We start from the raw sequence: 72,089 nt of genomic DNA on the forward strand, positions 1-72,089 counted from the left end.
GAGGACACTTTCAGAAAAGCCTCTTGTCCTAGTAAATTCCTGGACCAACCTGAATCTGACATACCGAGGCAAGGTAACCTGCAAAATGTGGGTGACGTGATCCAGGACGGATCTAGCTCCCAGAATGGCCTTGGGAGCACATTGCTCAGTGAGGGCTGTCGAGTGCTATTTATAACCAATTAATTACTGTGAAGTAAGAGACTTTATATGTGCACATGGTACCAAACACGATCTTCGATTACCTCAGAGGGCTAAGGCAGAGGCATTTTCTGCAACTGGCCTGCTAGTCTTAGCACAGCAAAGAGCCGTCCAGCCCAGGACCCACCCTTTCCCTCCTCCCAGCTCCACTTTTGACCTAAATTCCCATTTCAATTGCCAAGTGGGTACCCAGCTCCAGGAGTTTGGCTAGTGGGCCACTGTCAAAGCTAAGGAGGAAAGAGGAAGAGGATTTTCTCCATTGGTTCCTTAGGATCCCTTCCCCCACCCCCCACCGTGAGTAAGGGTCACATGATCATAATGGAGAGCTGGGCCTCCGGTTGCTCAGGTGCAGAACATATACATGGCAGAAAGTTTGCATAGGCCCTAAAGTCATCAGATTTGGCTCAAGCCAGAGGACTTCTGTGGAAGCCAAATCATCCAGTGACCCAGGTACCTCAGGCCTATGTGTCTGAGCATAGCTTTCTGTCAGGCCTCTGGTCTGGTGTGAGGTTGTATTTTGAGCAACAATAAGAAAAGCAGCTGGGGGGCTGGGGATTTAGCTCAGTGGTAGAGCGCTTACCTAGGAAGCACAAGGCCCTGGGTTCGGTCCCCAGCTCCGGAAAAAAAAGAACCAAAAAAAAAAAGAGAAAAGCAGCTGGAAGATGATTGTCACAGAACTGTGAGGAGACAGAACTAGATAATTGATTAATTAATTAATTAATTAATTTTTGGTGGTACTAAGTCCAGGTCCTCCTGGGCTCCAGGCTTTATGTAACGATGAGATATATCTCTGGTCTTCTTTTTACTTTTTAATTTGAGGCAGGCTCTTCATAGGTTGCCCAGTTGCTGACCTTGAACACACTCTGTAGCCCAGGCTGGCCCTGTTCTTTCCACCCTCCGTCCTCAGTCTCCTAAACTGCTGGAATTACAGGCCGGTACCGCCAGGCTTGGCTTGTGTATAACGTTATGGCCAGCAGCTTTGGCGGAGCGTCGTCGTTGAGACGTAATTTCCACCCACACGGCCCACTTCTTTAAGTGAGAATTCTAGGGGTTTTGTGTAGATTCCCAGAATTCCCACATCTGTCCTTAAGGTACAATTGTAGAACTTTATTTTTTTCCATCACCAAAAAGAAAGTCTGCCATTTCTATTATCCAGTCCCACCCCACATCCCCTTCCCAGACTCCCCAACCTGCGTCCTGTCACCCACTGGAGGCATTACATATTAACGGAAGCACGTGCGTGAGGCGTGCAGGGTGGCTTCTTTATCACTTGACGCACGTGACATTTGCCCGTGTTACAGCGTGAGTGGTGCCTCCTTCCTTTGTTCAGATCAGGAATATCCACCGGCCAGCCTTCTTTGATTTATCAATCCATTCATCACATTTGGGTTCTTTAGTTGGGTTACAGTTTGAATCTCAAATGGCCCCCAAACTCATGTTCTGAACTATGGGTTCCCAGCTTGTGGTGTTGTTTCAAAGGCCGTGGAGCCTTCAGGAGGTGGGGCCTGGCTGGCAGGAGATGGTCACTTGTGGTGGGCCTTTGAAGACGATACCAGTCCCCGAGCTGACCCAATTTCTTATCTGTCTCCATGGGAGCAGTTGCCCGTTTCACCACTTCGGATGGAGCTCTCGGCCCACTCTCCCCACCTTGATGATCTGAAATCTCTCTAAACGTGAGCCAAAACCAGGTTTTTTTTTCCCTCTATTGTGTTATTTCTGCCATATACTTTGGTCACAGCAATGCAAAAATAATACGGTTGCCCTTCCCTGGAGGAGAGAGAGTAGGTTGAATGGGGAGAGAAGACCCAGACAGTGTGCTGTGTGGGACAGAGGGATGTGGGAACCTCACTTGGCTTTTTCCTTAGGCCGAGAGCAGTCCCCAGCTCTGCATCCGTACCTTGGGAGGGGAATAGAAGCCTGGTTCACTCCCTCTCCAGCGTGCTGGCTGCCCAGACACTTTGGTGCACGGCGCCCCACAGGACCCACCCAACCCGCCGGCTCTCCATGCGTGCAGCTCAGTGGACTCTTTGTTGTTTGAATATTCAATCCGAACACATACTCAAAGGAAGTCTTAAATATCAAAGACAGAGACAAATGAAAATAAATAAGAAAAGGGAGTCCGGAGGAAACAGATAAAGCAGGGACAAGAAAACGGAAAACAAAACACCCCTATTAATAGCTTCTGGGAGTAGGAGAGATGCTTAGAAATTAAAGCTGGGACACTGGACTTAAGATCTTTAAGATCTTCAGCACCAGGAGGGGTCCCACAGGGAGTGTCCCCCAAAAACACAGGGTGGAGAAAGAGAGAGATTAGAGATACTCTGATGAAGAGATTACAGAAAGGCAGGAGAGGGTGGGAGCACCGAGGGAGATGGCTGTCGAGGGACTGGAGAGGGTGCAGAGTAGAAGAAATTAGCACAGCCCACTGTGTCCAGGAAACTTCCCAGATTTAAAGAGTATAAGCGCTTGGGTTAAGAGTAGGCAGGATAGGGGCTGGGGATTTAGCTCAGTGGTAGAGCGCTTACCTAGGAAGCGCAAGGCCCTGGGTTCGGTCCCCAGCTCCGAAAAAAAAAAAAAGAACCAAAAAAAAAAAAAAAAAAAAGAGTAGGCAGGATAAACTAGGCATGGTAGGGCACAACTTTAATTCCAGTACCCTGGAGGCAGAGGCAGCTGGATCTCTGTGAGTTCAAAGTCAGCCTGGTCTACAGTGTGAGTTCTGGGACAGCCAGAGCTGTTACACAGAGAAACCCTGTCTCGAAAAACCAAAAATAAATAAATAAATAAATAAATAAATAAATAAATAAGAAAAAGAAAAGAGAAAAGACAGAAAGAAAAATAAGGAATTAAAAACACAAGTCACATCTTTATTTCCAATTCCCAGGAGTTGAAAGATAACTTCTAAAAGTGTGTGTGTGTGTGTGTATGTGTGTTTGTGTGTGTGTGTGTGAGAGAGAGAGAGAGAGAGAGAGAGAGAGAGAGAGAGATACAATAAAATTTAAAACACAACAGCACAACAGCATTGGAATTCTTAAAAGACCAAAAGATAGAAGATAATGACACAATACCTTCAATATTCAGAGGAACTGTGACTTTCATCCAGACTTCTATCCTCGGGCAAACTGTTAATCAAGAGGAAGGACAGGAGAAAGACATTTTAGAAAACCAGAGACTCGGATTTTTTTTTTTAATTTTTTTTTAACCTCCTCTGAATGCACCATGAACAAACTTGTCTTAGCAAAGGGTACAGGCAGGAGGAGAAGGCAGAAGAGGAGGAGGGGGAGGAGGAGGGGGAGGAGGAGGGGGAGGAGGAGGGGGAGGAGGAGGGGGAGGAGGAGGGGGAGGAGGAGGGGGAGGGGGAGGAGGGCTAAGGACTGTGTCACAGTACATTTGCAGCAGGTGATTGGGTTCAAGGGGAGGCTGGTTTTGGCATAAACTTGTAGCCTGGCTCAGGATTGAGGACAGGAAGAAGAGTCTGTTGCTAAAAATAAAAAGGTTGGGTGTGGCCGTTCATACCTTTGATCCTAGTGTATGGGAGGCAGAGGAAGATGGGCTTTTACTAGTTTGTGGCTAGCCTGGCCTATATAGTGAGTTCCAGGCCAGCCTGGGCTACAGTGAGACCCATCCCCCTCACCACACATACTCTCTCTCTCTCTCTCTCTCTCTCTCTCTCTCTTTCACACACACACACACACACACAAACACACACACACACACACACACACACGAAGGGAAAGAGGAAGGACAGAGGTGCTGTGTTTGAACACATAATAGCGCTATTGATTTGAGTTGCTTGGAGAGAAGAGAGACAAACATTAGGATACAGGAAATCTTAAAAGCAAATAAGCGAGGCAATTATCACCTTGGGGATGAAGGAGCGGTGGGCAGATGAGTCATGGCCAACGTGTGCTCAGGGCCAATCACACCCCATGTTACATTAGTGAGCGTGTGGGAACCTGGGATACTCAGCCAGAGGGAGGTGTGGGATGAAGCTTAATAGGGACGCTTGGTGCCCACTTAGGACACAGAGGAGGGTATCTAAACGGGACAAGAACAAGAGTTCAAATGTGACAGAAGCACATCGGGATTTTGTCTCCCTGTCCTTTTAAAATGTTACTTGGCATTGAACTTTCTTTTTTTAAATTAATTTTAATCTATATGAGTACACTATGGCTATCTTCAGACTCACCAGAAGAGGGCATCAGATCCCGTTACAGATGGTTGTGAGCCACCATGTGGTTGCTGGGAATTGAACTCAGAACCTCTGGAAGAGCAGTCAGTGCCTTTAACCACTGAACCATCTCTCCGGGCCCTGGCGTTGAACTTTCTTGTCCTGGGTGGAAGCGTAGCTGGCTCATATGTGTTCCCCACCCCAATAAAAATGAAATAAATCTTTAAAGGTAAGCAAATATGATAAAATTAATAAGCCTGTTCCCACGCTTCACAGCCTCACTTTTGGGCCCCAGCTCACCTCCGCCATCTTGCTTTGCAAGTTGGTACTTAGCCTGTGAGATGAATCAGAGCTTCTGTCATAGAATGGCTTTGCTGTCTGGCACCTCGAGAGAAACTCCCCTTTTAAAGGAGGGCCAAGGTGAATTGGAAGAAGGGGATGAGAAGAAAGGAGAGAGGGAAACGGGGTGTGTGTGTGGTGAGTGGGATCCGACTGCTTAGCACCTGTCTGTGGAAATACAATAAAATGCTATTAATATATACCAACTAAAAGTTGCCTCCTTTGTGTGAGGTATGTAGACAGCCTGTCCCCATCCCCCACCTTGGTATAAGCCAGATGTAGAAAACTATCCAAGTAAAATGACTTCTTACAGGGTTTTGGAAGTTGCGGCTGAGGAGCGCAGGTCGGACAAGCTCCATCAGGATCCTGAGGAAGCAGGAGACAGGGCAAGTATTGAGCAGTCAGAAGGAAGGGGCCTCTAGGGAGGGGAGATAAAGAGAGGGATGTTTGAACAGAGAGGGAAAGCTCTTAAAACCAGTCTGACAAGCTTTGATCCAGCCTGGGGTCTCTGAGCAAGATTGGAATGTCCACTCTCTGGGCCTTCCAGATGCCTGTGGTCAGGGGTGATTGCAACCAAAACTCACAACCGTCAGCAGCTGGAAATGTGCCAGAGTCCTGCCCTTGGTCGTTGGTTCTAAATCCATCTTGAAAGTTCCCAACATGGCCGCCTCAGAGATTTCCATTTTCTCGATCCTTGGTGTTAAACACAAAGGAGGCAGGCAAAAGAAGCAATTGACTCTACCTTCTGGGGACCTAAGAGGAGGCTCTTCCTGGGGGGCTTGGGGGGGGGAGGTCCCTATCTAATGGATCCCGCTCAGCCGTGAGCATGCTTGCCGTCTTATGACGTCTAAGCCTGGCATTGAACTATGGTCAAAGATGGTGACAGTGTGTGGAAGGGACAGGCGGTCCTGCACTGGGCATTCTGGAGTGACTAGGGAAATTGCGAGCTTTTAGAAGGTTCCATGCCAGGGACTGGGGACAAAAATGGACAACCCCCTCACAGCACCACACCCAGAGAGCTCTGCCTCTCCCTGTTCTCTTCCTCCTCCAGTTTGTGTCTTTTGCTTCTATTGTTCCAGATCCTCATGGCTGGCCATACTAGGACACAAGTTCCTCTGTCTGCAGTGGTGACTCTTAAGTGCTCCTCTAGACCTGGGGTCCAACAGGCTTATTTAAACTCCATCTTGCTGCCAACCAGGCTCAGACAGAAACACAGATGCAGGGCATGGTATCCCATTGTTGTGTGCTTACTCGGCTTGAGGTAGGGAAACATTGGTTGTACCTCAGAGGTCTGGGCTTTCTGAGGTTTACTCTCATGAAGAGGCTACTGGGTAAGCTCAGCCACCTGCTCATGGCACTTCCCATGTTCCCCTAGGGAACAGACTAGGAGCTAGGGAGCCACAGACAAGCAGCTTCACAGGTCAACACTACCCCAGACCAGCATGGATTTAGCTTTACCTGATGCCCAACATGGGAACACGCATGCTGTAGGGAGGGAGGCTGAGGCAAAGGGAAGGGCTTTTCATGGTGGAATGAAGAGGCTGCTGTAGCTATTTGAACAGAGATCCTTGGCACTAGGGATTCAGAACAAGGGTGACATTGGTCTTAGGCTGAGAGGGAGGTGCTATTACCTGAGTGAGGCCCTGCGTGGGCTACACTTCTAGCTGTCTCAGTGGTTGTCATCATGGGGCTGTCACACAAGAGACACCCTTGGCTCTGATTGAGCTGCTGCACAGGTAACTGAGTGTTAGAGAGAGCTGTGGGACAGGGTGACTCGGGGTTCAGTCTGCTGGAACTGGCGTCAGATCTCTATATGCCTAGGCTAGCCCAAACTTCTGCCCCATGTCTTAGGGTTTCTATTTCTGCACAAAACATCGTGACCAAGAAGCAAGTTGGGGAGGAAAGGGTTTATTCAGCTCACACTTCCACATTGCTGTTCATCACCAAAGGGAGTCAGGACTGGAACTCAAGCAAGTCAGAAAGCAGGAGCTGATGCAGAGGCCATGGAGGGAGGCTTGCTTCCCCTGGCTTGTTCAACTTGCTCTCTTATAGAATCCAAGACCACCAACCTAGGGGATGGCACCACCCACAATGGGCTGGGTCCTCCCCTCTTCATCACTAACTGAGAAAATGCCTTACAGCTGGATCTCATGGAGGCATTTCCACAACTGAGGCTCCTTTCTCGGTGACAACTCCAGCTTGTGTCAAGTTGACACACAAAACCAGCCAGTGCACCCCATCAAGGAGCACAAATAAATGGGAACCCTATAATGGGGGCAGCTGTTATTCCTCAGGGCCTCTCTTATTGGCAGCTCTTCGAGATTGGAAACAGCGTTGGTACTCTCTCAGATGACACAGGGTACCTGCAGCAGAAGTCTTCCCTCTTTGCCCCAGCGGAGAAGGGAAGCAGAGCCACCTTAGGGTTGTAACCCTGAGATGGCCTCTTTGCCACAGTGGCTAGTTCCTGGGCTCAGCAGGAAGGTCAGTGCGGCCCTTAGCCTGTGCTGCTGGTCCAGCTCCCTCGCTGTCAGTGCTGACGTGGTGAGGGGAATTGCCATTGCTGTTGGCTCCATATGAGTCCTGAGAAGCATCGTTGATGGCTTCCGGTCTCTGGTGACCTTCCCTCAGCTATCAGGGAAATAGGGAAATAGATCAAACAAGAGACTGGGCGCAGATGTTTGTTGTAAGCTGCAAATCAGGGCACCTGTCAGGGTCAGTGTGGTGAGGGTTTCCTCGTTGAGGTCCTGGAGAACAAGTTTTTATCCTCCTCAGCTACACTGCAGAGCACAGTCTGGTCTGCTCTCTGGAAACAACACGGGTCTTACCATGTATGTTTTGAATCATCACAAAAGTGGAGTATGAGTCTACGGCTGATTGATCCAACCCCGACCCATCAGCTTCCTTTTCCTGTGACAGAATTGGTTGGAAGCAAATCGGAGGACGTCCTGCCAAGTGGGTCGTGGAGCCTGGCCCTGTGCAGCACTTTCATTCAGCTGCTTTGGGCTTCTATCCTTCATAGTAAAACTGCCGCTGTAAGCTGGGTGTGCTGGAGACTGCCTGCGTCCCAGCCCTGGTGAGGATGAGCAAAGAGGATTGACAGTGCTCAATGCCAACTAGGGCTACCTAGCAAGAATCTTTAAACTCTCAAAGGCCCACACTCTATAACATACATCTTCCAGCAAGGCTATCACATGCGTGTGCGCGCACACACACACACACACAGGCACACCCACGCACGCACACACACACACAGGCACACACACACGCACACACACACACTCACACAGGCACACACACACACACTCACACAGGCACACACACAGACACACACACGCACGCACACACACTCACACATACACATGCACACGCACGCACACACACGTACACACACACGCGCACACATGCGCACACACACAGGCACACACAGGCACACACTCACACAGGCACACACACATGCACACACACACGCACGCACGCGCACACACACTCACGCAGGCACACACACAGGCACACACACGCACGCACACACACTCACACATACACATGCACACGCACGCACACACATGCACACACACACGCACACACGCGCACACACACAGGCACACACTCACATACACACACGCGCACACACACTCACATACACGTGCACACGCACTCACACACTCACACACACACACACTCGCATACGCACACACACACACGCACACACACCCTGCTTCCTGAGTGCTGGAGTTACAGGTGTGATCCACAACACTTACCGACGATTACGTTCTTTACCAGACTTTTGTTTCTTCCTATACGTTCCCATGTGTGGCTGAAGACATGTCGTCTCCATGCAAGCCAGGCAAACACTCCGAAACCGAGCTGGCCAAGCTTTTTATTGGATCAGTTGGTAGGCAGCCCATAGGAGACGCAGAGTGTTCTACAGTGTCTCTGTAGCACCCAGTGCCAAGGCCTGGGAGGTCCCTTTATTGAGGCCACCTTCCTGGGATTCCCCATCCTGCTGGTGGCACTGAGGAAAGGGCAGTAGCCACTGAGCACATGGCTGAGAGGGCTTTTGGCTCCCATAGCCCACCATCTCCCCTCTGTGTTTAGAGCTCTGGCATCTCTCCCCCAGGAAGGAAGCATTGGGAGCAGTTGAAGTCCTGGAACCATTACAAGCCCCAGTCAGGCCGGGGTTGGGCTTTCATGCACGAGTGAGCGGCACTCATTTTCCTCTTCACATCTCCTTGAATTCCTTCCGGAAGCTTCCGGCTTCTGCCTTTGCTCTTCAGGCTCCCTGAAGTCTGAACAGGGCATTTGCTGGGGGAGTCTGTTGTTGGAGCAAAACAAACGCCTTCTGCCTCCTTGACTGCCTGCTTCAGCACACATGGGTGTCTGCAAGGCTTTCTGGGCTGCGGGTGAGGGGTTCTGGCTTCCAAGTTAGATTCTGCGTGTGCTTCTCCCCAGTATCTACCTGCTGCATTTAGGCCTATGCAGTAAAAAACACAAGATCCCTGCCCTGAAGATGCAAGGTCACCTCGGCTTCCATTCCAGCCATGGTCAAAACAGGACACTTACCAATATAGAGACATGGGGTAAGGAGGACACATGGGAGGGTTCTGTCGCTGACACTGGACTTCTGTCCGTGAGGTCTCAGCTCTCCTGCTGTAGTGGCTATTCCTGGTTGTCAACCAGACTATATCTGGAATGAACTACAATCCAGAACTGGAAGGCTCACCTTTGATCCTGATCTTGAGGCTGGGAGATACAAGTTTTGACCTGGGTCTTGGCCTGGAGATCTTGAGGCAAAGTGGCTATGAATCTCAGGAGCCTAAGGCAAGGAGATCTTTGAGAACAAGGTCACCTGGGACAAAGCAAGTCCCAGATGCAGGCATGGGGTACACATCTTTAATCTGGGACACACCATCTGCTGGAGATTTACATAAGGACTTGGAAGAAGGAAGAGTCTTCTTCGCCTGTCTGCCTTGTGGGATGGAGCCATTGCTAGATCCTTGGACTTCTATTCACAGCTGCTGCTGACCATTGTTGGGGAGTTGGACTGCAGACTGTAAGTCATCAACCAATTCCCTTACTCTACAGAGACTACCCATGAGTTCTGTGACTCTGGAGAGCCCTGACTAAGACACCTGTGTCTCAGTCAGGGTTCCTATTCCTGCACAAACATCATGACCAAGAAGCAAGTTGGGGAGGAAAGGGTTTATTCAGCTTACACTTCCACATTGCTGTTCATCACCAAAGGAAGTCAGGACTGGAACTCAAGCAGGTCAGGAAGCAGGGGCTGATGCAGAGACCAGGGAGGGATGTTACTTACTGGCTTGCTTCCCCTGGCTTGCTCAGCTTGCTCTCTTATAGAACCCAAGACCATCAGCCCAGGGACAGCACCACACACAGTGGGTTGGGCCCTCCCCCTTGATCACTAGTTGAGAAAATGCCTTACAGCTGGGTTTCATAAAGGCATTTCCTCAAGGGAGGCTCCTTTCTCTGTGACAACCCCAGCTTGTGTCAAGTTGACACACAGAACCAGCCAGTGCAACCTGCCTATCTCTGATTTGGTCCTCTACTCGAGGCGATGTCCTGGCAGTTTGTGGACCCTCTGGGATATGGGGGCTAGTTAGTGTAAGCTATTAGGCTCAGGTCTCAAAAGTCCTATCTACCTTTGGTTCCAGTCTAGCTCTCTGCTTTTTTGGCTCCACCAATATTTGAAAAGCAGTAATGTCACATGTCACTGTCCTGAAAACAAAACTCTCCCCGGAATCCCACATCCAGGACAAGCCCCCACTCCCTTCAGTTGTTTTTGCCAGGTATTTTGTTAAAGTCATCGATGGCGAGAAAACTCACTAAATTCACATCCCTAAAGACGAACCTAGTAGGTCTCCTGCCCTCCTGTGACTTGTTCGTCCTTGGACACAGGCTTCCCACTTCTTCCCAGTCCTGGCTAACAAGGAGGAAAGTAAGGAACTGCCAGTAGCTAAATTAGTCTTGATTTTAAGACTTAGAAATTAAGCCAGGATGGGCTTACTCTAGACACTCCCCAGCCTTTAGCCATTTTATCGTGTGCACCGTAAACACGTTTCCTGTTGTGATCTAAAAGGTAAGTTAATTTCCTCACAGTCGTGGCAGACATGGGTCCACTGCACTGTGGCGTCAGTGTTGTTATTGGTAGGGAAGTAATTAAATCAGGCGTTAGTACCCACCTCTGTCCTCACAGCTCCTGAAGAGGGTTCCTTAGGCCTAAGAGTTCAGGGCCAGAGTGGGCAACAGAGACGGAGTCAAGGGACTGGGGAAATGGCTCAGTAATTAAGAGCATTTAGGGGTCTCTTGCAGAGGTCCCAAGTTCAGTTCTCTGAACTCTCATCACTCTGTTCTTAACGGTTCAGAAGTTCAGCTCCAAGGGATTGGACGCCCCCACTGGCCTCTGTGAGCAGCTGCACTCGTGTGCACAAACCCAGGCTCGCACATACACAACAATGAAACAATCGGCTGTGGAGATGGCTCGGTAGTGAGGAGAGCTCTCCCAGAGGACCAAGTTCAGTTCTAGCACCTGTGGGTAGCTTCTCAGAGCTGCCTGTAACTCCAGCTGCAAGGGACGGGACACTTTCTTCTGTCCTCCATGGACACCTATGTACATGTATACATCATGTATACATACATGTATATATCACACACACACAAATAAATAAATAAAATATTTTTAAAAAGCTATAAAAATGTCTGAAAATAATGACAGCGAATCAAGGCAGGACATGCCATGGCCTGCATGAGACAACACCATAAAGAAATTCCAGTGGATAAAAGTCAGGCAAGCGCCATTGCAGAAGCCCGATGCTAATGAAGGTGCTTCATGTTGTGACTGAAGGCCCACACTCCTACTGGGGCCAAGGCTGCCACTTCCCCCTAGCAGGAGGAGATGCTCCCAGTGCCCTGAGCTACAAGGCAGCAAAGTTTACTTAATAATAATAATGATAATAATAATAATAAAACCCCACTACCTACTAAGGTTCCAATAAAACACTTTAGAAAGAAATAAAACTTGTGAATTGCTAATGTGGTCCTTGTTTTCTTTTCTTTTATTAAAAATGGATTTTTTTTCATATAATATATCCCGATTACGGTATCCCCCAACCTCTTCCTCCCAGCTTCTCCCCCACTCCCACCTTGATCTCCCTCCTTTTGTTCTCTCATTAGAAAACAAATAGGCATCTAAAAGTTAATAATAAAACAGAATATAATAGGGTAAACGTCGGAATAGCACAAAACAAGCAGAGTCCGAGAAAAGGCGAAGGAATAAGAAACTGGAAGACTGTGGGTTGGGGATTTGGCTCAGTGGTAGAGCGCTTGCCTAGCAAGCGCAAGGCCCTGGGTTCGGTCCCCAGCTCCGAAAAAAAGAAAAGAAAAAGAGAGAAAGAAAGAAATTGGAAGACATAATATGTACACAAGGATCTGCAGGATCCTTTATAAATAACAAAATGTAAAAGGAAAAGCCCTGACTGATGTTGTGAGGCAGGGACCTACCTCCAAAGATACCACTGAAGTCACTCTGTGTTAGAATGGCCCATGCTTGAACTTACGGCGTGACGCGTGAATGTGGATGCCCCAGTTGTCCCTCTCCTGTTTATTTATGGCTGACATTAGTCTTTTCCTTGGCAGAATTTTTAGAATTCACAGAACAATCCTATTTCCCCATCGGTCATGTTTCCAGTGAAGGGTGACTGTGCGGAGTGGGACTGTGTGCCTGAAGGTCACTGGATGTGAGGGGACCGGGCGTCAGGACTGTGACTGCTTTAAACTTCTGTTTCTGCTACAGATGTAGGTGTGTGTGTGTGTGTGTGTCTGTGTGTCTCTGTGTGTGTGTGTGTCTGTATGTGTGTGTGTCTCTGTGTGTGTATGTCTCTCTGTGTGTGTCTGTGTGTGTGTCTGTGTGTGTGTCTCTGTGTGTGTATGTCTCTGTGTGTGTGTCTGTGTGTGTGTCTGTATGTGTGTGTGTCTGTGTCTATGTGTGTGTGTGTCTGTGTGTGTGTATGTCTCTGTGTGTGTGTCTGTGTGTGTCTGTGTGTCTGTGTGTGTGTCTGTGTGTGTATGTGTCTGTGTGTGTCTGTGTGTGTCTGTCTGTGTGTGTATGTGTCTGTGTGTGTGTGTCTGTGTGTGTCTGTGTGTGTGTCTGTGTGTGTGTCTGTGTCTGTGTGTGTGTGTCTGTGTGTGTGTATGTGTCTGTGTGTGTATGTGTCTGTGTGTGTGTCTGTGTGTGTGTCTGTGTCTGTGTGTGTGTGTCTGTGTGTGTGTCTGTCTGTGTGTGTGTCTGTATGTGTGTGTGTCTGTGTCCGTGTGTGTGTGTCTCTGTGTGTGTGTCTGTGTGTGTGTCTGTGTGTCTGTGTGTGTGTCTGTGCGTGTCTGTATGTGTCTGTGTGTGTGTCTGTATGTGTGTGTGTCTGTGTCTGTGTGTGTCTGTGTGTGTGTGTCTGTGTGTGTGTCTGTGTGTCTGTATGTCTGTATGTGTCTCTGTGTGTGTGTGTGTGTCTGTGTCTGTATGTGTCTGTGTGTGTGTGTGTGTGTGTCTGTGTCTGTATGTGTCTGTGTGTGTCTGTATGTGTGTGTGTGTGTCTGTGTGTGTCCTAGGATTTTTCATATGCTGAGCAAGTACGTGGCCAATGGTTCACATCTTAGAGATACCTTTTTAGAGACATAAGCCTTGTAGGGACTTCAGAGTACTAAGCGTGTCACATGAAGAAAACCGGTGGCCTAGTGCCACCCCCTAAACTATTTTGCTCCTCTGGGGACGATACATTTGCCTCTTAGGAGCAGACACAGAAGCTTCCTTGCCAGCTCTCAGGTGTGGGCCATAGCTCTGGACTCTCCGACTTCTCCCAACTCTGTGCAGTCACCCGAATGACTTTCCTGACAAAGCCTGTTACCTTCCTGAGGGAAGTTCTGGAGATGGCTGCTGGGTTAATGAGGTCGTGTATGCATGACTCACACAAAGAGGGCTCTTTGCGTGGAGATATTAACCTTTTGTGTTTTCTCAGGTGGGGAAGCTCGCATACCCGTGATTGCTATTTCATTCCCTTTATTTTTCTACAATGGACATATTTTATAAAATGTGCACAGTGCAGATATATTAAATATTAATAAGAAGGAAATTATTAGACGGGGCTCTGAGCAAGGCAAGGCGCAGTGGGAACAGGGCCTGGGGAGGAAACAATGGGACAAAGGCATGGGGGACGAGTCTGCTTTCAGGTAACATCGTTTCGTTCCATTGTGTTTCCGCATTAGGAGGTTGGCTGACAACGGCAGAGATAATTATAACAATTTGGGGTCCTTCTTTCTCGTGCTGTAGCTTCATTATTCTCTGTGCATTGTGTATCCCCTGACATTGTGCTACCGAAATCCTGATAGATGCATCTTTAATTTTAGCTGCAACATACACTGGGCCCCAACACATCATTTTCTAATTGTCAGCATATGCTAAAATGAGAGCTTTCTACCCCCCTCCCCACTGCAAGTCCCACAGCACCGTAGTGGTTGTAAGAAGGACTCATCTGTTGGGACCACGAGGGAAAACAAGGCTCCAAGAGACACAATTTCTCCTCCTGTCTCAGCCCATCCCACCATACCTACATTCCTCTGGGTGTTGTCTCTCCTTGAAGTTGAGAGTTATTGCCTCTAGTCCCCATGGGTCTCTAGCAGCTTGGAGTTAGAAATGTCACGTGACAGGAACGGATGGTGACAGAAGCTGTGATAGCAGAAGACAGGTGGACAGATGGGGTCAGTTGCCTCTCTCCGGCCCCAGGTTAGAAGTTCTCCACACGCAGCACTCTAGAGGAAGAGGACAGCTCTTCCAGGGGACAGATGGTCCCTTGCACTCTAAGCAGACACATTGTAGTGTAATGTGGGAACTCTCTGGAAAACTGCAGTGTACTGTGTCATGGTGATGAGCAGGTCACCGCTCTGTTCTGCCTCCTCTCTTTCTGCCGGTTCCTCTTCTCCTCACGCGCACGTTTTCTTCCCATTTCCACACTTTCTCCTGGGTTACAGTCTAGTGGGTTTTGTTTAAATAGATACAGATATGCCATGAAAAGCTTGAAGCTTCACACCATTGGGTAACAGACATGCGGAACCCTGAGACGCTTCTCTGTAAAATCATATCCTTACTTCCTCCTGGAGCGTGCTCCTATTCCCCAGAAGAATGAGTTACAGTCAGTCAATGTCTACTTAACTTCATCCTCGACAGAGCCCCCAGGGCCTCGGGAAATAGTGATAGTGGCTTTCATCACAGGTTCCAGGACTTGGGGGCAGGGAATGGTCAAGGCTAGCTTGCTGGATGTCACCCGGGTTGCCACGAGGATGAGGTCAGGATGAATAGGCTTGGGTGAATGTAACCCTGTGTGGCTACCCATGGCCAGCACTCCTTACAGAGAGCCTCCAGCCCAGCCATGCTCAGCTTGGCAGTGAGAAGCAACTGCTTTGCTGTAGGGATCTTTGGGAGGAATGGAAAGTCTCCCCCTACTCACTCCTTCAACACCCACTCAAACGAGTGTGAGAAAGCTGGTTATTGATCCACTAATTGTCATTTCTTCAGATGCCATTGACTTGTTGGATGTAGGATGCTGGAATGCCTTGCCCCTCCAAAATCCCTGTCCAGAGACCTGTAACCAAGCCTCACCTACCGGGTCTAGGCCCAGACAGTGACCTGCGCTTGCGGGGTTTGCAGACTCTTGCGCTAACTTTAAACCTTACAAGCGTGATAGATCTGGGCGCTAGAGATCTTCTTCCTAAAGAGTGTCTATTTGAATCCATGTCCACAGGACAAGGCCGGTACAGACCATGGCCTTGGAGTTTGTGGTTACCACCTTGGGCCCCAGGTACGTCTCCTCTCTGCTCAGCACGGGTTGAAGAGAGACCTCAAGCCTGGGTCAGAGGCCTGGGTTTCTCCCCAGCTCTGCTACAGTCAATCACCTCGAGTTATCTTGTCTTGGGGGGAACGATCAAAGGGGAGCAGTGCGTAAGAAATGTCCTGACCCGACAGTCTGAGAAGCTGTTGGTAGTGTCTCATCAGTTTAGGGAAAGGCGTCCATCTTTGTTTCTGTCCCAGAAACGGCAATTTTAGTGACGTCCGTAGAAAACATCTTTAGTTGATTCTAAGTGGCAAAAAAGAGAAAATAATATTCTCCTCCCAGTTTGAGTAAGAAGAATCTCAGTTACCCTCATTTGGCTTCCCAGGCTGGAAGGATAAGTGTAGACCACCAGACTCAGGCGTCGATGGGTATCGAACACAGGTCCTTGTGCTTGCAAGGCAGGTACTTTACCTACTGAGCCATCTTCCCTTCTTATACCAGTGGCTCAATTGACTCTGTTTGAAACTTGCCTGGCACAGGAGTGGTTGGTAGAGCATCAAGGGCTCCAAATGCAACACATGGGGCTTGAGGGAGCCTCTGCACCCCTGGAGGTGCCGTATCAACACAAATACCAATCTTAGCACCCTTCTGCACAAAGTGAGGGACCCACAACATCAGTTCCTACGTCAAAACCCGCCCTCTTCTTTCCGTGGTGTCCACTCCTGTTCCAGGCAAATCACTCCTTCCTCTTGGAAAGAGCCATTTTTCTGGCAGTGTTAAATATAATTGAGCAGACATAGGATTGTTTTGCTGGCAAAAGTAGCAGAAAAACAGGATCCCTTGTTGTATGCACGCTGTCAGACAATGCCAAGAACTCATGGTGGCTGTGGGACCCTGGAATGGTCTAAGGGGTGCACAAAGTCTCTTTGTTCTTATGCGTCAGAAAGAAGTCTGTGGGCTGAGGCTTTGGCATAAATACGTACTTTAAAAAACACACCTTGCGGGGTTGGGGATTTAGCTCAGTGGTAGAGCGCTTGCCTAGGAAGCGCAAGGCCCTGGGTTCGATCCCCAGCTCCGAAAAAAAAGAACAAAAAAAAAAAAAAAACACACCTTGCGTCTTTGACAGAAGATGCAAACAAATAGGTGGTCTGGGCTTCTCTCTCAGCCACCCCGTGTCCCTTACGCAACTGTCTCGGGTGTTACCCTGGCGGGACCAAAGCCATTCATTACGGCCTTGGAGCTTCAGGCGACGGAGTATATAATTTTGAGCTGTTAAGTGACATTCCACAGGAATAGGTGTTCCTGGAGAGTGTGACTTGTAGCCTCCGATGGTTGAGGCACAGCCAGTGCTGGATGCTAAGTGTCTGAGTTAGAGTTCATCCCGTGTCCCTGGTTAGGCATCCGGGCAGCCAGCTGGTCACACCCATCCTGAGCAAGCCTTGGAGATGAGACGTTAACGTTGCAATTGACTCAGTAAAGGGACTCCCAGCTTTCCATGGCCCACAGAGAGGGCAGAGCTGAAGATGAGGCGGTCCCACCCATCGGCCCAAAGCAAGGGCAGGAAGCAATCCTCCAGTGTGACAGGTGAGAGATTTAGGGGCCAGCGGCAGTGTTCTCGAGGTCACCCGGCTCCACTGCCATTAGATCCTACCGAGTGGCAGTGTCCTATAAATAGTTGCCAGGGTGACATTGTCAGAGGCGACTTGCTCCTCAGAAACTCTGTGAAGGACAGTGGGGAGCCCTGGAAGGCACATTGGCATTCCAGCAGGAATAAAATGTTCGCTATGGAAAAAAAATAAAGATTTTATGCACTGGTGCAGATTATCCCATAAATAAAGTTTACATCTACCTTCCGGGGGTCCAGTCCCCCAGTTCCGTTGGCACCCCATCTGCCTGTTGCTTATTAACAGTGCTGGGGACCAGCTGTTGCTACCCTGAAATATTGCCCTTGTCAGTCCCGGCCCTGGCGCGGGGCACAGGCTCCTTACTGAGGAATGATGGCTGCCCATTAGTGCGCTGCTAAGAATCCAATGCGGGCTCCGCAGCCTCCCTGAAGTGTTCCTCGGAAATTGGATTTCGGGAGAACAAAATCGCAGAGGGCTTGGAGGCTGCAGAGGGGCGGGGATCCCTCTTTGTTTCTCATTTGCCCGGTAATTAATTTCTTCCCGGGTGCAATTTGAAGGAAGAGATTGTGTTCATTAATTTATCGCCCACCTGCTTCTAGGGTTGTTTTGATCGTTTTCCAACAGGAGATGCTGAGGCCAGACGGGAAACTTAATGGTGCCCCAAGAGCCGGTAACAGAGTGCGAGGAACCGTGCTTCGAACACGACTTCATCTCGCAAACACAAAGGACCATGGTCGGTTAGCCTAGTCAGTCCCCAGGGACTCTGTTGGGGCGCCCACAAGTGTCTCTTGTCTGCCTCCTTCCCTGTTGCTAAGGTGGCTGGTTCATGGGTCTCCTATGTCTGCGGTGGCTGGAGAAATGCACTCACGGAAAGATAGCAAATCGGATTATCTGAAGCAAATGCAGAGGGGCTTGAACCACCCACCTGCCCCAAGTGAAGCCTCACTGGAATCTTCTTTTCAACTGTTTGTTATTTTTTTTTTTTTATTTAGGCACAGAAATTACAGCCTGGTCGTGTTCAGAAAATTATATTTAACCCTCATTTAGATTCAATCTGAATCCATTTAATGAAACGTGAATAGCTCTCTGGGTTTACTGACAGAAAAAGAGAGAAATCTAAGCCAGGAAGAGACGCACCTGCTGGTTTTCTGGGCCAAGTGGATATCACACTAGGCTCCCACTCGAGGTCAATGCCATTTCCCTCCACCGTTCAGATGGAGAACAATTCAAACCCCACGAAAGCAGGCTCCGGGGTGCAGGAGACCCCAGTATCCTGCTGTTTGGTTCTCTGTTTTATAGGCATCTGAAGGCCAGGCACAGTGCCAGCCTTGGAGACTCCACGGCAAGCAGATGCTATCCTTGCCCCCTGCAGACTCTGGTCCAGTGCGACAGGCTGACCTTGACCGAGTTTTCACAACAGCTAGGAAGTTACAACAGCTAGGAGTGTAGGCCGGAGCAAGCTCTACTGAGGAAGATGAGAGGGCTTTCCCTGAGCAGAACCCAGCCAGACAGGCGGCAGGAACGGGAGGTGGGAGGCAGGATTACCCTTCAGGTGTCAGTGGCATGCAGGAACGGCCCTGTTGCGAGCCCGAGAGACTGTGACATCCGGGCCAGCACTGAGACTGAGAGTGGACGGGCACACGATTAAAACCTGAAGAGAGCTGTGTGTGGAGGCTCAGCCCGCCCGCCCCGCCCCACCTGGTGCTGCAGAGTGTTTGCCAGAGAAGATACTCACGCATGGGCTTAAGCTAATCCAAAGACTTGATCACACTGGGCGTTCAGGACCTCGGCGAGGCGCCAAGCCTTTCTCAGGATGAGCTTTTAAGCACAGAAGCCATATTCTAGGTTGACACACTTCAGTTAACAAGAAGAACAGTTAGCCAGAAGCAGGACTACAGAAGCCAAAACTCAAGGTTAGTCCATTTAGTGACTTCCCCAGAGCTATGGACTTGGAGGATGGATTAGAACTTTGTTTTACTTTGGGCAGGTGGTGCCGTCTAGACTGAGTTTGCAGCCTGAGTGGTACCTTCCATCGTGGAGTCAGTTGTGCTAAGGTCTAGGGATCCTGTTACATTAGGAGGCTGAGGCAGGAGGATTGCTGAAAGTTCCAGACCCACATGGGCCTCAGAGCAAGTTCAATACTACTCTGGGGTATAGTGTGAGGACCTGTTTCAAAAGTAAATGAAACAAAACTAAAACCAACCAAGCAAGCAAGCAGCAGCAGCAGCAGCAGCAGCAGCAGCAGCAACAGCAACAACAAACACCCAAATCCAAGGAGGCAAATGGTAAAGTAGGGCAGGGTTGGGGTCAGGCCAGGGGTTCAGTATAGTCCTGACCTCTCTGCCCCCCTATTGTCCAGAGCCAGCGTGCCCCGCTCTAACCCCGGGTACCAGAGCCTTAGTGTCCCACATGTATGATGTGGATGGTACCTACCCCTTTAGAGGACTTTGGGTGGGGTAATGACCTGACCTGCCATGTGGAAAGCATGTGTCAGACAGTCCACAGTCGACAGAGCCAGTCTCCATTGTCCCTCATGATGCCTGGTGTTTAACGAGACCAGCCCTCGGCAGGCTGTCTTACAGTAGTGGCCCGCACTGAGTTATTTCCAAGCTTGCTGATGCTCTGAGTTTCTGGGAATCTTTCCTGAGATCTCCATGGTAACTCTCACCCTGCCCAGCAATCTCCATCACGGGGTGCAGGGCTCAGCATCATTGACGATGGGGAGGAAGGATCCAGAGAATGTGAGCAGAGGGTGTGGGAGCCCCCAGGAAGGGAGGGGAGGAGAAAGAGAGTACCCAGGCTCCCAGATCGGGTTGAGTAGAGCTGAGAGGGATGGAGCCCTCCGGGAGGGCAGTCATTGGCACTATCTCCTGGGGAGGATGCACCTGCTGATGGGGTAGGCCCTTACAAATTCAGAGGAGATGCCACTCCTCAGGAGCTCGAGCCACACTCACAGGAAGTGTGCCACGAGAACACATGGAAACTGCGGGAATCAATCCGCCTGCGCTGGCTCCTAAGTATCCTCTTGATGCTCCAGGTCCTGGGACAACCAGCCTATTCAGATGGGCTCTCAGGCTCGGCAGAGAAGCTGTGGAGCCAGGGCAGAGGGGAAGGAAGGAGATACATGTGATGAACCAGCAACTACTAGGCTGAGACAGGGTTGAGCTGAGGTAGAACACAGGCACACGTGGGAAGGGAGCCACAGGATGCTTGGAGCCAGTGAAGGGAGACGCACCCAGGAGGCAAGCGGATTGGGGCTCCTACTCCCAGAGTCAGAGCTGTCCGGGGGCTTTGCAGAATGGCCACTCGCTTGTTTTCACGATGTCCCCCTTAAGACCAAAAACTCAAAGATATGCCTGAACCAAGGGGAGGGTGGAGGTCAGTGTATTTGGTGTGAGCAGAGAGGTTCTTACAGGTCTGTCTACCAACACTTGGGGCTCTTGTTCTATGTCCCTTGAACTGTGGTATTAGGCAAAGGGCGTCCCTGTGGGCGGGGTAGAGCACACACAGAGGCTGCTCAGAGGACACTGGGTACAACGAGTAGGACGTGCTGCCTCTCTTCTCCTTCACATGTGCAATACACGGTCAGGAAACTCAAGGAGCCCTTCTCCGCACGCACTGTGCCTCCTTTCCGGGTCAGGCCACACGGGCCCTCGCTCTTGCTTTTACTTCATGTACTGTCCTTGCTTCCCTTCATTAGCTTAGAACTCCTAAGTTGTTTGACCCCAGGACAATGTCTCCTGTGTTCCTTCGTCACAGGGCTACACAAAGTTCATTTTGCAGAAGGCCAAAGGGAGGATGGGAAAGGTCCCGTATGCTCCTGACTGGTCATACCAGATGGTCTACTCCGACAACAAAGAGCTGTGAGCTGGAGAACTGGGAGTGGAGGTGGGTGGGGGGAGGTTCTCCTAGGCTGTCACTCATTGGCATGGGGGGGGGAGGTTCTCCTAGGCTGTCACTCATTGGCATGGGGGGGGGAGGTTCTCCTAGGCTGTCACTCATGGGAGGGCGGAGCTTCTCCTAGGCCTCATTGCTTGTAGCTCTTCCCACACCTGTGTGACTGACTGCTTTCTTAGTTGTGTATTTCAGTCAACACAGGAAGGTAGTCACGTGGCTTAAGAGGCTTTGCGTTGTAGCTCAGTTCCTGCCTCGTAGGTACTTTGATTTTGAAATGAAGGACAAGCCTCCAGGTTCAAGGTGACAAGAGAAGGAGTGAGGAATGGAACACCCCCTCTCAAGTCTCACTCATCTCAAACAAATTCTAATTAACTCTGCCAGGAAAATAATTGGCCTCGATCGCGTGGATCTGATTGAGGATCTAAATAACCTCGCTGAGCAGTGCTTAGACTCCAGCTCCCAGGGCAGTTATTACGGGGCCTGCATGTTAATTGCGTGCTAAGTGTGGGGGAGGGAAAACCCCCGAGGCGTGTCCGAGAGATGCCAACTCTCTTAATCTCCTCGTAAAATGGTGTGTGGGGAGCTTCTAGAAGGTTCGCTTCGCACAGGCAGTTTCTCTGAAGCTCATTTGAAGGTGATTATTGGAAGCCACATTGTTTCCCTGTGTGTCTGAGCACAGCTAGAGGGAGGAGGTCTACAGACCCGGTCGGTCACGGATCTGTGTGATGGTTGTTGCTTAGTTAGGGAGAGGAGAGAGAGAGGGGAGGGACTCTTTTTGAGACAGACTGTTGAGGTTTGAGTACAGAATGCCTTCTACACAGCTGGTGGTCCTGGTTTGAGAAGTGGATCCCTTAGGATGTAAGGTTTAGCTAGAGGAAGAGTCTTGAGATTTTTATACCCTGGGGACCACTTCTAGTCCGTTCTTTGCTTCCTGGTCCATGGAGACCTGAGGAGTTCCAACCACACGCCTCCCTTATGACGGTGGACTGTAAGCACTCATACTCGCAGCCAAATTCAACCGTCTCTCCTCTGGTTGCTTCCGGCAAGTGTTTTGCTGTAGCAATGGGAAAAATAACTAATATAGATCCCTATAGAAATAGCTCGAAGATGCTCTAGCTGAGGAGGATGGCCAGATAAGGTCTTTCCTGAACCGTTTAGCAGAGGAAGCTCCAAGTATGAGCGTCACAGTCAGCCATTGTCGTTGCTGGTGACTGGGGAAGACCACACTGGTGAGTGCGTGAAGAGAGAGGAGGGGTCAGATGATTGACGCTGGACCCAGGATGGAAAATAGTGGTTGTGTTCAGCTAAGAGCTGGCTTAGGGACTCTGGAGAATTCCAAAGCTCAGCCTAGGAACTCAAAGAGGGTCGAGCCTTTAGGGCGGTGGACACACTGGAAGGTGGGGCTGAGAGGTCATGAGGAATATCCCATGCCCTGTGGATTAAGAAGTCAAGATGGCTTCCTTGTAGAGTCTCGCTCTCTGTTAGTTTTCTGCAGCATCTTGCCCCAGGGACTTCTGTCCTGATCTTTTTCTTTTCCATTTTTCTTTTCCTTCACCTCTTGGTGCCCTGGCCCCTGTGAGTCTTGTCTGTGTCATTCCCCAGGATCCACGGCAGTCTCTCACCATGGCTCTCCTTGATTCAGAGGGCAAGAGTTACACACTCTGAGAGAGTGAGATAGGCTTTGGGGGTAATGTGTTTTGAAGAAGTACTGAAGGATCCTAGGGTTTTTCACTAACCTTACACCTACCTGCCTTGGGGCAAGGCTAGGCCTAGTTCCATTCCCTCTCCACAGTTCTCAGGAGGAGCAGGGACACTCTTTAAAAAAAAATGCAGAATATACTGACTGATAGTCACCTGATCCTCCAGTCCCAGATAGAGTTCGAATGCATGTTGTAATCAGCTCATGCTTGCTAACCAATAGATTTAAAGGTCACTATGCTTAGTCAATAAGTTTGAACTGTAACCTTGCTGATATAACCTGTACCCTAAAAAGTATAAAATCTGCTTGTTATAGCCATTTGGGGTCATCTTCTTGTCACTCGACATGAGGGGCTGATTGAATGTCGACCCTGACGGGCTGGAAAAATAAACCTCTTGTGTTTGCATCGAATTTCGTTCTCATGACTCAATTGGATGAGGGCTCCCAGTAGTTAAGACTCACTTTGAGTCTAACAGTACAAATCTGGAAGAGCATGTGCATATCATAGGAGATTGTGAAAATTTCTGGCCATTGAAGAGTTAGCTGGCTCACGGACCAAACAGGCAGCCACCACAGTATGGCTGGGATGACTACCAACCTTGCCGAGGATACCAGTCCTTCCAGAAGAGGAAACAGAAGCTTTTCAAGGACTGAGGATGGCTCCCTAGAGTTTGTTTCCTCGCGGGAGCAGGCACCAGGAAGCTCTTGGGCTAGCAGTTTGTTCCCAAAGTCAGACCTTCCTCCTATCGCAGAAGGTCCTCTCTGCATCTTCCAGCCTGTGCAGGAGCCATTGACCTGAGGCTGGCCATGTCCTGACCTGCTAGAAGGAAATATGATGTCGTGGAGAAAAACCACACCACAGAGAGCCTCAGTGTGCCCCTAAAACTTTCACACCAACACCCAGCATGTAAAGTTTAAAACTGATATAATTCAAGGAGATACCAACATGTTTTTAAAAAAGCCCAACAAAACCAAAACAAACAGATGCTACCAGTAGTAGAAGCAGACCTAAAAGTGACTAGAAAATGAAACCATGTAGCGTGGTCTTGAGGCTGTTTAATATATCGAAGAGAACTTAAGTTTGGAACTTTTTTTTTCAAATGTTTATGAGTGCTCTATTTGCAAGTATGACTGCATGTCAGAAGACGACATCAGACGTCTGAAGAGGGCATCAGATACCCTTACAGATGGTTGTGAGCCACCATGTGGGTGCTGGGAATTGAACTCAGGACCTTTTGAAGAGCAGTCAATGCTTTGAGCCACCGAGCCATCTCTGTGACCCTCAGGTTTGGGATTTGTTTGAGCAGAGAGTTAGTCCTTGCTTTTGAAAGGAAGGTAGGTATGTGGTCGTTCTAAAACTGAGAAGCAGTAACGGAAATCAATTACTTCAAGGAAACTTGTATTTCAAAAAGGGAGAGAGTGAACTAGAAATAGGTCTCCAGATTTTCAATATTAATTAACTAACTAACATTAATTAATTTCATGTGTGCTTTGTGTGTAGAGGTCAGATTTTTCTCCTTTATTCGTGTGAGTTCCGGGGTCCCCATTCAGATCATCAGGCTTGATGGCAAGAGCCTTTTCCGACTGGGCCTCCTTGCCTGCCTGGGTCCTTGAGTTTTGACAGAGATGCCAAGGTAACTTACAAGAATAATTCACAATCTGTTGACATTTTCCAAAGAATCTGAAAACTTACCTCACAGCATACACAAAAAGGGCTCAAAAATAGAGACCCAAGTGGAAAGCCAAAACTCTCAAGTTTCTACAAACACTAAAACAAACAAGAAGGACAGCCACCCAACCGCACAACGGAGCTGTTAGGATGCTGGGCTGACGAGACTCTAAAAGCATGAGCATTAGAGGGAAACGGTTAGGTTGAACTTCATCAAAAATTCAAAATTTTAGGGGTTGGGGATTTAGCTCAGTTGTAGAGCGCTTGCCTAGCAAGCGCAAGGCTCTGAGTTCGGGCCCCAGCTCAGGAAAAAAACAAAACAAAACAACAAAAAATTCAAAATTTTGCTTTGTAGAAATAATGCACCCCCCAGTGTAATTCATTGTTTTGTCACGTTATTTCTAACTGGAGTTTTAAAGAATACTTCAAGCTGTAGTTGGTTGAATTTGCTGATGGGGAGCCTGCTGACACGGAGTACTGTGTCCTCCGTTTAATAAAGAGAAGTACAATTCCAGATGACTCAATGACAGACTGTGTCAAACGCTCAGGAAGAGGATGCTCATGGCTCCAACCAGGAACTGTTCTGCAGGACAGGAAAGGGTAGACCTCGCAAACTATTTTCTCAGACCAATGTAACCTTGGCGCCCAAACCACAGATTTAGGAAGTGTGCAGGCCAATCTCATTCACATACTGTACGACAATTCCAAATAAAATATAAGGGGATAAAAAAACCAGCGATATATAAATGATTAAACATCATGATCAACTTGGGGTTATTCTAAGAACCCAAGATTACTTTAACAGTTGAAAACCAGTCAGTACAATTCCTGCCAGTCACTGTGAAGAAAAATCAGAGTTTTTCCGCAGTGGGTAAAGAAAAGCACATGGTAATAGTCCATTTACCAATGTATCATTTACCAATGTTTTCTTTTCCTTATCAAAATCTTACGGCAAGCCAGGCATGATGGCAAATGCCTGTAATGGCAGCAATGAGTAGCTGGGGCAGGAAGAGTGCTATGCTATATGTGCATGTACACATATAGACATGATATATGAGTGTACACATATAACATATAACATACAACATATAACATATAATATATATACATAACAGATAACAGATTATAAAATATAGAATATAGAATATATATTAGAATATAGAATATAGAATATAGAATACATATGTTATTATATAGAATATAGAATATATTATAATATATAATACATAATATATTAGAATATAGAATATAGAACATAGAATATAGAATATAGAACATAGAATATATATTTATTATATAGAATATATAATATAGAACATAGAACATAGAATATAGAATGTATATTATAATATAGAATATAGAACATAGAATATAGAATATAGAACATAGAATATATATTTATTATATAGAATGTAGAATATAGAACATAGAGTATAGAATATATATAAAATATAGAATATAGAACATAGAATATAGAATATAGAATGTAGAAATTAGAATATAGAATATAGAATTTAAATATTATTATACAGAATATAGAATATATATTATAATATAGAATATACAATATGATGTGTGATATATGATATACACATCATATATGACATGATGTCCAATATAATATGTTATATATTTATTATATCAATATAACATGTTAATACTTCCACCAGAGAACTACTAAAGCTGATAAACAACTTCAGCAAAGTGGCTGGGTATAAAATTAACTCAAATAAATCAGTTGCCTTCCTCTATACAAAAGAGAAACAAGCCGAGAAAGAAATTAGGGAAACGACACCCTTCATAATAGACCCAAATAATATAAAGTACCTCGGTGTGACTTTAACCAAGCAAGTAAAAGATCTGTACAATAAGAACTTCAAGACACTGAGAAAAGAAATTGAAGAAGACCTCAGAAGATGGAAAGATCTCCCATGCTCATGGATTGGCAGGATTAATATGGTAAAAATGGCCATTTTACCAAAAGCAATCTACAGATTCAATGCAATCCCCATCAAAATACCAATCCAATTCTTCAAAGAGTTAGACAGAACAATTTGCAAATTCATCTGGAATAACAAAAAACCCAGGATAGCTAAAGCTATCCTCAACAATAAAAGGACTTCAGGGGGAATCACTATCCCTGAACTCAAGCAGTATTACAGAGCAATAGTGATAAAAACTGCATGGTATTGGTACAGAGACAGACAGATAGACCAATGGAATAGAATTGAAGACCCAGAAATGAACCCACACACTTATGGTCACTTGATTTTTGACAAAGGAGCCAAAACCATCCAATGGAAAAAAGATAGTATTTTCAGCAAATGGTGCTGGTTCAACTGGAGGGCAACATGTAGAAGAATGCAGATCGATCCATCCTTATCACCCTGTACAAAGCTTAAGTCCAAGTGGATCAAGGACCTCCACATCAAACCAGACACACTCAAACTAATAGAAGAAAAACTAGGGAAGCATCTGGAACACATGGGCACTGGAAAAAATTTCCTGAACAAAACACCAATGGCTTATGCTCTAAGATCAAGAATCGACAAATGGGATCTCATAAAACTGCAAAGCTTCTGTAAGGCAAAGGACACTGTGGTTAGGACAAAACGGCAACCAACAGATTGGGAAAAGATCTTTACCAATCCTACAACAGATAGAGGCCTTATTTCCAAAATATACAAAGAACTCAAGAAGTTAGACCGCAGGGAAACAAATAACCCTATTAAAAAATGGGGTTCAGAGCTAAACAAAGAATTCACAGCTGAGGAATGCCGAATGGCTGAGAAACACCTAAAGAAATGTTCAACATCTTTAGTCATAAGGGAAATGCAAATCAAAACAACCCTGAGATTTCACCTCACACCAGTGCGATTGGCTAAGATCAAAAACTCAGGTGACAGCAGATGCTGGCGAGGATGTGGAGAAAGAGGAACACTCCTCCATTGTTGGTGGGATTGCAGACTGGTAAAACCATTCTGGAAATCAGTCTGGAGGTTCCTCAGAAAATTGGACATTGAACTGCCTGATGATCCAGCTATACCTCTCTTGGGCATATACCCAAAAGATGCCTCAACATATAAAAGAGACACGTGCTCCACTATGTTCATCGCAGCCTTATTTATAATAGCCAGAAGCTGGAAAGAACCCAGATGCCCTTCAACAGAGGAATGGATACAGAAAATGTGGTACATCTACACAATGGAATATTACTCAGCTATCAAAAACAACGAGTTTATGAAATTCGTAGGCAAATGGTTGGAACTGGAAAATATCATCCTGAGTGAGCTAACCCAATCACAGAAAGACATACATGGTATGCACTCATTGATAAGTCGCTATTAGCCCAAATGCTTGAATTACCCTAGATCCCTAGAACAAACGAAACTCAAGACGGATGATCAAAATGTGAATGCTTCACTCCTTCTTTAAATGAGGAAAAAGAATACCCTTGGCAGGGAAGGGAGAGGCAAAGATTAAAACAGAGACTGAAGGAACACCCATTCAGAGCCTGTCCCACATTTGGCCCATACATATACAGCCACCCAATTGGACTAGATGGATGAAGCAAAGAAGTGCAGACCGACAGGAGCCGGATGTAGATCGCTCCTGAGAGACACAGCCAGAATACAGCAAATACAGAAGCGAATGCCAGCAGCAAACCACTGAACTGAGAATAGGTCCCCTATCGAAGGAATCAGAGAAAGAACTGGAAGAGCTTGAAGGGGCTCGAGACCCCAAAAGTACAACAATGCCAAGCAACCAGAGCTTCCAGGGACTAAGCCACTACCTAAAGACTATACATGGACTGACCCTGGACTCTGACCCCATAGGTAGCAATGAATATCCTAGTAAGAGCACCAGTGGAAGGGGAAGCCCTGGGTCCTGCTAAGACTGAACCCACAGTGAACTAGTCTATGGGGGGAGGGCGGCAATGGGGGGAGGGTTGGGAGGGGAACACCCATAAGGAAGGGGAGGGGGGAGGGGGATGTTTGCCCGGAAACCGGGAAAGGGAATAACACTCGAAATGTATATAAGAAATACTCAAGTTAATAAAAAAATAAAAAAATAAAAAAAAAATAAATAACACAAAAAAAAAAACTCTGATGAAGAGCATCATATTGCTTTCCCTGATTGCTATGTAAATTTATAATCCATAGTTATAACTTTATTAATTATAAATTTATAATTTTATAATTTATAAATGCTCTTCTCTCCTGGTAACAACCATTAGTATCCATTTGTACAGGAGTTTGAGTTGGTATTCGTATTTCTTTGATAATTAATGTTGTGTAATCATTTCCTACCATATTCTTGTCCTTTAACATGAGTGTTGTTATAATATGTAACATTTGGGAATCTCACATATGTGATATTTGAGGGAAAAAGTTTTGTAAATTTTAATATTTTAAGGGAAAAAATATGTTTCATTGTCATTTGAATTCGTTTTAGTATATAGCTTTTCATGGAATTTTAAATAATCTTTAAAGTGCACAAAATTTATGAATAAAATTTAATGAAGTACATTGCATATTAAAAGCAAAAAATAATAATTTATGCTAATGATCACCATTAATAAATTCTATGCGGAAGCTTAAAAAAAAAAACATGTTAATACATTATGTAGTATATTAATATACTATATGCTATACATTGTAGGATTTAATGACATTACTATTATACATAATGTTATATTATGCTTATAATATTATACAAATTATATAATATACACTATACATAATATACTATATATAATATACTACATATATATATATACATAAAATAGATACGTGAGTAAATGCCTACTAGATAACCATTGTAGCCAGGCATGCTGCAGCCGGCTCCACTCTCCCTGATCTTCAGAGAGCGCCTTCCAGGGACTTCTCACTAGACCGGAGGCCTGTGGACCTCACATGGCAGGTGGAGTACTGGCTTCTTCCTCCCAGGTTGACGCAGGCCCTGTGTCTTCACTGTCTTATATTTACTATTTCACCTGGGGCCTAAACCACACTTTAAGTCTCAAGGTTTGAGAGGCAATAAAACCTACCTGCATCTTTTTTTCTTAACGAGTAATATGATTGAGCACACGTAGACAAGTGATTTAAATTTACAGATTGTTGCCCTAAGTTGTCAGTTTATCGGATAAAGACAGAAAATACGACAATGCTTATAGTCCTGCAGCAGAAAGAAACATAGAATAAATTCTACAAACAGATGCTGAGAGCAGTACTGTATAAAATCAGAACGGAAATAAGTCTAATGGCGTATTTAGTTCAAGGCAGCGAAATACTATTGAGAAAAATAAGCCAGACATAAATAAGAGGGACCTGTACAGTGACCTTGGACTGAGAATATGAGGAGAAAAAGACAAAGGTGAAGGGGAAACTCGGTAATGCTGTTACCTTTTGATAATAGGGTTGAAATTGATTGGAAGATTTAATAAAGTTCTAGTCGGAGTCCCTGCGGTTCCCTACAGGTGTGCATTCATGTGAAAGACCAATAGATTGACTCTAAAATTCACAGGGAAATACAATTTCCAGGTATCCAAGGAAACGCAATGCCAAGACTGGCCTCATAAGATGCCAAGACTTCTTACTAAGCCGGGACGTGATGTTAGGACAAGCATAGGCTGGTGGGAGAGAACGGTATCAATTAGTGTCATTAGTTATTACTTGCTGCAGAGAGAAGGGAGAACGGCCACTTTTGGTGCGTGATGGTAAGTCCGTTTTCTATGCAAATGATGAGACATGGGGTGGACCCCTCCCTTCTACCAAACACAGTACAGATCTCAAATAATTACAGATCAGAGCGCGGAAGCTTCAAAACAGGGCTGTTCCCTTCCCGCACGCTAGCCTTTCACTGTGAGCCCTCTAAAACCATGAGTCAAAAAAAAAAAAAAAAAAAAAAAAAAAAAAAAAAAAAAAAAGATCTTCCCACCTTTCAAGCGATCCTGTCGAATGTTTCTGGCTATGGCTACGCAAAGTAATGACCATGGGAGAAATCCACAAAGTCCAGAGAAAATGGGAGACTAGATGTTAAAGAGAGAGGGGAGAAGGTCGGTAAAGGAAGCAGGAAAGGATGTTCACAGCAAGGATCCCCAAGGACCAATAGGAACTCAGGACTCTACACAGGCGTGCCGCAGCCAGCTCCACTCTCTCTGAGCTTCTTCCAGGGACTTCGCACCATCCCCCAGGGACCATGGATCTCACAAGGCAGTGAACACTTTGTAAGCAACCAGAGGAAGTTTAAGCTTAGAGAGCTGAATTCATCCGTTTCTGTTGAATCTGGGCCGCTCCACAAAACTCAAATGCTAACCATTGAAGTCACGCATCACAAATGGCGTGTGGAAGTGAGTCTCAGTCAGGTGGAATCAAGTCAAGGTCACCTCCCTGAGTTGTCACCTAGGAAGTGTTTTGAACATACAGCGAGAGCAGTGAAGTCCCGGAATTCTCACTATGGCCCACTGTAGAATGCACAAACTGAATATCAATGCAGCATGCCTACTTCAATTCCCAGGGAATTCTATTTTTTAAAACAGATTTATTTATTTATCATATATGAGCACACTGTAGCTGTCTTCAGACACACCAGAAGAGGGCATCGGATCCCATTACAGATGGTTGTGAGCCGCCATGTGGTTGTTGGGAATTGAACTCAGGACCTCTGGAAGAGCAGTCAGTGCTCTTAACCACTGAGCCATCTCTCCAGTCCTGTAAGTCCTATTCTTTCTCCACCCTTCTTTTCTTACTTTTCTTCTCTTTGACATATTTTTTTTCTCTTTAAATTTCAATTTTTATCCCCCACCCCCATTTCGTGCTTATCACCTATATTGATTGCGTTTGTATACCTGTGCCTAAAATAGCCCTAAAGAACCACTTAAATGGACGTAAGCTTTATTTTGATCAATATTTCAGAGGGTGTAGGCCATGGTCACTTGGGTCCATGCATTGAGTGGAACATCATGGTAACAGAGTGAGTAAAGGAGAAGGCTGCTCACAGCATGGCTGACAGGAAGCAGAGAGGAGAAGCTCACAGTTAGCAGGAAACAGTGGAGGAGTGGACAACATGGCAGACAGGAAGTAGAGCGGAGAAGCTCACAGCATGACTGACAGGAAGCAGAGAGGAAGAGGTCACAGCATGGTAGACAGGAAACAGTAGAGAAGTTCACAGCATGGCAGACAGGAAGTAGAGTGGAGAAGTTCACAGTATGGCAGACAAGAAGCAGAGAGGAAAAACTCAGAGCATGGCTGACAGGAAGTAGAGTAGAGAAGTTCACAGAATGGCAGACAGGAAGCAGAGAGGAGAAGCTCACAACATGGCTGACAGGAAGCAGAGAGGAGAAGCTCACAACATGGCTGACAGGAAGCAGAGAGGAGAAGCTCACAACATGGCTGACAGGAAGCAGAGAGGAGAAGCTCACAACATGGCTGACAGGAAGCAGAATGGAGAAACTCAGAGCATGACTGACAGGAAGCAGAGTGGAGGAGTAGACAACATGGCAGAAGGAGGCAGAACAGAACAGTCAAATCACTCCAGACAGGAAATGGGAGCAGCTCACAGTATGACAGGCACAAACAACAGTTCACAACATTGCATGCAAGAAACAGGACAGCATACATTATAGACAGGAAACACAATGGAGCCACAATAAAAAGGATCCAGAGCAACTAGGTATAACAACCACGGACATGCAAACAGTGACCAACTTCCTCTAACCAGGCCCCTCCTTCCACAAGTCCATCACCTCCTAAGGACCTATTTAAATTTTGGATCCATCAATGGATGGAATCATTCATTAGGTCAGACCTCTGAAAAGCTCACACAGAACACCCAACTTTACTAATCTCTCCATTGTCTGTAAATCGAATTAAGTATCAAGATTAACCCCATGTCCTGATTTCTAATTTTACCTGTTTTGTGGTTCTTGCTCTTTGAAGTGATTGGTTCCTAAATTCTAGTCTCCTTCCCATCTCTATCCGACTCTCACCTTGTCTAGACACTTCTCCAGTCAATTAATTCTCCTCAATCTCTCACAGGTAATTTCTTCTCTGGCTCCTTCCCTCTCTTCTACCTCCCATTTCCCACCCACTGTCTTAGGACCTGGAGTAACCAGGAGGTGTCCACAGAATCAACACCCACCTCATTCCCACTTTTGTAGCCATGTTAGCTCATAAAACCACCCCTAAATCTGCCTTGATCCCTCTGACAGACATATGCTAGTAAGAGTACAGAGTTCAGGTACCCATGAGTGGGGCGACATCATAAAACCATCTAGGAAGCAAATATCACACATCCCCGAGACACACACTGTCCCTGTAAACAACTGGTGACATTTCATAGCTGTTAGATTTCGTGCCCGGTAAGAGCCCGAGCTCACACAGGCATATTGGCTACTAAACCATTGTATCCTGGCGACATCTCAAAGCAGAACCAGAATTAAGAAAGACATCAAGAAACTGCAGGTTCCGTGGCGCTTAGACCCCTTGCCCAAGGCAGACAAACTATCATCTACATTTATCTTTCTAGCTCCAAAGTCCAGATTATAACATAAGTTGCTTTTCTCCACAAAAATATTCATATCTCTCTCCCTTGTTGATAGAGAAAATAGCGCAGATCCAATTTAAGGATGGCTCATTAAAACAATTTTAAAAATCACTTAAGCAATTAGCTGAGGAGAGATCTTTTGAGTTAACGGCATGCCTGAACAATTTATGAGCCAGCTGAGCCTTGATTAAATTAATCAATCAGGAGTTAACTGTTTTAGCTGCCAGCTTCACCCTGGATGACTGCTCTTGGGTGAAATCACCGGTAGTTTGCTCTGATAGTCAGAAGCGCGGAGCCATGGCCCGCTGCAGGTTGGAACAAGTCCTTGTTCCTAAGGAGAGGCTCAGAGAATTATGAGAGAACAGGGAAGAGATAGGCTTAGGGGAGGCAGCTCATGCAGAAATGGAGAAATGATGGGATGGAGGGGACACAGAGATGGCAACAGGAAGAGGAAGGGCAGCAATAGCAATGGCTGTTGCTTTGATGAACGCTGAGAAGCAAGCACTAAGCACTTCCCACATGCTGTAGCCATCATAGATCTCAATTGTCCCAAAGAACAACTACTAATGTGTAGTTCTGTCAGAGGCATCACATTTCCCAGCATGCTTTCTGAGTGTCCCTCGAGCTCATACATTGATGGATAACCATCTATGTCATCTCTCTGGCAACTACAAACCTCCCATGCCCAGTGGCTTCTACAGTGGGAAAATGGTCTAAGTTGGGAGTTGGAGAATTTGTGTAGGGCCAAAGAGCTGGAAATAGAAAGTCTGACTATATCTACAAAATGACCACACTGAGACAGGCTACTGGGACAATGGTAGTGATCATTTTCAAGCTCTACATCCGCTTCTAGACTTTCCCTTCTCTGGTTTGGGCAAGTCGCTTACCTTGCTTGAGCTCCAGTCTTCTCCAGAAGAGTCTGTGGACTCTCATGGATCAGGTGATCAGATGTAGGGCAGGAAGAGTCCAGTTGTAATGACCTCTCAGCCAATGGTGGTCTTATTGCTATAACTAGGGTGAAGGTCTTAACTGTGCCCTTCAAGGTCATATGTCAGAATCCTAATCCCCAATACCTCAGAATAGAACTCTATTTGGAAACAAGCCTTTGAAGGCTGTTCTGGTTTCTTTTTCTGTTGCTGTGATAAAACATTAACTCAGGGGAGGAGAGGACTTATTTGTCTTACATTTCTAGGTCACGGTCCATTATTAGGGGAATCATACACTTCCAGGTCACAGTCCATTATTAAGGGAGTAGAACACTTCCAGGCCACAGTCTATCATTAAGGGAACCAAAGCAGGAACCCAAGCTGTATCTTGAAACAGAAACCATGGAGAAATACTGCTTATTAGCTCTCACGGGCCCAGTCACTGGCTCATGGTTAGCTAGCTTCTTCTAGAGCCTGGGACCACATGTCTAGGGGTGGCATCACCTGCAGTGGGCTGGGCTCACCCTATACATCCTATAAGACACTCCTTTACAGATGTGTATAGATTAACTTGATAAAGACAATCATCCCGCTGAGACTCCTTTTTTTTCTTTTTTTAAATGACTTTTAGGATCAACAGGTTGACAGTCAGTGTTAACTAGGACAAAGACATTATGAATGTAAAATGACTTTTCGATATTGCGATGGTTTTTATATGCTTGGCCCAGGGAGTGGAACTATTTGGAGGTGTGGCCTTGTTGGAGTGGGTGTGATCTTGTTGGAGTGGGTGTATCACTGTGGGTGTGGGCTTTAAGACTCTCATCCTAGCTGCCTGAAAGTGAGTCTTCCACTAGTAGCCTTCAGATGAAGATGTAGAACTCTCAGCTCCGCCTGCACCATGCCTGCCATGCTCCTGCCTTGATGATAATGGACTGAACCTCTGACCTGTAAACCAGCCCAATGAAATGTTATCCTTATAAGACTTGCATTGGTCATGGTGTCTGTTCACAGCAGTAAAACCCTAAGACAGAAGTGGTCCCAGTATTTTTTCTCTCCCTCTACCCAAATCACACACTAATGACTGTTCTCCATGTATTGGAGTTTGGGGTCACGAGAGATTTACTGTCGTCAATGGGGTTCACCGCCGTGGAACAGAGGCTCAATGGAGATTACACCTGCTGTTCTCACCACCCATGGACATAACTACCTCCTGATTAAGTCCGTTAATTGAGACCTAATCAGTCTGTTAGATTATTGAAACAGGTCCTTGTAGCAGACTGCAGGGAAAAAACACGGTCATGAACCAAAGAGTGAGTCCCGACCAGATAGTGAATTTACCCGCACCCTGACCTTGGCCTTCCAGCCTCTCGAACTTCAGAAACATTTATCTGCTATTTCTAATTTTGTTAGAGACACCAGAAGAGGGCTTAGGCTCTAAGCTAGTCTGAGTCAGATCTTTATAAAAAGTAAAAAAGATAAAACAAAGAAAAACAGATCAGGACATAGTTGTCCGGAGGGAGACCGTGAGTTGCACGGGGCCAAGACAACTGCAGGGGAATCTGACCTGACTAAGCCTTAACTTTTGACTCCTAGTCTCTCAGACTGTGAGATGCTTGTCTGTGCTTTCTTACGGGAGAGTTCACAAGCTCCCAAACGCAGAGGCAACAGGTCACGCTTGTCCCTAATGCCTTTTTTTTTTTTTTTTTTTGGATCCTCATTTCTGTGGTAAATTCCACTAAAAGGGACGGTCTCTCCACAGCTGTGAAGCCTTGATGCTACTCTTAGGCCAATGTTTCCCAGCAAACTACAAACACTTGAAAGCTCGGCACAGGTGCTTGGAGCTTTACACCTCAGACAGGGGTCAGGAGAGCGCTTGACTCTCCTATCCCAGATGGACCACGTGCATCCCGCCCTGTGTGAAGTCACTCTGCCCTAACTAGTACAGACGCCCTCCTTCTGACCATGTTCCAGGATACATAGGTCTTACTGTCCCCTCCAGCCTTGTATCTTCGAGTCCCCAATAAACAGCACCCCTTGTAATGTGCTTGCCTCTGTCTTTGCTCTCACAGCAACCTGGGACAAGCCCTCACATATAGACTGGACTACTCAGGAGTACAGGGATGTGCCTAAAGCAGCTTCCCGTACCCTCACGCTATCTCCTCCACAGAATGTAGGTTCCATGAAGGAACAGCCTGCTAGTGTCCTGAGCTAGTCTAGTGCCTGGACCATAGAGCATCATCCCCCTGGGTAACAGTCAGTAGTTAACTAACCCCTTCACAGTGTGCAGAGAAACAAATTTAAAACAGGAGCCTCCCTCCCATCCGGTGAGAATTCGGCGTCCACGTTGTTTCTGTTTCTAGAAATGAGGTTCCCATCTCCCCCTCTCTGTGGAATGTTTCCTTTGCGTGTTCTCGCTCCAGACACATCAGCGTGCTTTGGATTCTTGGCTCCATTCATCTCTTTCTAAAAATGAGTTGTGCAGGTCCAGGGAATCCCCACAGATATCGTCCCGCATCGTCTCCCCAACCGGAAGTGCAGAGTTGTACCCCTTACCTCCCAAAGACCGATGGACAGTGTCCATCACGATGAAGGTTGAGAGGAACAAGGCCTGGGGGACTGACTCTCTTGCACCTGAAAATCCCTTCTTTGGATAAAAGTGTGTGTCCACCGCAGTGTGAGAAGTTATATTTTTAAACATATTTTTATGCTTTCTGTGATGGCGCGCACCTTTAATCCCAGAACTCTAGAAACGGAGACAGATGATGGATCTCTGCGACGCAGTAGGCCTTGGGCGCCTCATGTTTTACCTAACAGCGTCCTGATTGCACCGGGAGGCCTCATTCAAAGACTGGCCCGAATGGATTAGGCACGCCCTGTGCTGTTTGCATACTGTCAAAGTCACCTGAAAACGTTCTTAGGAAGCATACTGCTGTGGCACTGGCCACCATGGGGCACGTGGGGAACCCGTAGAAATGTTCTGAAACCCTTTAAAGGACAGACTTGGAAGAGGACAGGACATTTCTGCTGGCAAACGACCCAGAGACCCAGAGAGCAGCTCGATGCTCCTCTGCTCATGGGCAAGCGTAAAACCTGGGCCAGGTGCAGCCAGAGCGCTCATCACCCTCAGTCTACCGTTGACTTTACTCCAGTTCCCAGCAAGGTTGGACTTTACTCAATGCTTTGGTTCTAAAAAAAAAATAAATCCAACGCAGAAGTCCAGGGAGCCGAGGAGAACCTTGGCTGCAGTGATGGGTGAATATTTTATTTATGGGGCCGTGTTCCCCCAAGGTGCTAGGGCTGCAGCATAATAAAATGCATGCTATGAATACCAAAACAGTAATTTAATGAGGCCACCCTGTAAAGCTATGAGGGAGATGGATGGTGCAGGTGGGGACGGGGTTATTTATAAACGCGGGTAGACACCGTAGCAAACAGGTTCTCGGTGTGTCTGCGTCCTGCACAGTGTACGCCGGTGTGCACGCAAAGGGGTGTGCACGCATGCATGTCTACGAAGAGAGATACTCCAGCCCCAGCCCTGTATCTGAGGTGCAGACATGACCTTGAGGTCTCCCGGCTCCTACCAACCAGAACCCTCTGTCATCTCTGCCTCTTGCATGCAGCCCCGCGTCCCCGCGTGGGGAGGTGCAGAGCAACAGTGGGTATCAAGGGAGCAAAGAGCGTTGTTCCAACCTTTCAGAAAAGCAACGGGGTGTGGATCAGGAGCGCTGAATCCATTTATGCTAGGTTTGTGGTCATTTCCTTCCGAGATAGTCTAACCTAGGAAAACAACCCAAGTATAAACCAATATTTTTATACACGTTTCTCACCGCCCTGCCCCAGCTCACTTAATAGATGTGAAAATTACGAGCAACCTAAATTTCTAATTTAGAGGCTAATCATTATAGCTGACCATTGTGTGAAATGGTATGGTTCTCCAACGGACCTTCACAAAGAGCTTTTAAAATCATGAAAAGCTTAGGGAATGGATTTCAGAAGGGTGGCTTCCAGGGATCCTTTCTAGGCCTAGCCTGGAAGCTCTGTTGGCAGAATGCTTGTGTGGGACACATGAGCCACCCAGTTTGACCACATAAACCAGGTGCAATTGTGCACCCAGCTAGAATCCCAGCACCTGTGAAATGGGCAGAAGAATCAGAAATCCAAGGCCGTCCTCATCCCAGTGAGTCACATGAGACCTGTGACAGTATCACAAGGTCAGGCAGCTTGTGCTTAGGCAGTGACAAGAATGGGGACAGCCAGGTCACACAGGCTTTCAGCCTCAGCTGTCACCGGGGCTTTAAGGAGAGACCTGAATGGGTGGTGGGGGATGACTGGAGAGGCAGCGAAGTGATCGAAAGTCCTGGCTGAGCCATGGTGAGTCCTGGAGTTTGGGTCCCAGATCCCATGTAACCAGCCAGGCTTCAGGCCCACACCCGTAACAGCAGCTCTGAGAGGCTGGAGACAAGAAATCACTGGGGATCTCAGAGCTGACACACCTCAAGTTCTAGGCTCTGAGAGGGACCCTGCCCCTAAAGAATAGACGGAAAGTCATAGGGGTGGGGGGAGCCCTGTACGGTCTCTGGTCTCTCCATAGAGACGTACCTACTCATACAAACGTGTACACACACAGGCCACACACGCGTACACACACACACACACACACACACACATATACACACAGAGGCACTCACACATAGAGGCCATACACAAATAGGCACACACTTAAAAATAAAACGGATCTTTTAAAACAGTGTTCAGGGTGCACAAATTAAAATACACAGGCTAAAAGAAGACTGAAATGCAGTAATCTAAATCAGATAAAAAAGCTTCTCACTGGGTGGCTAGCCCTGAGGTGAGAATTACTTCCTCTGTCTATTTTCCTGACCTTTGGTGTGGTTCAATAAACTCCGCCCCCCCCCCTTTTTAAAGGACAATGAAGTCATTCTTAGGAGTGTTGCTAGTGCCCAATACGGAGGAGATGGGTGGTCTCCTTTCAATCTTGCTATGTGGCGACACCTTCAGTGTCACCATCCTGCTCATTGCTTGACACAGTGGGACCGCTAACATCCTTTGCTTTACTTTGCACACAGCAGGCAGGACCCAACCAGCTAAGTCAGGATGACACAGAGACCTACCTATGAGAGTGGGAGACCTGGCAGTAGAGACAGGAGGAGCAGACTGAAATGACAGCTACTGTGGCTTTGTAGCGTAAGTTCTTGCATTCCTTGCTGGTGTTTGCTTGTTTGTTTTTGTTCTTCTTCTTTTTTTTTCTTTTTTTCTTTTTTCTTTTGCATTGAAAAAGGGAAAACAACAAAAAAAAAGTTTGCTACAAGAAAAACACATGGCACATTTCCATCCCTCAAGACAGCGGATGACAAATGTAATGTACCCAAACTGAGTGCCAGTGTTTGGGAGGCTCAAAGTGCTAGCTCCCAGAGCCGAGGACATCCAAGTCACAATATGGGCCAGGCTGTCTACCTCGTAAGCTCATGTTGCTTTAAGAGAACCCTTAAGCCGCCAGTGTGATGGACGGCAGGAGATGCATTTAAGTAGCAAGACTTTCATTTAGGTCTGACAACCGATCTGTTAATTTAATTTTACTGTCTGCGGTCCCCAGCTTTCCCAGTTACATTTGTAAGAGTGAAACATTGGAGGTTATGTGTCTCGACAAAGAAGGGAAATTTGCAAACAGACAAATGATGCCTGTGCCTAGTGGTGTCACCAGATCCTTCAAGCAGAGGATAATTGAAGAAACCACGGTGGTGGATTTTTCCACGGGCTTCGTTTGGAAGTTCTCTCTGACAGGGGTGAGGCCGCTGACCTTACTGTGGATGCTACTGCAAATTCGGTTAAAAGTTTAACATCAGAAATGGAGTGTTTCGTTCTGCTCCTGATTTCCGCCGGGCCTGAATATCCAACCATGCCCGCATGCATGCTAGAAGCGTGCTCTACGGCTGAGCCACACCCCGGCTTTTTGTAATGAGGTGAATATGCATTCCAAACTGGCAAGGCAAGCAGTATTGACTTAAAAGTAATACCCCCACTAAGAAGCCAACAGAAACTACATTTGGCTCTGGTTTTGGTCCATGAATATTGAGTGATTAGATTTTTTTTTTTTAAAGCTGTGGTTTTTCTGCCAGTCGAATAAGCAATAGTCGGCATCAGAGATTTTAAGTACCAGAATAGACTATAAAAGGTGACGTCCTTAGCAGCTAGAACTGCGTACTGCTTAGTGTGTGTGTCTGTGCTCTGCGAGAGCAGGAATAGAGTTCCTAGGCCCCACGTAGGAACTCCAGCTCACACCACCTGTCACTGCAGCTCCAGGGGAATCTGATGACCTTTTGGGGGCTCTTCGGGCAGCTACATGGATGTGGCATTCACACAGAGATGCTAACACAAAGAGAGAGAGAGAGGGAGAGAGAGAGGGGGGAGAGGGAGAGAGAGAGAGAGGGAGAGAGAGAGAGAGAGGAGGAGGAAGAGAGGAAGGGAGGGAGGGAGGAAGGAAGGAAGGAAGGAAGGAAGGAAGGAAGAAAAGAAAAGAAAGGAAGGAAGGAAGGAAGGAAGAAAGAAAGAAAGAAAGAAAGAAAGGAAGGAAGGAAGAAAGAAAGAAGAAGAAAGAAAGCTAGTTCACCTGCCAAGTCATTACCCACGTCCATCTACAGGGCACAGCAGCCTGGAGCTGCAGGCCCCACATACTTTTTGGGGTTCACACCCTTATGACCTCTCTATTTTCCAGGGTAATCTCTGAGCCACCCAGGGATGGTTTTGTATGGAAACTTTGAGTGAAGCCATTTTCCTCTGCTATAAGACAGTCACTTCGCTGGAGTAGAAATTCTTTTCTCCCTCTGGGTGACTTCAATCTCCATCTAAATTTTCTTGTGTTGCTCCCCAGGTTTTATGGTTTTTATGGTAGGGTGGCCCTCCTGGCACGTCCCACTTTGGGCCTTCCACTGCTGGGCTCTTTGGTAGTCACCCTTGGCTGGGTAGGCCTGAAAGAGAGCACTGTCCTCCCACATTGGCAAATGACCTCGTATGAGGGTGACATCACCACAGACTGGCCAGGCAAGGGGCTCTGAACAGAGAGTGTCACACAGAGTACAAGCTTGAGGAGCTGCGAAATGTGGGGCTCCATGCCAACTCTGAAGTGGCCTACAGGACACTCCAGCCCTAATGGTGGTGTCCCTGGGGTTGGTTTCCTGGCTATGTTTGTTACCATGATGGTCTCTGGAGGAGATGACAGGGCGAAGAAGGCGCATTTAGTGGAGACTGCAGGCATCATTCTCATGGTGGTAGGTCTTGCTGCCTTGGTGGCTTGCTCCTGGATTGGTCATGGGATTGTCGCAGATTTTTATAACCCCAAGACGCCCATGAATATTCAATATGGGTTTGGTCCTGCCATCTATATCGGCTGTGTGGGGTCTTCTCTGGTCATTCTGGGAGGCACACCGCTCCCTTGCTCCTGAGCTGGCATTGAAAGCACCCCACTCCTACCCCCAAAAGCAAAATCTGCCAAGGAATATGTGTGACCTGGGGCGCTCAGACTGTAGGCAGGGTGTGGGCCAAAGGCCCCCTGGTCACTCCATCCCTGAACACCATGTACAGTTCTCTGGTGGGGTTGGGGGTGTTAGGTAAAAGAGACCAAAGGTGAGGAGAGTCTGTTCCTTTGAGCTAACAAAAATTAAGTTTTAGAGAAAAAATCTTTTAAAATTTAATGATTGGAAGCTTTCATCAGGGCAATGCGGACTTTCTCTATTGGCCAACACTGATCCTGTACTAAAAATATAGAGTTAACCAATGCATTCAATAATGATATGGAAGTCTCGTAAGTAAATCCTCTAAATTTGGGAAAGGATTTTTTATAAGTCACATATAAATCTTTAATCCCGAGAAGCAGTGCACTCAACTCTCTCTCTCTCTCTCTCTCTCTCTCTCTCTCTCTCTCTCTCTCTCTCACACACACACACACACACACATATATAAATACACTCTCTCACACACACATCTTCTTTTAGAATTTTCAGCACCTTCAGGGAATTGAACGCATTCAAAGAAAGACTTGCAAATAAGGAAGTAACGAATTTATCTCTCCACTGAGGTGAGGAAAGAATGAAATAAAATGTAAAGAAGTGCGTACAAGTCGAGAGCAGTGTGCAAGCATTCGTTAGCCTTGAAGCTCTGGTAAGCGGGCTCTGGGATATTCTGAATCTTGGTATAGCACTCCAAATTTAGCCAATTTTGTTTTACTGGAATAGTGGGTGTAAAATTGAGAAAGGTTATGCTTTTTGTAACATCTAAATTTGGCAAAAACGCTTTTCAAACACAGTCGAGGTAACTCACTTGGCAACTTTTGTCTTCAAAGAGTCTGTTGGAAAGAGACACTCTGAACAGGCAGTCCCCGTGTGGATATTTAAGCTGAAATGTTTCTGCAGCAAAACCAGTCCTCCATGTAACACAGTGCAGTCTGAGTCATCCTGGACCCAGGGACTGTGTAGGGGAGAGTTTCTTATGTGGCCCATTACAGAACATGCAGTTGACATGTGGGCCCTGGGTTCAATTCCTTGCGTAACAAGTAAATGCCTATAGGAGAAATACTAAAGATGCCGGTGATTTCAAACTAAACTGCAAGGATAAGAGACAATTCTGTAGAAACATGAAACGTAGGAAGACCACACAGAAGGAACCCCCAAATGTCTTTAGGAGAGTGACGGTGTATACAGACCTGTCTATATCACAGATTCCTATAGCAAGCTGGTCTACATACAGGAAGGTGTAACAACGGCGACTATCGTTTTATATCATCTCTAATACTCTATAATCAGCATAAAGAAGTGCTTCTGAAGTTTGGCCTCAGTGTGCCCAGATCTCCTTAAGGAAAACTCCCTTGTTAAAATTCTAAAGACAGCAGCGCATTGCAGATCGGTCAGTAAAGTCACTGCTCAGTCATTATCCACTGATTTTGAAGCAGTGACTGTTATTTGTTACGATTCCCGTTGCTGGGTCAAAATCGCTGATGAGAGTGGCTTATGGAAAGAAGGGTTTGTCTCGGCTCACAGTTCTAGGTGCAGTGAATCGTGGGGGAAGGTATGACTGCAGGAGCATGAGGCTGCTGGTCACAGACAGGAAACAGAGAGACGGACGGACAGACACTGGTGCTCAGGTCACTTTCTCCTTTTTACGCAGTCTGGGACCTCAGCCCATGGATGGTGCACCCCACAGTTAGGGTGGGTCTTCCCTCCTCAGTTAACCTGATCTGGACACTCCTCTATATCCTCAGATATGGACAGATATATCCGGCGTTGTATCTCCTGGGTGAGTTTGAATCATGTTGATGACTTAATAAAGATTAACCATCATAGAGGTTGGGGAATGTGGTTCAGTGGGAAAGAGGGCTCGCTCTAAAGCATGTGGCGGATCTGAACTCAGATCTCCAGCATCGTCATAAGAAGCTTGGCATGGCCGTGTCTATAAATCCAGTTCTGGGAAGCAGAGACAGGCAGATCCTGAGAGTTTGCTGGCAAGACAGCCTCGCCCAGATGGCAGGCTTCCAACATAGCCCAAGACCCTGTCTCAAGGGAATACTGTGGAAAGCAGTATAGGAAGACATAGCATGTCCTGCTCTGGCTTCCACATGCTCACACGCATGTAACACACACACACACGCGCACACACACACACACACACACACACCACACACACGTCCAATTACTTAAAACCAATTTTAACAATTGTGATGCACTCTCACAATCGTAGGGACCTAACAGGTATGTGGTAATGTGTCCATTTATCTCTCCCTCTGCCCTCAGGGGTCCTTCCATTCTTGGACTCTGTCATGCTGCAGTCTCTGCCATGTCTGCCTTCTGCCCATGAGCAGAACTGTGTAGTTCAGGGCAAGTCCAGCCACTCAGAGTACTCAGCTTTAATTGTGCCTCCCTCCCCCCTCCTTAAAGCTTCTGGGGGGTTCATGGGGCTTGGTAACACATTATTCATTCACAATTTATCCACTCATCACTTTCCCGCATGCAGATGAAAAGGGAAACTGAGGCAGGGAGAGCCCCATGCTTGAGAAACTCGGGTAGCTTAGCACCTACAGGCAGAGCAGGCTAGCTCACACTTGTGCTTCCACCTCTGCCCTCCTCATCCTGACAGCTGCTTCCTCTTGTTCCCTGCAGGGTTGTGCCTCTGTTCACTGATGCCTCTTTTAAGACAATACAGTGCTCACTCTGGATGCTGGGAAGGTGCTGTGGCCACCAGGGTTCATCTTGTCTACCTGAGCCCTTGGAGATGATGCTTCTCCAACCTCGAGTGTTGATTCCCACAGCCCAGAGAGGCGCAGAAACATGACAGACACCCTTCTCCCTGCAGGGTGCATCCGCTGACTGCTCTGAACACATCCTGAACAGAGCCACACTCTTTCTTCATGTAAGCATGCAGCACTGTCCCCAACCTCTCCGCCTGCAATGCCGCACCAGACCAGCGCTCTTCTACGCAAACCGAGGCTTCTCTGCCTCGCAGAAGGCCCGAAGTACTGTTTCCCGACTCAGCTTTGGTTGCTGTGGCCTGTTCCCAGAGGGCTGCTGTTCTGCTCTCTCACGATAGTCAATACCGTCGTGGGAAACATGCAAAATCCTGCAGCGCTAGGCACTAAAAATGTAAATTAAATGCATCTAAAAAAAATCTGCGTTAGGAATTTTAAGAGAACGAGGAGAAGGAAACGGGGATAGAGAGAGGCTAGCCAGACCCAACACTGACTCTGGATATCTTACCCGAAGAGGGAACACAGATAAGGCTAGCAGATAGTGGGAGTGTGCCGTAAATTCATGCTCAGAGAAACTGGGCCCTGTGGCCCCCACATGCCCTCTACCCCACGAGAAGGAGCGGTGGGTGAGAGCATGTGTGCATCCATCCCGCCTTGCCATAAGCAGGTACCGTCCTGTGTGTGCACTGACCTACGGTTTCCTTTGTATCCCCAGGGGTACAGAGCAGCCTCAGGCCGGGCCAGGGCCTTCTGTTCTGATGCCCTGATTTCCTATGGAGCAGCACATAAACAGCTGGACCAGCAGCTGAGAACCTCAAGGACAAACCCAGGCCAAGTCTAATTGTGGTCTAGAACTGAAGCTCAAGCTCACAGGGGGAGACCGCTCCAAGCTCTGCAGGGCCCCAGGATCTGCTGCTTCATTCCATCTCTTCACGTTCCCTGACTGACAGTTACTTTAGAGGACCCCCTCTGATTTCATCTATCACCTTCTTAAATGTCACCAGTGGCCATCTCTAAGCGTGTGTCCCCTGTTAAGAGCGATGTTGAAGAGCCACTGTTTTACTCTCCCGTGAAAGGAAACCGAGGCGGTTTAAGTGCCGTGTCCGAGGAGAAGCAGCTGATACGCAGAGGAGCCTGGGTGTGCTTCAGGTGGACTGACCGCTCAGCCCTGGCCCCTAAGCTCTCGGCCACAGAGCCTGTGTGTGTGAGAAGACAGATGACGCCAAATCGAAGGTTAATGGGCTCCAGGGTCTCCAGGAGAGTGTAGCAAATGAGCAGATTAAAGCCACAGCAGACGGCGTGCACCACTTTGTATCATAGGACGCTCTGAAAAGGTGAAGAGGGAGCACGTGCATGACAGGGAGTGAGCAGGAGATGCCGCGGCCCGGGGGTCTCGGAAAGCAAGATCGGGGAGTTCGGGCATGAAGTACAAAATGGAGAAGAGGACACAGAAGGATCCGGACAAGAAGGAGGATCCGCTTTTTACCCGCAAGAAAGGGATGCATGGACCAAGTGAGATGGTTAATCTTCACGGTCAACCTGGCAGGATGTAGTCACCATGGAAACACATCTCCGGGCGTGTCTGTGAGGGGTTTCCAGAGACTGAGAGGTGAAGACGACGTGAGGGTGGGAGGTACCACCCTAGGCTCTGAGAGCCTAAACTGAATAAAAAGGAGAAGGCAGAGCCAGGGAGATGGCTCAGTAGGGAGAAGCATGCGAACCCGGTGACGTCAGTTCAATCCCTGGAACCCATACATCGCGAACCAGAGAACCAGCCCTGCCAAGTTGTGTTCCGACCCCCACACACGTGCCATGGCCCACGTGCCTGCATACATGCATATCCCACACACTACAGCAACAAGAGAGAGTGTGAGGTGGGCACCAGCACATCACACGCACTATAGCAACGAGAGGGGGGTGGGGAGACACAAGCGTTGTGAGTCAAGGTGAATCCTTTACTCCTTAGGGTGTTTTCATCATAGCAGCAACAGCAGCAGACCTGCAGCTTTAAACCATTTGCTTTGGTCTGGAAGCGACACATAACTCCACTCAGGACTGGGCTCTGTCTGCGTCGGTAAGTCCACAGCAGCACAGCCCTTCTAGCATTCTGTCAGTGGCAGTCCTGAACATGGAGCGGTACTGTTCTCATGGGAGTCTGCCGTCTGCCTGTTCGCACCACCCGATGGACACTACGACACAAGTTTGGGCTCACCCAACACTCACAAGGACCGACCTGTCGTTTTCACCACTTGATCCAGCATCTTTCATAGCCCCAACCACTCACTCCATACAGTCTGAATCACTATAATACTTGAGCTTTTTTTTTTTTTTAGAATAAAGTCTTAAAATTACTTTATTAACTGTGGGTGTCTCTATGTGTGTGTGTCTCTGTGTGTGAAGTGTATGTGTTTGTGTGGGTGTATATGTCTATGTGTGTCTCTGTGTATGAGTGTCTGTGTGTGTGTGTGTGTGTGTCTGAGGGTGTGTCTGTGTGAATGTGTGTTTGTATTTGTCTGTGTGTATCTATGTGTGTGTCTGGGGGTATGTGTGTCTATATGAGTGTATGTGTCTTTGTGTGTCTGTGTGTGTGTGATTGTCTGTGGTGTGTTTCTCTCTCTCTGTGTGTGTGCCTGTGTGTGTCTGTGTGTGTCTGTGTATGTCTCTATGTGTCTCTGTCTCTCATCTTCTCTCTCTCTCTGTGTATCTCTGTGTGTGTATGTGTGTCTGTGTGTCTGTGTCTGTGTATTTCTGTGAGTATGTGTGTGTTTCTGTGTGTGTGCCTGTGTGTGTCTGTGTGTGTCTGTGTATGTCTCTGTGTGTCTTTGTCTCTCATTCTCTCTCTGTATCTGTGTGTGTGTATGTGTGTGTCTGTATATCTCTGTGAGTGTGTGTGTTTTTGTGTGTGTGTACTATGTGTGTCTGTGTATGTCTCTGTCTCTCGTTCTCTCTCTCTCTCTGGATCTGTGTGTGTGTGTGTGTGTGTGTGTGTGTGTGTGTGTATCTCTGTGAGTCTGTGAGTGTGCATGTGTGTGTGTTGTGAGTGCTATGGCATTACAGGAAAACTTTCAGGAGTTGATTCTTGACTTCTGCCTTGTCGAGTCAGGGTCTTTCTTGTTTCTGCTGCTGTGCTGTGTGTAGCCACTCTCCTGTCTCACCTTTTGTCTCGCAGTAGGAGTAGGGATTACAGACGTGGACCACACTTGACTTTTTTTTTTTTTTTGGTTCTTTTTTTTTCGGAGCTGGGGACCGAACCCAGGGCCTTGCCCTTCCTAGGTAAGCGCTCTACCACTGAGCTAAATCCCCAGCCCCCACACTTGACTTTTTAACATGGAATTCCATGGTCAGACTTCTTCCCTGCCTACCCAGAAAGAAATAAAGAAATCATTTCTTCCTTTTTGTTCACTGAACGAGAGGTGAAGTTATGTTAGAGAGCCTTTCTGGGGCTTCAGGCAAACCTCCATCTAAAACTCTTGAGTTCTTCTTCTCCTCCTCCTCCTCTTCCTCCTCTTCCTCCTCCTCCTCCCCTTCTTCATTTCCTGGATCCTTCCTTCTGTTGTATCTGCTGACTTCCACTTACCCCTTACTCTTCCTCACGCTATAGCTGAGTTTGGGGACTTGCTTTATTCATTTGTATTTTTAAATCAATATGTAGTTTTCTGTTCTAAACAATATCAAGAAATAGATTTTCCTTTTGGCAACAGAGCAAAACGTGATTTGTTCCAGAGCCTGACAGGCCCCATGTATTTGACTATAAAGAATAACATTGATGGTGTCCCCACTAATAACCTGTCTCATGTGGAATTTGGGCTTTTGATAAATTAATGATCTCGCATGACAGACTAATTAAATTGCCATCCCGAGCTTACCGTTGGGCAGGTTTTTCCAAATGCCTCCAATATGCTTTGTAGTTCTTAGAACCCATCAATTTCCCTTCCCTTGGTTTTTTTTTTTTCTTTCTTCCTTTTTCTCTAAGAAAAGCCAAGTCAGAACCCTCAGACTTAGGAAGAGGGATGCAGACTGCATGTGACAGCCAGCCTCTCAGAACAGCAGGGAGGTACCGCGATCCTTCCGTGGTTAGGAGGTTACCCTTTCTCCAGCAACCTCCCAGAACAGGAAGCAAAATAAAAAGACAGGAGGACAGAGATGAGACCTTTCCAGCCTTTAGTAGACAGGTCCCCTGTCCCAGCTTTCAAGAATATCTCTTGAAGGACTCCCAGAACCCTTGTCATGCTGGACACAGAAGGGAATGCCCCAAGCAGCACCACAGAGCCCTCAGCATCTGTTTTCCTCTCCTACAGCACAGCTGCCCCCCGAGACAGTCACTCAGCCGTGCTGTCACCCCAAAGAATGCAGAGCTTCCCAGAGGGACACACATGACTTAGAAATGAGGTGTCGGTAAGTAGTCAAGAAGACAGGAGCATAACGACTCCACTTAGTGCTTCTACTTAGTCAATAAGAAAGCACCCCAAAGCCCCCAGTATGTTCCAGGCACGCTGGAAATGTGGGGGTCACTAAGGATGCCAATGTTCACCTTGTTGGCACTGTGGGGTCCCCACCACACGTGCTATGGGAAGGCTGTGGGGTCTACACGGGTGCATCAGTCTTAACTGAGGCTTCAGAGAAGTGGTGTCGCATACTTGGGGATTTATTTTGTCTTTTTTTTTCCAGAGCTCAGGCTCAAATCCAGGGCCTTGCACTTGCTAGGCAAACATTCTACCACTGGGCTAAATCCCCAACCCCTTGGGGTTTATATTTGATAAAAGGCATAGTTGGAGCAGTCAGGAGTCACCCTTGCCACTGTATGAAAAGAGTGTGCCCGTCATACACGCCCACCGAGGGAATGGTTTGGCCCCATGATGAGAACTTCCGAAGCCCAGTGAGTTGCAGCACACGCACGGGCTGGCCTGCAGGCACTGTGGGTCATTCAACTGCTGAGGGTGAAGGCTGAGGAGAGCAGGGCGCCCTCCATATGTTGGGACCCGTGAAGTCCAGGAGCAGAATCTGGGCTCTTGGGGAGAAAAAGGAACCACAAAAGCTCAGCAGGGCAGAGTTTATGGAGACCAGAGCCAAGAGACAGAAAGCCTGGAGCTAGAACTCTAGAACGTCACCGACTAAGATGCTCTGTCCTGGCCAGGGTTCCAAGGCTCAACTGAGTCATCAGCTTGCCGAGCCGAACCCCACAGGGGACCCCAGTTCTTGCATTTACCACTATGAATTCAGATGTCAGTCCTGACTCATACGTGGATCTTGGGATTCATGTGGCCATGACTGACTGTCAGTCCAGCCAGCACAACAGCTGGTGGTGGAACTGAATCGGCCTTTTGGCCACGTGACAAAGCTAATTATGGGTGTAGACAGGCCAATTATGGGTATCGACAAAAGCTATAATGAACTCTCCAATTGTCTGTGTCTGGTAGCATTCCAAGTCAAGTTACCTAACTTTCCCCAGCTCCGTTTCTTTTTGTAGATCTAGAGAGAAAAGGGAAAAAATATCTGGTGTGGCAAGAATGCTCCCTCAGCATTTGGTGTAAGAGAACACGGTTCAACCCAAGTATGCGTCTCAAGGACTAATAACTAGGGTGTGGTGCCTTCAGATGGAGGGGTGTGTGTGTGTGTGTGTGTGTGTGTGTGTGTGTGTGTGTAGTATGCATGCATTCATGTGGCTGTGTGCTCCTGCGTGTGCAGGCGTATTGCATGTGTTTGTATGTGGAGGCCAGAGGCGGACATCGGATGTCCTTCTCAATCACTCTGGGCCTGATTTTTTTCAAGGTCTTTCATTAACTCTAGAGCATATCAGATCTGCTTGTGGACCAGGGAGCTCCAGGGTCTCTGTGCATCCTTCAGCACTGGGGTCACAGAAGAACACCATCACATCTAGCTTTTACACGGTGTTCTGGGGTCATGGAAGAATACCGCCATACCTAGCTTTTACATGCTGTTCTGCTTAGTGCCAGCTACCCTGTGTTCTTTCCCCAGGGTCTGCTGGCCCGCTTCCCACGTGCCTGCAGGCCTGGCTTGCTGTCCTGTCCCTCTATTCTCTGTCCCAGCATGGGCGTGCCCCTCTTGTTCCACAGACGTAAGATTCGGTCCCATCCTAACCCAGCGTGACGCTATTCTGAGCAGGTCTATAAACGTAACCGGACATAAAGCTGTTTCTGCCGGAAGTGCTGTCTCACTCGCTGCCTTCATTCTGACTTCTTTCTGCCTTAAACTCGGGGGCAGAAGCTGTTCAGTTTTGCTCTTAGACATGTTGGTCACACAGGAGCCTGTCTGAGGCTGACACAGCACCCCCACCCCACTCACTCAAGGCTAAAGTTGCCGAGTCAGGGTAGTTGTTTTTAAGATTCTAGATGCAAGCAGGCCTCTCGAGCAGATCGCCCTGTCATGGGACTGTCCCACAGTAGAAACTGAGGCTCTCCCCTAAGCAGGAGCAGCTGGTGGTAGCTCTACCCCCGAGATATAACCCAGCTCCTTTCCTCCTTTCTCCTTTCTCCTTTCTCCTTTCTCCTTTCTCCTTTCTCCTTTCTCCTTTCTCCTTTCTCCTTTCTCCCTTCTCCCTTCTCCCTTCTCCCTTCTCCCTTCTCCCTTCTTCTTCTTCTTCTTCTTCTTCTTCTTCTTCTTCTTCTTCTTCTTCTTCTTCTTCTTCTTCTTCCTCTTCTTCCTCTTCTTCCTCTTCTTCCTCTTCTTCCTCTTCTTCCTCTTCTTCCTCTCCTCCTCCTCCCCCTCCTCCTCCCCTTCCCCTCCCCCTTCCCCTCCCCCTCTTTCAACACCTTATTTATTTTCATTAAGGTCTCCTTAAGCCTTTTGAACTTACAGGCTTTGTATTTGGAATCCTCCTGCCTCCTGAGTAGCTAGGATCACAAGCACGTGCCACCGGATCCTGGAGATTATTTTCAGGCTACTACAGAGTCAGTGTCCCTGGGAAAGCCTGTGGGAAGCAGTTCTTCTTGGGGTGGTGGAAATCCTTTTCCCTGGTTGTCCATCTAAGGATGCTAGAGACAAACTACCGTACCCAAAGCAATACCAGGCAGCCCACAACTGGGGCACCAGGGGTCTCAGGACAGCGCACTCCCCAGTGGTTGTTCAGGAGCCTCTGAGGTACTGCATCCAGAAATCTGTCTGCTTCAAAGACCACATCTCCCGCTCCAGGGCCTTTCCGCAGAGTCATTCTCTTTGCAGTGGACTAGTAGATGAAGTCCCAGCTGTGTGGCTTTGAGTGCAGTGACCACAGAGAATAAAGGGGAGTTGAGAGGGGAAGTGGGGAGGACAGGATCACCAAGGAACTGCCGAGAAGCAGAGGGCAAAGCCTGCGCGTCTCATGCACAAAGAGACGGGGCTGAGGTGATGTGTGGGAGTTCAGAGGCTTGAGGCAGTGGGAACATCAAACCTGCAGAGGAATTGACCATCGTAAGGCTGCTTTAAAAAGATTCTGGTCAGCGCTGTGTAATGTTGGCCTTTCAGAGCCAAAGCCTCACCCTCGGGATCTCTGTAGGATCTCCGAGGTGCCTGCCCTGGGCACAAATCCAGCTTCTTCTTAAAGACCTGTAGCATTTGGGTCTTCCATAGCCAGGTATCTGAGTTCAGGACATTGCTTTCTTGAAAGATTGCTTTATTTATTTATTTTTATTGGATTTTTTAAAATTTTCATTTCAAATGTTATCCCCTTTCTCAGTTTCCCCTCCAGAAACTCCCTATCTCAACCCCCACACCCTGCCTCCATGAGGGTGCTCACCCACCCACCTACCTACTCCCTCCCACCTCCCTGCCCTGGCTTTCCCCTAAACTGGGGCATCGAGCCTTCACAGGATCAAGGGCCTTTCCTCCTACTGATGCTGGACAAGGCCCATCCTCTACTACATATGTATCTGGAGCCATGGGTCCCTCCATGTGTACTCTTTGGTTGGTGGTTTAGTCCCTGGGAGCTCTGGGGGGATCTGGTTGGTTGATATTGTTGTTCTTCCTATGGGGTTGCAAACCCTTTCAGCTCCTTCAATCCTTTCTCTAACTCCTCCATTGAGTACCTGTTCTCAGTCCAGTGGTTGGCTGTGAGCATCCACCTCTGTATTCGTCAGGCTCTGGCAGAGCCTCTCAAGAGACAGCTATATCAGGCTCCTGTCAGCATGCACTTCTTGGCATTCGAAATAGTGTCTGGGTTTGGTGACTGTATATGGGATGGATCGCCAGGTGGGGCAGTCTCTGGATGGCCTTTCCTTCAGTCTCTGGTCTATACTTTGTCCGTTTACCTAATGGAGTATTACTCAGCTATTAAAAACAATGACTTCATGAAATTCTTAGATGGATGGAACTCGAAAATATCATCCTGAATGAGGTAACCCAATCACAAAAGGACACACATGATACACACTCGCTGATAAGTGGGTGTTAGCCCAAAAGCTCGGAATATCCAAGGTATAATTTACAGACCACATGAAGCTCAAGAAGAAGGACGACCAAAGTGTGGATGCTCCAGTCCTTCTTAGAAGGGGGAACAAAATAGTCACAGGAGGAAATACAGAGACAGCGTGTGGAGCAGAGCCTGAAGGAAGGCATCTTTCTTAGGCACCATCCTCCTGTCTCCCTCTTCCCTCCTGGCCTCTGTGTTTTCTACCATTTGGGCGATGTGCTGTGTGCACACGGTTTGTGTGTGCCCTGTGCCTGTGTTCTGGGTACTGCTAGTGCATCTGTGTGTGCAGATGGCCGTGGGACAGCAGCGTGGAGACTGTTTCTGTTGGCACTGAGCACTCTTTCAGGCTGCAATGCTGCTCAGTGTATTTCCCTCCAACTCAGGAAAACCCAGCCAGCCGGGTGGCACAGCATTTCTCAGCCATTTTCCCAGAGCACCACCAGCTGGTTCCAACCCTGCTGGAAATGGCTCTGCACACGATTAAGGTATTTCTCTTTTTCTTTCCAGGCGCTTAAGACAATTTCTTTCTAGATAATGCCTCGGGAATGGCCCTGAAGCCAAGGGAGTTCTAAAGGGTCCAGAAGATCCTTAGTTCGGGTCACTCTGAAGATGACTTCACATCCCCATGATGCCAAGAGAAAAACAGAGCCTCACTTCTCCGAGGCTCTCACTTCACCAAGCCCCTTTGTTGCCTTTAGGGTTTGGAAGAAGGTGGGACAAGCACATGTCACCAATGCCTACCATTGGGCCACATCGGGTCTAGTCAGTGAGGTGATTCAGGGAAACTTTGAATAACTTTTCTTCCATCAGCAAAGGCTCCTCCAATACACTAAAATACTCCTTATCACAAGAAATCACTCAGAACATGAGAGCTGATGAGGGTGTGCTGCAGAGTTTAAAGATTTATTTATTATATATGAGTATACTGTAGCTGTCCTCAGACACACCAGAAGAGGGCATCAGATCCCATTACAGATGGTTGTGAGTCACCATGTGGTTGCTGGGAATTGAACTCAGGACCTCTGGAAGAGCAGTCAGTGCTCTAACCACTGAGCCATCTCTCCAGCCCCAGCCACAGAGTTAAGTTCAAGTATGCATTTGCATTCATAGGCTCCTTCCTCTCGGACTGTTCAGTCCATACATCCAGAATAGAGCTGCTCTCTCACCACAAGCCACCTCCACGAATCTCTGAGTCTAAATGCTGCACTGGGGGCTCACTTGGAAGAAAGCTTTGCTTGTGGGTTTAATTTCTGACACTTCGATTGGAAAATGTGTCAGGCATGAAAAATAGGAGCGTCAGCCTAGAGAAATGGTTCAGCATTTTTGCCCAACATGATATATTTATTGATTAGTTGAGAGTTTCACATAATGCAACCTGATCACATTTATTTCCCACTGTTCCCAGGTCCACTCTCCACCCTTTGACCACTCCTCCCTCAAAAAAGAAGAAAGGAAGGAGGAGGAGGAGGAAGAAGAAGAGAAGGAGAAGGAGGAAGGAAAGGAGGAGAGAGAGGAGGAGGAAGAGGAGAAGGAGGAAGAGGAGAAAGAGAAGAAAGAGAAAGAAGAGGAGGAAAAAGAGGAGGAGAAAGAGGAGGAGGAAAAGGAGGAGGAGAAAGAGAAGGAAGAGGAAGAAGTGGAGGAAGAGGAAGAGGAAAAGGAGGAGGAAGAGAAGGAGGAAGAGGAAGAGGAGGAAGTGGAGGAAGAGGAAGAGGAGGAAGTGGAGGAGAGGAGGAAAAGAAGGAGGAAGTAGTACTTAGTGTTATTTGTGTTGTTTGTATACTCACTGGACCATGGTCAAACTCCCAGTGGCCAGCCCCTTAAAGGAAATTGAGTCCTTCCCCACCTGCACAGAAGGCGACAACTGTGAAGAGCTACACTTCAGCATCCCTTGCACAACTTTTAATCAATTTCTTCAATGGCTTCCTGTCTAGATTGTTTTTATTTGGGGGCGGGGCAGGGTGAGAGGTTGTCACAGAAGTGTAAGCCTGTGATTCTCAACAGCGAGTCTGCAGACATCAGTAGCACTAACAAAGAAGCTTCTTTGCCCTTTACAGTCAGCGGCAGCACAGATCATGGACTTCCACGTGGTTTGTGACAACGACATGGATCACAGACATCTACATGGCCCCCAGCAGCAGCACCAAGACAACATCATCACCCATGGCAGAGCACAGGTATGAACATCGACAAGTCCTCCAGCGGCAGCACAAAATGGCTCAGTATTGAAGAGCACTTGTTACGAATGAGTACCTAAGTTCAAATCCTTAGCACCCATGCTAAACACCAGCATCTGTGTGTGCATCTGTAAGGTCAGTGTTAGGAGGACAGGCACTCGGGGACAGGAGAATTGCTGAAACTTGCTGGCTGCCAGCCTTGCCCCTGAGAGATACTGTCACATGGAAATAAAATAGAGAATGATAGAACAGAACACTGAACATTCTCTTCTGACCTCTGCACAGGTACACACTTACACACATGCACACTAACATATGTACACACACTCACATACCCCACACCATGCAAATACTCAACACTCATACACATATCATAGCACACACACCACACCACACACACATACTTACATATACCACACTCACACATACACACTCACAATCATATATACCATACCACACTCTCTCACACACACACACACATACACAATCATACATGCACATACTCACACCACACGACACACATACCATACCACACACACATACTTACACATACACACACACAGACCACACCACACTCACACACACATACTCACACATACACACACACTCACAATCATAGATGCACACATATTCACACAAATCACCCTATATACACAAACACACTCACACACCATACCACATACACACACTGACTCATACACACCACTCCATACACACACACTCATACAAATATATGCACACACTCATGCACACACATAATACTACACATATATCATAACACACATACAAACACACTCATGCACACATACATACACACACATACCACACCATACACACACAGAGACTTATACCCACCATATCACACACACCATACCACACACATTCACACACACTGACACACACTGACATCACACTACACCCACACACTTGTATACACCACACCACACTATACATGCACCACACTACAAACACATATCACACTTATACACTAACCAGACATACACAACATACTCATATACTCACACTCACACATACACACTATAACGCACACATACATACACACACACACACACACACACACACACACACACACACACAATGGGGCTTTGCTGCCCAACGGCCATCTGAACATTCTGAACTAGACCTACACATTTTCTCTTCCTGGTCGTGTGAGTGTGCCTACTGTATCTTTGTGGTTAGCTAAGGAAGGGTCGATAGGCCACTATGACATATCTCAAAGTCAGAGCCCGTGGATGTGTGTGATGTCACTGCTCTCGTCTGATGTAGCCACATCTTACTTTGCCACGAAGTTCCAAATACTGTTTTATCTATCACCTAAATTAAATAACCCAGGACGTTAGGCCAATCAATTCAATAACAGATGTTACTGTGTGCTGAGGTGTCCCACGCACCCTAGCGAAGCAGTTTGCATTTCCTCCTAGGACAAAGAACAGGCAACCGATCTACACAGGTAGCTCCTACAGCTTCAGAACTTCCGCCAAGCAGACTTGTCCTGTATAACCACAGTAAGGGGTGGTGTGAGGGAGTGATGCCGCCGGACCCTGAGCACCATCCTGAGAAGGGCGTACTGGGTATGCAAGGCTTACAAGGACACACTTTCATCTGGCCTGGAGGCATGGCTGTGGACCAGAGTCAAGATCCTGGGCCAAGCCCAGAGGAGCCCTGGCCTCTGTCCCCCAGCTCCCTACAACCAGGCACAACTTCCTCCAAGGACATGTGGATACCTGAGGCTGCCACAGTCCAGAGCCATGTGACCACTAGACATTCACTCAGGACACAGGATAATGCGGAACCTAGGAGCACTTCATTTGATCCCCAGACCGGCTTCCAGAACCTGGGGAACCATGTGCTGGGCACCCCTGAAGGTGAATCAGTGAATGTCCTCCTGGCACAAGCAGGGGAAGAGAACAGGACTAGAAGGATCAATTGTCATGGGGGCAGCAGGAGAGGCTCCCAGAGCAATGGGTGTGGGAGAGCTCGGGGCAGAAGGGAGAAAGACACCGAGTAGGGCAAAAGGCACACGAATCTCTTCATCTTCTCTTTGAGGCCGAGCCTGTCTCTGTTTCTGTTGTTCATAGCCCCGGGGGCTTAGCGAGGAACCAGGAGCCCTGGCCTCTGCCTACCAGTTCCCTGTAAGTCCCTGCAAGGACATCTGTGTACCTGAGGCTGTCATAGTCTTGGGCCATGTATACACAGAACGCTCACTGTTTTGTCTGGTCATGAAGCTCATCTGAGTAGGTGAGTCCCACACAAGCCTGTAAGAGTCTGCTATGCCCCTTGGCACCTTGAGTTCTAACAGCGCATCTGTATGCGTCTGTATTGTGTTAAAACGTTGTGCTTTGTTGTCTGCTCTTAGAAACGGTAAGTCCCTCCAGGGAAGGACAATTTGCATGCATCTGCATAGTTGATTCAAAGCTTGTGGGGACTGGTAACAGTACTGAACTATATCTGTATGGAATCCTTGGAAGATTCAAGCCAACTTGGTGACAGGTGTAGCCATTCTTGACTTTGTTGCAGGCTTTTGGGCAAGCAATGAGAGAAAAGCTTTTCCACAAGGTCAGGACATCCTGGGACCCCACGGCACCTGCACAGAACCCTTCAGCTTGTCTTTGGTTATTTCATTTCTGCTGGGATGTAAATCCAAGACATTGCCTGGCCTGTCTCCTGTTCTCAGTACCCTGGGCACTGTTCGAAGGGCCAGATAAAATGCACAAGTAAGGATTTCTTTTCCTAGACAAACATTTGTGCATAATCCCTGGTCCTGACTGCCAGGGTCTGGGTCAGGCGCTGAAGATTCAAAGGAAAGGAAGCTGTGACCTTTGCCCTTGAGAACGTCACTGTCTAGGGTTAGGGAAGAACTAATAGGGACAGATACATGGAGTCATGGATACGAGCAGAGAAGTTCCCTCTAACCGTTGAGGTTCAGAGAGTGGAGCAAGCTCCTCTGGCCCTAGGCAGGCTGGGTTGGTCAGGAAAACATCCTGGTGGGTAGTAAACCATGTTAGCCAAGTGTCTGGTCCGGTCCCAGATCATCTTTCCCACTGCCTAAGGGCTGGGTAGACACGAGCCCACCCTGCACGGTTACCAAACGGCACCATAAAGATCTAAGAATCTGAAGTGTTTAACTCCTGGGCAGCAAGGGTACAGACAGGGTTCTGTCTTGTAAGTTTTCCTTTGAGACCTCGGCATGAATGATCCTGTTGGGGCCCAGGCTCCCCTAGTGAGACAAAGTAACTGAGAAACAGCTGCTTCGGGAAGGAAGGGTTACTTTGTCTCACAGTTTGAGGATGCAATCTCATGAAAGAAAGTCAGGCTGTCAGAGTATGAGGCAGCTGGTCTCAGGGCACCCACAGACAGGAAGCTGCTGGTCTCAGGGCACCCACAGACAGGAAGCAGCTGGTCACATGACATCCACAGGCAGGAAGCAGAGAAATGAAGACTGACACTCTGCTTGCTTTCCTTTTTTTCTGTCACAGACCCCAGATCATAGAACAACACCTAACACATTTGGAGTGGTCAATACTAATACAGCTCCTGTCTCAGCACAAGGGTCCAGGCATGTTGACAACCAGGGCCAGTGTTCACAAGACTGTGACACGTACTGTCTAGGAGGCTGCAGGTAAATGTGACTCAGGAAAGTTGCTTCTCCAAGCACTGTGGTCCAGCTCTCGTGGGTTTTCTGTCTTCTCCAGATACGATCACAGAAAGCATACACCATTAATATTCAGAGCCCCGTTTCAGTCCTCGGAACAGCAGTTCCAAACAGCTCAGCACCTGAGACCCACAATTCATCATTCAAATTCACTCGGTTCAATTATTCATATCCTGCCACACTGTGTCCCCTGAGGGGCAAGTGAGCTGGGAAGACACCTGACAGAATCCAGGAGACAGGAAAGAGTCCAAGGGTAGGAAGGAAGGGCTCTGAAACAATCTGATGATTTCACACAAGGCTTTTCTCCTCCGATACACTGTTTCAGTGTCTGGTCCTGATGATGAAGGAGAAACAGCAACTTTCCTCCCAGCACAGGACTCACCAAGCGAGGGTTCTTCGAGCCATTTGGGAATGAATTCTGAGGACATTTTGCAATTACTTATTCATCCTGTAGGATGTGTGACACAGTGTGCTGGGCACAAAAGATAAGAAATGCACAGCCCTGCACCCAGACTCTGCCCAGGAAGTCAGAATGGAAGGGAACTGCCCAGCATGACAGGCAGATGAGGCTGTGGGGCCAGCACCCACTGGTCTCACCCACTAGGGGCGTGTCTCACAGCATCTCCCAGGGTGAGCATTTTCAAGGTCTGGGAGGAGGAGCTCCTCGTCTGGATCTGGCTACAGCTGCTTCTCAGACAAAGCGAGGGACGGGGCCACCTAATCTGGAAAAGCAGCTTCTCCACTTTGGATTTCAGTTTAACCACGGGATTGCGTTGAGCTAATTTTCCCATCCCACTTTTATAGGCAAATCCTGGGAACCAAAGGGAACTGCTTGAGTATTGGCTGTGCTCAATAAGGATGTGGTTCTGGCTTTTTGTTGTTGTTGTTGTTGTTGTTTATATTAGGAAAACATCAGAGGCGACCTAAATGTTAAACAACGGGGAGGAAATTAAGTAAATGAGGCAATCCATGCATCTGGTGAGAAAGAAAATAGCATCAAAAATAACATAAGCTGCTCGTTCGGTTTAGACGCTCTGCTGAGCCCAACAAATGCGGTATTGAACAAGAGGAGCGGCGCCTGGGACTTGGGTTCTGCTGAAGGAGTGAGCCAGCTACCAGGTCGAAAGTTCAGATGAGAAGGTTGCTCTGTGGGGTCAGGGGTCAGGGATCAAGAGTCAGGGGTCAGGGGTCAGGGGTCGGGGATGGTTCTGCCAGAGCAGAAGTTGCGCAGTGCCTTGAACAAAGATGGATCAGTGTAGAGGGGACAGCAGGGAACAAAACCCTGAGGTTGGAGTGTGGGCAAAAGGGCCCACAAGCAAGTGCATTAGTTACTTATCTCTGTGACAAAATCTGTGACACGAAGAAGCGTCTTCAGGAAGGAAGGGCTTGTTTCGGCTCAGGGTTCGAAAGGGTAAGCTCATCGTGGTGGGAAAAGCACGGCAGCAGGGTCTTGAGGTAGCTGGTCACTTTTAAAGTCAGGAAGGAAGGAGGAGGGTTGGCCATGGAGCAGGTGGCAATCTCTACCTTATGGAGGAGCCTGCCGTTCCCCACCCTGACCCACTGTTCTCTACCTAGTTCTGAGCCACATGAGCTTCCGGTTTCAGGAGGAGAGAGATGGTCTCAGAAACCAGGAAAGAAAGCACTTCAGGGTCTTCAGAAACACTGTGGGAATCTCAGGGAAGGTGACCTATGCCAGCTGAAGGGCTGCCTCCTTGTGTGGGAGGGTCAAGTTCGTCTAGCACATGTGAGCACAGACAGCAGGTATCCCTGGGAGGAGCACTCCTAGGCAGGCCGAGTTTCATTCCTTGTCCGTTGTTCAGCAGAGCCTGGGACTGTGAAATCCTATGAGGTTCTCGACACTTGTGGTTTAAGTCCTAAAACCTTGGTCCCACTTGTCGGAGTCTAGATTCCTCAGAAAGCAGGTGCTGAGGAGGCCTTAAATGTGCGCTGTGCTCCTGAAGACCTTAGGGGTCAATAGGGGGTGTGGGAAGGAGGTAGGATTAGGAAGTATGATCAATGAAACCATAATTCAGTTGAAGACCTCCAGGGAGGCCCATCAGACTTGGCCAGGTTGTGCCCATGTGGCCAAGTCTTGGATCTTACATCGAATCAGTGGCCATCTGAAGGTCGACCAGAAGGAGCAGGATCTTGGCCATGGTGGCTATAGGGGCTGAAGGCTGCAGATACCTGATAATGGTGGGAACCTTTCCAAAAAAAAAAAGACCTGAGCTATGTCACGGGCATGTAGCGATCATATGAGGGATAGTGATAGCCACTCTGAAAATCCTGTATTTACCAGAATTTCCATATTGGGAGCAAGTTGAGAGATTCAGTACCTTGTCTGTCAGTTGCTACATAATTCCTTTTCTTAAATACAAAGAAGCCTCAGGCCTCCTAAGGCTGTCTGTGCTCCCAGACGGATGCGCAGTTCTCTGTGTGGCTTTGTCTTGGGGTCCATCAGTCAACCATGCCAATCTAGGAGTTCCATTAAAAAAAAAAAGACTCAAGCTGCAACGAGACTCATAGTGGTCCTTGGTTGTTTGTACATAATGGCTGTCCACAGTTGGCAAGAGAAGACTGGGGAACCTGGAGTTTCTGGAAGGTTGTAATGTATGAAGGAAGTTGACTTCTCCTTCAGGCCTTTGGGATTCATAGACTCAGGAATAGGAATGGGACCCTCCAAGCAAGGAGGGTTTGAGCAGTGTTCTAGAATTATAGCAAGTCTGCCCCGTAATCAGCCCTATGGGGCACCGTTTTCCAAAGAGCGCTGTATGCAGGCATTGTCACTGAACACACTGTGTGAACACACAATAGCACCGTGCATCCTGGAAGTTCAGCAGGCCTTTATCTGAAGCTGTCTTCGTCTTTGGGAACCTAGTTTCAGTTGCCATGTCCGGGACGCTTGTCAAACGCCAGATGGAGGGTGAGTGTGCCTTCAGCCCTGGAACGTTGAACTCCGGAAATGGCCGGCTGCCAGAAAGCCTTGATGACAGGCTTTGCCGAGGGCAGTGGGTTCTGTGTGGTTAGGCGAGGACGAAGGGTCAACGGAGGAAAAACGGGCGAGTTCGCCGGGCAGAGGAATAATTAGCAGCAGTAGTGATCGATATCAAGCCACGGGCCAGCTCTGAAGCTGGTTGTCTCCTTCCAGCCGTTTATTTATAATGTCTGTCCCAAGGGTGTCTGCTCCCTCGTGAGCCCCGACTCTGGGATTCCATCCAAGGAGTGTGGCAGTGATGGATCCACCACAGAAAGCTAACCTTCGCATATCAAAGATCCCCTCCCACCAAAACAAACAAACAGAACAAAACCAAACCCAGAAACCGGAAAACCTTACAAACCTGTCCTATAATCAGCCCCATGGGGCATCATTTTCCAAAGAGCCCTGAACACAGGCATGTCACTGAACACACTGTATGAGTTCAAAATAGCACAGGGCATCCTGGGAGTTCAGCGTGTCTTTATCCGAAGCTGTCTTTGCCTTTGGGAACCTAGTTCCAGTTTCCAGCCCACGAATGGCCATTGACTGGGGAGGTCTACCTTGGACAGCCCTCCTCCCTCCCAAGGGCAGGATGGCCACCCCTGTAGTCCCATGCTCTACCTCACTCACCTTTACAAACTGCTCCACGTCTCCCTTCCCACCTCTCCTCACCTGCTCTCTGCAGGAGGTGAGAAACTAGGAGTGTGGTGTACACCGATCTACAGGGACATCTGTACGGCCCATGGCTTCTAGAGGATGTCAGGCAGGAGCTCAGCGTGATGCTGACCACCAGGACGGGAGGAACAATGTGTACCAAGTTCACAAAGAGCTGATCCCCCTACACAGCCCACTGCAGATCTGGATATGGAGCAGGGGTTCAGGGCTAAAACTGTTACTGTTTTAAAAATCCACATCAAGAAAGGGAAAACAGGGGGTTGGGGATTTAGCTCAGTGGTAGAGCGCTTGCCTAGGAAGCGCAAGGCCCTGGGTTCGGTCCCCAGCTCCGAAAAAAAAGAACCAAAAAAAAAAAAAAAAGAAAGGGAAAACAGGCTGGAGCGATGGCTCAGTGGTTAAGAGCACTGACTGTTCTTCCAGAGGTCCTGAGTTCAATTCCCAGCAACCACATGGTGGCTCACAACCATCTGTAATGGGATCTGATCCCTAATTCTGGTGTGTCTGAAGACAGCTACAATGTACTTATATACATAAAATAAATAATTATTAAAAAAGAAAGGGAATACAAAAAATACCGTCTATTTACAAAACACACAGGGGCACTTTGCCAGAGCCTCTCCCTCTGTGTAGGAGAGTGTCATTGGCTTTGTAGTAGTTGATGGGCCCCACCTAGGCTTGGCAATGAAGGAGCTTTGTGTGTGGGACAGAAGGGAGATGCCATTTATTTATTTAGTGTATTCCACAACCAGACATACCTTTCCTTTCTACTCTTAGTTCCTGTACACAAGAGGCTGCAAGGAGAGACACTTCTAGCAACATCAGTGACCCAGCATATAGAGCCTGAGCTGGATTTTAGCCCAGGCTCACCCACCACCATGTCTCAGCTCAGTCACACTCAAGCCTTTTTACCCAACACTGGCATCTTCCCCTGCAACCGTTCCCAAGACTGGGGCTCTAGCCAGACTCCTTGTAGAAGCTTTCTCTGACCTGCCTACACCACTATCATCATGATTTCTGTGTCCTCAGAGACACTGTCACCCTGTTGTCATGTGACCCTGGCATTATTTAAGTCGCCGTCTGCCTCCCACCCGTGGGCTCATTCAGATGTCCCTTACTGAGTGTGTATTCTGAGCCAGATACTTCAAGGGCTTTATACAATGATGTTCACAGATTGGAAGAGAGCCCAAGAGGGCTATTTACACATTCCTTGTCCATCCTCGAGAACTCTAGGCCTGAGCATGACTGAAGGCATCAGAGAGCAAGGAAGACCAAGACGGTGGTGACAGGCACAAGTAGTTGTCACTTGCCGCCTCATGTGGGCTGTGTATGCGATGTGTTCCTGTAGGCTGTGGCTAGACCTCATAAGCTTGCCTGTGTGTTCTTCTGAGAACAGCATGGGCCCCTCATACAGCATTGGGTAAGTATTTGTCGCTCACTTGGTTTGACAGACATTCTGTCCATCTTCCCGGATTCAAGCAGCCACTCACAGATAAGCCGCTTTGGGTGTAAGCACAGATACCAAAAGCACTCAGAACGCCATCTCACTGCAAGTTCTTCTCTGCAGATCTTTCTAAATGGAGCAGGGGTGACGGACAGCTCTCCTTCCAGGGAGGCCTTCCCGGGAAGCTTGCCTCTGCTCTAACTCAGCAGTGACACAGGTAACATTCGAGTCTCATAGACACTGGCGCTTTCCAGCTTGCATAATCTACAAGTTAGGAATGTAAAATAGAAGGGGCTCGGCATGACGTCCAGAGGAAATGGGTGAGCATTCTACAGCCTGGCCTCAGAGAGAGCATGCCTTCATCAAGACACACAGAGTGGGCTCTCGGAACTGCACATAGCTGGTCAATGAGCCAGTGAGCTTCACGCATCGCTAAGAAGCGATCCGTTCCAGTCACAATTCTTAGAGCACCAGGAGCTGCCTTCTCTGCAAAGGTTCTGCCTGGGTGGCAGTGAGTTTGCCCTTCTGCTACACCCCAGGACACCAGCCATGCCATCTTTCTGGTGTCTTGGTCTTCTCCCTTGGGTTGCTCCCAGCTGAGTATCCACCTGCTGAGTTTGGCACTATTCTCACTCACTATTCCACAGGCAGGGAGCAGGCCAGGACTTCTTCGTCTTTTGGAAGCCCTACTGCAGCTGCAGAATGCAGAGGAAACCTGGTGCAAGTTCCTGGAGTGTGGAGCCTACACCAAGAGAAGCCAGGTGCACCAGGAGACAGAAAGGTCCAGATAACCATAACACAATCCATTATTATTTTTATTGTTGTTGCTGTTGTTACTGTTACTTTGAAAGAAGGTCTCACCTTAGCTCAGTTCATATTAGGACTGTTATATAGTCAAGCGTGATCTCATATTTCTTGATCTCCTGCCTCTACCTCCCAGGTGTTGGAATTACAGGAGTTATCGCCATACCCAGTTTTATTATGCGGCCCTCCGGGCATGAGAGGCGAGCAATCTATTAACTGAGCTACATGTCCAGTTCTCTCTCTCAGTTCTCTCTCTCTCTCTCTCTCTCTCTCTCTCTCTCTCTCTCTGTCTCTCTCTCTGCCTCTGTGTCTGTGTCTGTTTCTCTGTGTCTCTGTCTCTCTCTCTCTCTCTTTGTGTCTGTCTCTGTCTCTGTGTCTGTCTCTCTCTGCCTCTGTGTCTGTCTGTATCTGTCTCTCTGTGTCTCTGTCTCTCTCTTTGTCTCTGTTTTTGTGTCTGTCTGTGTCTGTTTCTCTGTCTCTCTGTCTCTCTGTCTCTCTGTCTCTCTGTGTCTCTATCTCTCTCTGTGTCTCTGTCTCTGTCTCTCTCTGTGTCTCTGTCTCTGTCTCTCTCTGTGTCTCTGTCTCTGTCTCTGTCTCTCTCTCTCTCTCCTATGTAACCCAGACTGGCCTAGAACTCACAACAGTCTTCTTACCTCAGACTCAGACGTGCTAGATTACAGGAGTATGCCACCATGCTTGACTTTGGGGGGACATTCGAACAGAGCAGTGTTTTGCATCTCCTGGGCCTCTGGTGATAGAGAGGCTGAATTGTTAAGTAAGTCTGCCACAGAAAGGGTTTCTGGAATGGTTCTTGGCCGCTCCCCTGAGGGTGGTGACGCAGCTGCTTAGCGTCCTGGCTCTCTGGGCACCAGCTTTCATTTCCCATCAGTACTAGCTGCTGTCACTGAAGACTCCAGGCTCCCTCACCCCCACAGTGATTCCAGGTTTTCAAACAGCCTCCGTTTTAGCCAGCTGGAGCCTCCAAGTCTCCAGAGAGCCCTGCCTCTTTCCATTTATGAATTACTACCTCACTCCTGTCCTCAACACCTTGCCAGGCCTCCTCTGGGGTCCCAAATGGATGGCCTTTTCTTATGGCCCTCACAATGTGGCCCTGACTCTGTTCAATCCCTCTACAGAATTTTCCAGAACCAACTTCCTCTGTAGAACATAGAGCACTAATTAGCAAGGCCTCTCTCTTGCTTTGTGCCTTCAGGACCACTGTACACTGCCTCTACTGGCCCATTATGGAACCTGGCTAGAAGACCTGACTCGACATGATTGTGAGGCTAAGCTAGAAACACATATGCAGTTCTTCCGTTGAGAGTCTAAATGAGTCCCCAGAGGACCACAGCTGTCACCTTCTCTGCTGCCAACCATTATTGCCTGGCTCTATCCTGGGACCACCACTCACGAAGCAAGGCAAAGCCAGCAAGCACTTGCAAGCAACAGAGAGAGAGAGAGAGAGAGAGAGAGAGAGAGAGAGAGAGAGAGAGAGAGGTGTGTGTGTGGGTGTGGGGGGAGAAAGATAGAGACAGAGACAAACAGAGACAGAGAGATAGAGACAGAGAGAGAGAGACAGAGACTCAGAGACTCAGAGACACAGAGATGCTTGACTGCCACAGGAGACAGTGTGAGACAGTAAGTACAAAGCTCTGAGCTCCTCTGACATTATAAATACAAAGTGTCTGATTTCCTGGCATTTTGCCTCTTATGTTAATTTATCCAGCTTACCTATTAAATTCTAGAAGAATTAGATGCACAAGATATATTTTGGAGCTCACATCCTCACAAGGAAAATCCATGTTTGAAGGCTTTTGCTCCTGATACTAATGCAGGTGTCAATAATGAAGTAGCATTTGGCCTTTGGAAGCTGTTTTTTCGGCCTTACAGGGTTTACACACATTGACTGTACCTTCTAGCCAGCCGGCCGTTGTCTCTGAGCTGCCAGGATATCTCAAAAACACACCAGGAGCTTCGATGTTGTTTGTTGTTATTTGGTGGGGTTTTTTTGAATGCATAAAGGAGAATTCTTTCTTGCCCTTTTTATATTCCATATTATTAAATATTCAAAAGCTGACTCTTTTTTTAGTCTCCCAAAGAAGAAAATTTTAGCTAAATCTCAGCCAGAGAAATCTGACCCCAGATGTATTATTTCTCTGGAGTGGGGGGGAATATCTTGCCTGTGTGTGTGTTTGTTTGTTTGATTGTTGGAGACAGGATTTCTATGTGTAGTCCTGACTTCCACAGAACTCACTCTGTAGAACAGGCTGGCTCCAAACTTACAGAGATTGGCCTACCTCTGCCTTCCGAGTGAGTGCCAGGATTAAAGGTGTGTGCTACCGCCTGGCACCTCAGTGGGGAAATGTCTTGTTCTGCTTTCAGGACAAAAAGACCCAAAGCCTAGCTGCCCTCTGGAAGACATTTACCACAATGGAAGTGGTGTCCTCAGAGCCATTGGCTACCCTCAGAATCCCAGGTTCCTCCCATATGGTGACTGAGTCCTCTAAACACTGTGACCACAGGGCTAGGGTTCTGACTTATCTCCATATTAATTTTTGTTTTTTACTTTAGGTTTGAGTAGCCACATGAGGCTGGCAGCCACCAGGCTCTCTGCAAGAAGTAATCTTTGGAAATAATAAGACCGAAGTGGTTCTGTGTCTCTGTTGTAAAACTCTAAACCAGGCAGTGACAAGCAAGGCTAAAACAGAGCTCAGGGCATTTTTCCCTTTTTCCGTTTCCACGTGCATGTGTGTGGCGTGTGTGCGCACCTGCATGTATATGTGGGAGCACAAGCACGCGTGTACACATGCGTGTGGGGGTATGAGATTGATGCTGGGAATTGACTTCCATTGCTCTTCTGCCTTTTTCAATGAGGCAGAGTCTCTCGTCCAGACTCAGGTTAGTTTAGAAACTGTTCTGGGAGAGAACAGGACCTGAGGCACCACAAGGGGGTGTTGGGGGAGGTGCGCAGGACTCAACTTCAGAGGCTAGGAATATGCAAACCGGGACAGTGGCAAACTTCTACAAGTCCAGAGGAAGGCTAGATCAGGGGGCAGACTAGAGCAGTCTGGCTAGGATAAGGCCCAAAGTCTTATTAAATCAGGAAAACTGTTCTCTCTGAAGGACTCGGGTCCATATAAGACACTGACTTAGCAGCATACTCTGCCAGAAAAACCTCTAAGCTCAGAAAAGGTTCTTTGCGTGGACCGTTCTGCAACCATTTTGATCTCTGTGCTCTTGAAACCTGGCCTTTAAAAAAAGCTTCTTGGAGTTGGGGATTTAAGCTCAGTGGTAGGGCACTTGCCTAGCAAGCGCAAGGCTCTGGGTTCAGTCCCCAGCTCTGAAAAAAAGAAAAAAGAAAAAAAAAAAAAAAAGAGAGCTTCTTAGATCTTTAACACAGAAACCTCAGAAAAATCTGCAGGACCTGAAAGCTTGGGGAGGCCGGAATTTACCGTGTTAGTGCAGCAAGCTTGCCTCAAGGATAAGCGACTGCTTCCTGCAGCCACCGTGGCTTGAAAGACTTCAGTGCAGAAGCTCTCCTTCACCAGGCCCCAGGCTCCCCCCAGCTCAAGGATATTCATTCTCACTGTGGACTGTATGTATCCTGTCCATGGCTTGGCCCAGGGAGTGGCACTACTTGGAGGTGTGGCCTTGTTGGAGTAGGTGTGGCCTTGTCATGGTGGGTGTGGCCTTGTTGGAGTGGGCGTGCCGCTGTGAGTGTGGGCTTTAACACTCTCATCCTAGTTGCCTGGAAATTAGTCTTCTACTAGCAGCCTTTAGATGAAGAACTCTCAGCTCCTCCTGCACCATTCCTGCCTGGACGCTGCCATGTTCCTGCCATGATGATAATGGACTGAACCTCTGAACCTGTAAGCCAGTCCCAATTAAGAGTTGTCTTGGGGGGTTGGGGATTTGGCTCAGAGGTAGAGCGCTTGCCTAGCAACCGCAAGGCCCTGGGTTCGGTCCCCAGTTCTGAAAAAAAGAAAAGAAAAAAAAAAAAAAGAGTTGCCTTGGTCATGGCTTCTGTGCACAGTAGTAAAACCCTAACTATGGCACTAACAAATCTTAAGTTTTTAAATTATAGGTCAGGTAGGTCACAGACCCATATCCTTCCTGCGGCAAGCAGCGTGGGTGCGGGGGCGTCATGAAACATGTGGCAACTTTAAATAAATTTTCTGAGTGCACAAGGACCAAAAACCAACTGTATAATGAACCCGAGATGCTATCGAACTTCACTGTGGCCTTAAATCTGATGCCCCAGACGGCCTGGCCATCCTAGCACCTGGACATACAGTTTGCACTTCAAGTCCTCTGAAGTCGATGAATGAAGCCTAAAGGATTCAGCTCAAACTCAAGACTACTGTGTCTTATGAATTGCTGGAAGGTTATTTATTGATTTTTCTTTCCTTTTTGAGACTTAGAAGCCCAGACTGGCCTCTAACTCACTGTGTAGCCGAGGATGACTTTGAACTCCTAATCCTCCTCACGAACTTCGAACTTCGTGACTTCACGCTGGCAAAACAGGTGTGTGCTACCATGTGTGGCTGGAAAAAAAAACCTTCATAGTGTTTTACAAAGTGTTCTGCCCTTAAGGAAACTTAATGGTTTGATTACAGAAAACAAAGACCCTCATCCCTCATATGTGAGTTTCAAGTTTGCAAATCTCTACGTTAAAAACGGTCGATTTAAAAAAAATTGCTATTTAAGTTGCTGGCTAGAGTTTCATTAAAAAAAATCATTAAATGAGTTCTGGCTTGGAATTAAGACAGAATTTCCAATTTCCGAAATAGCTTTAAATAGAATACTGTCATTTTGCATTATATATTCATGCAAAGTGCAATTTTCAAACATCGACAATTACAGAATTAAAATATCAATAAGCTGGAAAAAAATTCAAGATTGTGGGTTCTACAGTATCAAGTACTCAGCCAAGGTTTGTGTGTTTTTGTACGTGTGTGAGACATGTCTGGGTGTGTGCTTGAATACAATGGCACACATATAGTCACAGGGCATCTTGCAGGAGTCAGTTCTCTTTTTTCACCACGAGGGTCCCAGGGATTGTGGATCTTCTGGCCACCATCTTGGTAACAAGCAACTTAACCTCCCAAGTCACTTCACCTGCCCTCACTTAAGACTTAATTCTTTCTATAAAAGTCAGAAAGCACAGTCAGCCAAGTAGCCTGCAAACCAGTTCCCCTTAAGACATGGTAAGATTTTTACATGGACCCAAGAGTTGCACAGCATAAACTTTTCATGAGTTCCTATCAGTAAGTGAATGGCACGTGTGTTTTCTGTACCTGTATTCCAGGGTCATTTCTTGGGAGACGAGAGAAGGTTTAAGAATCCCTGCCGTGGGGTTGGGGATTTAGCTAAGTGGTAGAGCGCTTGCCTAGGAAGCGCAAGGCCCTGGGTTCGGTCCCCAGCTCCGAAAAAAAGAACCAAAAAAAAAAAAAAAAAAAAAGAATCCCTGCCGTGACTCCCCTAAGGAGTCCACTGATTTGGGACTCGCTGTTCATTTGTTGGTCATCTGTGCTGGACACATAAACATGAAGCACATAACAACTCAAAGAAAGTGGCAGAGAGGACAAGGAAGGAGAAGGGCGTTGAGACCATTGAAAACAGAAACAGCCTCTGTCGTGCTTGGAGACAAATTATATCAATTTATACCCTCACCCAACACACGCCCAGAAATGCCCACCCCAGGCACACAGGAGAAAAAGCAGAGGAGATCAAGTGGACAGGAGGTCTGCTTGGCCCAGCTTAATCCTACTGCCCATCTACCTACGACAGTAGAGCCCAAGGAGGAACGGAAGGTGTGCTGGAAGAAGCAGAAACTAGAATGGCAGCTACGGCTGAGGGAGGGTAATAGAAGCAGGTGGGGAATAACCAAAGCTGTTTCTTCACAAGGAATGGTTTTTAGCAAGCTCTGGTACTGTGAGATGGCTTCACGGCTCTGACTATGCAACACTTGGCCTCGTGTATCTATCTCTTAAGCAAGTGAATTTTATGGTTTGTGGGTTGTATCTCGATTGCATTGTTGGGAGAAACTACTGTGGTTGTAAAGATAATAACAAGAACACGCAACTATTACAAGAAAACACATAATGGAGACTGGGCATGTGGCTCAACTGGTCAAGTGCCTGGTATGTGCTCATGAAAACCCGAGTTAGGATTCCCAGCGTCCACATGAAAAACCAAGCGCAGTAGACATCCCCGTGGTCCGTACAGTGGACGTGGAGCTTACTGGTCAACCAGTCTAGCCAAACTGGTGAGCTCCAGGCTCAGTGAGAGAGCCTAGGTAGTAATGGTAATGATGGATCAAAATACATTGAATAAATTCATGAAATTTTCCAAAAGGAAATAGAAATATAAAAAGGTAGAGCATGATTAAGGAGGGCATCTGCTGCCGCACACACATGCACATACATGCACACACAGGTGAATACATACATCAGAGGGAGACAGAGACAGAGATGGAGAGACAGAGAGAGACAGAGACAGAGAGAGACAGAGATGGAAAGACAGAGACAGAGAGACAGAGATGGAAAGACAGAGACAGAGAGACAGAGATGGAAAGACAGACAGAGAGAGACAGAGATGGAAAGACAGAGATGGAAAGACAGAGACAGAGAGAGACAGAGATGGAAAGACAGAGACAGAGAGAGACAGAGACATGGAGAGATAGAAAGAGAGACAAGAGAGAGACAGAGACAGAGACACGGAGAGACAGAGAGAGAGAGAGAGAGAGAGAGAGAGAGAGAGAGAGAGCTCCCTGTGGTCACAAGTGGCCAAACAAAATAGGAAGTTAGTGTCCAGCGGTTACTATGTAAAGGGAGAAGGAGGCAGCACGTTTGTTCATGTCTGGATGAGGGTGGATCCCAGATGAACACCTCAGAATCAAACATGAGTGTGGATGGATGGGGTCACAGCTTCAGCCGAGGCACTTGGGAAAAGGGAGCCTCAACTGAGGCATTGCCTGAATCTGACTGAACTGTGGTATGCCCGTGGGCATTTTCTTAATCGCTAATTGATGTAGGAGGACCCAGGCCACTGGGGGAAGCACCATTCCAAGGAAGGTAGGCCAGGACTAATGAATGTGACCAGGGAAGAAGCCATAAAGGGAGTGGAGATGGACCATGGGAGAACAGGAAGGGTGATGGAGGAAGCAGGGTGGGGTCAAGGCTCCGGTAACTATGACGATCTGGGACGAACTGGCCCCTCGTGCCATCAGTTGGGCAAGAGCCTCAGCAGGAAGCCAGCTGTGCTGTGGGAGGGAAAGAGTGCTCCGTGCTGGTGCAGAATGCTTGCCTTCGCAGAGTACTGAGTCTTCCTCGGAGAGCCACGCTGGCCTGCGGTGACTGCTGGGGGCGGGGGGGGTGTGACCTGCTCTAGGGAAGGAGCCCACTGAGGTGGCAGGACGGGCCAGCCTGCTGGATCCTGGTGTGGCGTCTTCTGCCTCTCGGCTCCAGCCACATCATTGTCTTCTATCAAGGATGCTGCATGACAGCGTCCACACCCGGAGGACTGAGTGACAACGGTTTTACAGGCCGTCCTTCCAACGCTCAGAGTCCGTGGGTCCCAGCTGCCAGAATTCGAGCTCCCAGAGGCCGGATGACTGTCACAGCGGCCTGCAGATGACATTCGGGAACCGCTTAGATAAATTATCTTAAGTGGTTCTTTTAAAGGCTTTGCTCTGGCTGGCTCGCCTTTGCTGCCTGAGGAGAGGTAAATTACAGTAATCCGTCCCCGTTCTCTCCAAGACAGAAAAGGTCTTGCATCTCTAACCCCT

General features: G+C 47.6%; 1 long non-coding RNA gene across 1 annotated transcript; it reads right to left on the reverse strand.

Moving 5' to 3' along the window:
* Positions 1-11,923: 11,923 nt before the first annotated feature.
* Positions 11,924-34,094, reverse strand: LOC134483659 (uncharacterized). The gene is made up of 3 exons (XR_010060516.1): positions 33,862-34,094; positions 18,898-23,575; positions 11,924-18,784 (listed from the first exon to the last, which is right to left on the reverse strand). It is a non-coding gene; the product is annotated as an uncharacterized LOC134483659 (long non-coding RNA).
* Positions 34,095-72,089: the final 37,995 nt, after the last annotated feature.

Source organism: Rattus norvegicus, chromosome 19 (genome assembly GCF_036323735.1).
Source record: "Rattus norvegicus strain BN/NHsdMcwi chromosome 19, GRCr8, whole genome shotgun sequence".
Classification (NCBI taxonomy): Eukaryota; Metazoa; Chordata; class Mammalia; order Rodentia; family Muridae; genus Rattus; species Rattus norvegicus.